This window comes from Eulemur rufifrons, chromosome 19, assembly GCF_041146395.1.
Source record: "Eulemur rufifrons isolate Redbay chromosome 19, OSU_ERuf_1, whole genome shotgun sequence".
Classification (NCBI taxonomy): Eukaryota; Metazoa; Chordata; class Mammalia; order Primates; family Lemuridae; genus Eulemur; species Eulemur rufifrons.
The window spans coordinates 111,839,365-111,911,453 of record NC_091001.1 but is presented as its reverse complement, the minus strand read 5'-3'; positions in this window follow the sequence as shown (position 1 = coordinate 111,911,453).

The window sequence follows — 72,089 nt, the reverse complement described above, 5'->3', positions numbered from 1 at the left end:
ACTCCAGGGCCAACGCTGAGACGGCACACAGTCCTCTCACAGCCTGCGCAATGCTGGGCTTGGTGTTTTTTAAATGCATGAAGTCGGGGGGTGGGGAGCAAAAAAAACAAAAAAAAACAAAAAAAACAAAAAAATAAATAAAAAAAATAAATGCATGAAGTCTATGTGTAAATCACTATAACACATTATAGGACCTGATGAATTTTAATACAGAAATGCAAATTTCTGTGTGTCTCTGAGTGAAGAAACATAGTTTCAGGGTCAGGACCCACAGAAAGGAACATGGAAAAGGTAGCACCTGCTGTACGCCTTTAACTACGGGGAGAATTCAACCAAGACAGAAACAAAGGGAATGTGAGCAAAATACATACTTTTGTTAATAATAACGTATCAAAAAGTGGTTCATTACTAGTGACAAATGCATCATACTTAACGTAAGGTGTTAATAATAGGTGAAACAGGGTGTAGCGTATACAGAAACTCTGAACTATCTGTGACATGTTTCTGTAAATGTAAAACTGTTCTAAAATTTAAAAGTTTACTAAAAAAATAGAATTCAGCACAATATCATCAGGGATGAAGAGGAAACTTGAATGATGATAAAGGTGTCAAATCACCACGAAGATGTAACATCTTCGAATGCATATGAACTTAACAGGAAAGCTTCAAAATGCATTCGACACAGTAAGTGGAAGCGAAAATTAACAAATAGAGGATTTTAGTTGGAAATGCAAATACATCTTTTTCTATAGTTGTCTGTAGGTAAAGTAGAATAAAATCACTGATGATCTGGAAGCTTTGAACAACACCATCAATGAACTTGGACAAATCAGAACGCACAAGCGCACCACCACCAACAACAGAATACACACGCTTCTCAAGTACGTGTAAATTATTCACCAAAATGAACCAAATTCTAGGTTAAAAAACAAGCATTATCAAATTTAGAAGAATTAAAATTATAGAAAGTAATTCACTGACTATAATGAAGTTAAACTAGAAATCAATAACAGAAATGTACCTAGAAAATCTCCAAATATTTAGAAATTAAATGTCACATTGAAAAATAACCCCTGGACAAAGGCAAGTCATGAAGGAAATTAAACGATATTATGAGCTGAAATAAAATGAGAAGACAGCATATCAAGTTTTGTGGAACGCTTCTACGAGAGTGCAGAGAGAGAAATGTATAGCATTAAATGTGTACTTAGAAAAGAAGAAAGAGACCAAACAGTGATCTAAGCTTCTACCTTAATAACTAGAAAAATAGGAGCGAATCAAACCCATATTAATCAGCAGGAAGAATAATAAAGAGCAGAAATCAATCTAATTGAGAATAGGAAAACAGCACAGAAAATCCATCAGGTCAAACCATTGTTCTTTGAATAAAAATCAGTAAAATTGACTTATTTCTGTCAGACTTACCAAAGAAAGAAAGAGGCTACATGTTATAAACACATGGAGTGAAAGAGTGCATATCTCTACAGACAATAAAAATATATTAAAAATTACTCTAGGTCTATAAATTTACCAATTTAGAGAAAAGATGAACTTGCACAAAATACACAGACTACCAAATGTCTTTAAGAAGAAATATCTAGTCTGAATAGTTGTGTGTCTATTAAAGAGTTGTATTCGCAATTAAATAATTTCCAACAAAATACACTTTTAGTCTTCAATGATGGATTCTAGCAAACATTAAAGTAAGAAAAAAATATTTCAAGTTCTATACAAACACGTCCACAAAATTGATGGGAAGGAATCTTCTTCCTTAAATCCTTTTATGAGACCATCATGACCTGATACCAAAACCAGACACTCTGTAGACATTACAAGGGGGGGAAAAAAAGAAAGAAACCAGAGACTAATATTCCTCAAAAACATTAATGCCCAAATTCTTCCACAATATACTAGAAAATTAAATTCAACAACATATAAAGTTATATTTAACCCTCTAAAGAGTATTTTGACTTGTAATTATTTTTAACAAGGAGTAACCAACTTGATAACTAAATATCTTATTATAAGCTGTTGACTACAGAATTATTTATAACAATTTGAAAATAGTCCAAAATCCAATGAAAAGTAGTCAAATAAAAATGTGTTGTATACTAATGTAAGCACACAAAGAAATAGGATACAACAATTAGCAATATTTTTAAAATAAACATAATGGTATAAGAATAATATAAAAATTAAAAGAATTTTCTAAGGATTTAACAGCAATTATTTCTAGCTTCTCACTTTTCTTATGTATTTCCATTTTTTAAAAATACTGAGTATATCTTATTGGGTTGAAATATATTGAATGCAGTAAATCTTATCTAAAACATTTATACATACTTGATCATTTCAAATGATAATTTCAAAACTATTAATACTACAATATATCTAAATGAAAATCTGCAAGAGCAATTTGTTTAAAATATCTCAATTTTGTGTCTACTATTTTTCAAGTTATTCACAAGATGCCACTGTTTTTAAAGTTGTGTCATATAATGAATCTGAAGTAGAAAATACAACTAAAATAACATTGTAACAAGTATGTATCATTTTTTTCCTACATTACAGCACTCTAAGTATTAAAACATATTCTTTTTATGCCTCTGTGAATATTTATTATCAGTCAGGGTCAACTTTCAAAAAAACTTTACAGAAATTCAGCCAGGATTCGTGACAACATGACTTTTGTTCATTCTGTGGCCATGGCAGACATCAGTAATTGATTACTGAGCCCATATATAACTTAAATATGTGTTCTATCAACTAGTTCCAGGTGTCCACTATGAATCATTCACTATCAAGATACAGTTTGAAACATACTTGCCATTCTTAATTAAAATAATGTTTGCAGTGCCTTCCTAGTATTATTTATAATTTATAGGCAAATATTCATATAAAAGTCTCAGGTTATGAACCGTTATCTATATTTCATCTTAGCTATCATGTCGTTTCTTAATTTCAGTTACAAGACTAAGACATATTTTATACCCTTCTTATCCAACTTGTTGTACTTGAAACATTATTGTTATAGGAGCAACTCAAAGACTAAACTGCAGCTTTGACTACCAGGGCCCTGTTGTTTACCTAGTATTCCCATTTGTAGTGACAGCCTTCAGCATTATCAGGAACCAACAGAGAAAATAATCATTATTAAAAAACTTCCAATTTAGGCTTGTAGAATGAGGGTTTCTACTCCATTCTCCTTGCAGCCCAATGAAATTAACTAAAATATTGACAAATAGAAAAAAAAATACTGTTTTCATTGAGAAGGAAAACCTGCCTATATCCAAAAATACAAACCACTGACTATAAAGAATATTGGCTCATTATGGCGAAAACTGGAGAACCTCAGGGATGATTAGTAAAATTGTAATGCAATAGACAGAATTCTCTAAAAGTAGGTAGCACCACACTGAGTTTATGAACCAACATATTTTTGTCCAGAACAGCTTTCAAATATTTTAGGTCATGCTTTTGTGATTTAATTCTGTACCTCTAAATAATGTTTCTATTGCAATTTTTTTTAATTTTCAGGTTTTACTAGTGCTAATATCCCAAATTCAAAAATGGGGAATTAACCCTCATTTACCTCCTTACCCCCCCCCTCACCTGCTGTCATCAAGAAGAAATATCTAGTCTGAATAGTTGTGTGTCTATTAAAGAGCTGTATTCACAATTAAATAATTTCCAACAAAATACACTTTTAGTCTTCAATGATGGATTCTAGCAAACACTAAAGTAAGAAAAAAATGTTTCAAATTCTATACAAACACGTCCACAAAATTGATGGGAAGGAATCTTCTTCCTTAAATCCTTTTATGAGACCATCATGACCTGATACCAAAACCAAACACTCTGTAGACATTACAAGGGGGAAAAAAACAAGCACCCTTCCCCTCTCCCCATCCTATCAATATGGTGCTTCCAGGTCAGTATTCAGTATTCACACTACCACTTTGAATGCTCTTCACAGCTAAGCAGTGTGATAGCCTCTGTTTGCTTTTCACTGGCTGCACAGCTTTTTAATTTTTTTCCCTGGTAATAATAATTAGCTTGCTTCTTTGCTTAATTTTCTATGTACTTATTTTTAAATTCAAAGTCAGACTCTCTCAATGTCTAAATCGCTAACCTATCAGGTACTATATTAACTTTATCTTTTTAAAAGAATCATCAAAACTCTTCAGAATTTTTCTTATGTATGTATGTATGTATGTATGTATTTTTTGAGACATGGTCTCACTCTGTCACCCAGGCTAGAGTACAATGACATCACCATAGCTCACTGCAACTTCAAACTCCTGGACTCAAGTGACCCTCCTGGCTCAGCCTCCCAAGTAACGAGGACTACAGGTGTGCACCACCACACCTAGCTAGTTTTTTTTTTTTTTTTTTGTAGAGATGGGGTCTTGCTATGTTGCCAGGCTGGTCTGGAACTCCTGGCCTCAAGGTATCCTCCTGCTATGGCCTCCCAAAGAGCTAGGTGGGACTTTAGGTGTGAACCACTGTGCTGGAGTGTCTAGAATGTTTAAAACCCTCTTCTAAACCCTTGTAGTGTTTTAGTTTTCCCATTTCTGGAGAGACAACTAAAACCAATTTGATTCTTTAAACCTAAACTTTTTTTTCCTTTAGTAATTTATATAATTTTCTTTTTGTGTTCACGGTTAACTAAGTTCTCAAGGATACAACTTAATTAAGTATATTCTCATTTATTTTATTGTGCATATGATGGGCTCTTAAATCTAGAAACTCTTTCCATTCTAGAAAACTGTCTTTTATTATTTTTTGATTATTTTATTGATGGTTTCCTCTACTTTCTTCATTCTCTCTCTCTAGAACTCTGTCATTTGGATATTAACTCCCCGCTTTGCCCTCAAATTCTTGTATTCTTCATCACCTGTTTTCATCTTACTCTCCTTCTCATTATGGGACAGTTTGTTAACTTGATCTTTAAATACTTCTCTTGAGTTTTATATTTCTTTTATTATGATTTTTATTTCCAAGAGCACCTTTATGTACAGGTGGAATAAGACAATTATCACATATTCATCTTCCTTAGCTTCCAAAATTTTATACTTGTCTCCTTTATTAAACTTTTTGCTTTGTGGATCTCTATTTTGAAAATAACGTCTTTGTTGATATTTTAAGGGGATTTTAGAAGCAGTAGGGTTAATTATGTACCTCTATTCTATCTTTATTTACTTCTACCTGAAGTAAATCTAAGTAAAATTTAATTTTTTCAAAAATCTTACTATTGCACATATATTTTAACATAAGTTGTCTCAAATATTTTTTGAATTTTGTAAATTTTGTATATCTACAAAATGAATATATACATATATAATATCATCTATAGCATTGTATTTAATAATAAGAAATAACATACTTAACAAATAGCAGAACTTTTGCTTAAGAAAATAGGTGCACTATCAATAGAAAAAATTACCTAAGTGGGTTGTAATCTGAATAGCTTTGCTTTGAAAGAACTTGAAACTATCTTTTACTCACAAATACAACAGAACAAAAATCTACAGAAAGATGTGAGATATAGTAAAGCAAATGTTTGTCCATTTTCATTGTCCACCACAGATTTGCCCTGAAAGAAATTTCTGGCATAACAATAGCAACTGAACTTTGTATGTTACTAGTAGAAGAGACTGCTAGTTACCAATCTCAGTAAAAGATCTCCAAACATAAAACACACAAATACTTTAATACACACAAGAAAATTAGTATTAAGGTTTGCCTTTTTAAGACATTACTGTATTTTCTTTTGGAATATGTAACCACATAACCCACCCTGTATGACTAGAAGTCACATTACAATAGAATCCTATGTAGTATAAATGATTATATTTTAAAGTGCTATTAATATTTGTTGTATTTCAGTTCAAACTCACACAAGTGATGAATTATGTGAAACTGTTGCCTTGAAGTATTCTTCAGGATCTTAGCTGGATTTCCTGCAGAGTGAGAGCAATTTGCAGTATTTTTTTTTTTCCTACTTCAGAGCCAGTACGCTTTAAATGGCATCTGCATCTGTTTTCTCTCAGGTCCCACCCTAAGGCAGAAAATGAAATAATGCAAGAAAAAATTACTAGTAGGACTTTTCTGTTTAATCCCTAGAAGCTTTGTTATCGATTAAAACGCATATATGGCTCTTAACATCAATTTGCTTTGGGGGGAAGTTTGTTACATTTTTGCAAAGTGTGTTATCTAATTAGATACATCAATATTGAGAAAAAAGTGCAATTATTAATGCATGGCATACTATCAGAGCCCTTTAGACTCAATTTTAGAGTGTTTCATTTATATTTCTAACTCTTTGTAAGAATTTATATTTCCTAACTTTCAATTGTTCTTAGGATACAATGAAAATTCATGTTGTTTTTTAAAAAATTGGAATAAAAGATTTTCTATCTTGAAATTACTATTTGGGTCCATTTGATGCCTTCATAAATCTAAGATAAATCATGAAATCTTAGTGTTCTTACTTTCCCTGTATCTTAAATATTTTACCTTCTTGGGAACTATGTCATTGTTACCCATCAGTGAGGATACATATACACATACACAGTTGTCCCTTGACACTCAAGGGTGATCAGTTCCAGGAGCCCCCTTAAATACCCAAATCCAAGGATGCTCAAGTCTCTTATATAAAATGGCATAGTATTTGCATGTAACCTGTGCACATCCTCCTGTATACTTTAAGTCATCTCTAGATTACTTACAATACTTAACATAATGTAAATGCTACGTAAATAGTTGCATACTGTATTTTTATTGTTGTATTGTTATTTTTAATTTTTTCCTCAAATATTTTCTATTTAAAGTTGATTTAATCCAGGTTTGGAACTCATGGATACAAAGGGCCCACTGTATATCTATATATACATACATATATATGTATATATATATATGTGTGTGTGTGCATATACATATATATTTTTTTAAAACCAAGAAAAAGTGGAATAAAATTTGGGGTTTGCTATGTTTACATTCTGATTAAAATTTCTAGTGAAGTTGATTTTCACTCTGCCTTCTTTCTTCTATAAATTATTTGTACGGTGACTTACAATATTGTTTTAAGAACCTGAAAATAAATAGGGTCCCCTGGGAATATTGTTTCTGGTTCACTGAGCAGTAAGCACCTACTAAGGTGAAGGGTTGAGACACAAACAGTAAGATACAAAGAGTAAGAGGCATTTTTGCACACAGTTATGCTTGTCAGAGGTCGGGGAGTAGCAAAGGGGACCCTGATCCTGGTGGCGACTGAGGCCCATCACATCGGTCTATGTGACGTGTGCAGCGCCCCAACTCACCCAGAGAGTCGGTAACTCTGTCCAGAGACCTGTTATTAATTTGCTTAGTGGATAAGAAATCACCTAATCTCCCCAGGCCCATTTCTCCAACTATAAAATGAGGATTTATTCTAGAATCTGTGATTACCTACAGGCAGCCTGTAGGCTAATTTTTTTTTTTTTTTAAGCTGGAAGGTGTTTTATCTAGATAGCAAGTATACAAGAGAAAAAAAAAACAAAACAAACTTTCCCATTTACCACAGTCTACTTTTTATTATTTACACCTGATAATATTATTTATTTACATTACTCACCTGGCCTGTTAACATATTTAATTTATTTTATGTGTGAATCTTCTCTACTGGTAATATCTTATGACTCAACAAACAATTTATATCAATACTATATGTCTCCTACCTTAAAAGAATTTATGACTTCGTTTGGAACTATAACCCATTGGCTCTTGGAAAAAAAATAATTAAGAATGCGAGTGAAAAACCGAAAGAAATTAATGGCCTTCTCATAAATACAGAAGGCCAGGCCTATTATTTGTGTGTATTTCCCTTGTTCCTATGAGTCCACTCAAGCCAGTTGTTCCCGTGGTTCAGACCTGCGGGACGTCGGAGCCAGATGGTTTATCAGGGAAAAGCAGAGGGTTGATGCTGCCCATGTTCTCGGGCCGAGTTTCACTGTGAGTTCTTAACTGGGGTAGCGCACTCGGTTACTCCTCACCAGTATCTGGCTTCTAGAAGCTTCCTCTTGCACCTGTGGCCATGTGACTCATTCTGGCAAGTTGAGTGTGGAATCACGGTGTCCTCCTGTCAGCAGTGGTTTTCAGAGTTGAGGTCTCTCGGAGTCGAACTTCCTCTTCTACATTCTGTTCTGTGACGCGGGGACTGGAACTCGGAACACCGAATTTCCCTTTTCGCAGTTTGCTTCCTGCTGGCCTGTATCCACCTGGAGCCTTAGGGAGCGAGGGAAGAGCAGGCAGGAGAAGGAGAGATTCACTTCTTCCTGGTGGCTCCCTATTCCTGTCGGTCTCACTCCTGCAGAAGTTCCTCACTCCTAAAGAAGCGATTTGTTCCCATGGCGATTGGCTCCAGTTTCTACACCTGCAGGCACACCTGGAGAGTGCCAGCCCCTCAGGAGTGTGACTCTCCACGGGGCACTTCTGCAAGCTTCTAGGTAGGGACAACCTTCAACTCGTCATTTTGTCTCCCAGCCCTAAATGCTGAGCAGCTAACAACAGTGGGTTGTTGTCTTACTGTTTCCTTTCACCTTTGCACGCCTCTACCCTTTATAGTAAATGCTCTGTTAAAATAACTGACATGTTTTTCCCAACAAATCCTTGATGAAAACAGAGCCAGGGCACTTGCCCTGAGCTCCTTCTCTCTGTCTCTGATGGTCACCTACTTTCCAGATAGGTGCAGGTCCATTCTTTGGGGTCTTGGGGTGAGCATGACAACATTGGAAGTCGGGGCACTGTGCGCTGACACAGGAGATGGGGACGGGCAATGACAGCAATGGCTGCATCCTTTTGAAGAAGGCTGGCAGCTCATTTTTTCTGGTTTCAGGTCTTAGCAGCCCCCAATGTCATTATTTTGTATCCTTTGCAAATAGGTATCATCTTTACAGTTTACCAGTTTATCCATTTACCTAGCAAATGCTTATTTATAATAATTAGTAACTCAATTCCCAACATGAGATATAACTTCCTTGTCCTAATTTTTTCCTAAGCATAACCCATCTATTGTGAAAAAATCAAAAGCCATATTTTTGGATGATAACATTTTCAAGGATATTCTGAATCATTCAGTAAAATGTCATTTATATGGAAAAGGTATGTTCTCAGATACATTTAAGGGGTGGAGAGGAGGCATCTTTCGTTAATGCCAAGCTCTCCTGTTTTCTTTGATGCAAAGGAACATTTGGATTTTCTTTAAGTACACATGCCACACATCACAATCGAAGTGGGGAGTCACTCAGCACCACTGTCCACGTTCCAGCCAAGAGACCCCCGGAACAACCACGTGCCATCTCTCAACGTTGGTTCCAACACCAGTGAGAGGAGGCGAGCAAACCGTGAGCAGCACAAGCCCTCTGTCTTGCCTGCTTTCCCAGACTAGTGAGTCTTTATTTGTTAAAAAATGATATTCAGGTCATTTCTTCATTAATATAGCAGATACTACATTAAGGTTTGGTCATTTCTTCTTAACAAACTGACTCTGTTGATCAGCCAGAATCAAAGCTGCATACCTAAAACAACCATGGAGTGAGTGTGAGAGTGTGTGTGTGTGTGTGTGTGTGTGTGTGTTTGCGGAAGGATATTCAGAAAGGTAAGATTTCTAAATGGCTGCTGGTCACCCCTTGCCTAAGGAGGGCTCCACTCTGCACACAGTGCCTTTCCGGAGAACCTCTCTGAAGAACAATTCATCCCAGGCACCCACTCAGAGACGGGCAGGACCAGGTCCTGGCAGCAATAATCAGCACGGATTCCCCCTTGAAATATTAAAATTTAAAAAAGCAGAAAAAAAATTCTTTTTAAAGGTCAATTGAAAGGTAAATACAAGTCTAGTGGGTGGTGGGGAAGAAATAAAGTCCCTAAAATAATGGGTTCTTTTTTTAATTAAAGTCCAAGCCTGTTCCATTTCATTTATCTTGCAGATTGACTAGGAGAATCTGCTGTAGGAATAATCGTTGCCGTGTTCACCAAGCCAAAGCCTCACACCACGTCCACCATGGAGAGAAAGAGGACACCAGAGGCATACCAATCCGTGAGAAATGGCTAGGCATGGGGTGCACAGCTGTGCTTCTCATAGTAGAAGTATTGGCTTCAGATTCCCAGATTTGATCATGAGTGCAATGCATGCATTTTGTGAATTTTTGCCTTACTTTTTTCCCAGCATTGAATTATGAACAAAAAAATAACTGTACAGTGAATAAGCATACTCCATCTATAACCTACCATCAATATTTTGCTATATTTACCTTACCATACCTAATTTCTGTCTATCCTCTAAACATCTAATAAGCCTTTTCGTTTACTTCTGTATTCATCCACTCATTTATTCATTTTCCTGCCTTTTAAAGTAAGTTTAGATGAGAAAATTTGCTAGTTTAGCTGGTCAGTGATTTTATTTGTATTTAGTGCATGGAAACAAAATGAACAAAGGACAACGGCATCTGTAATGAAGAAGTATTCATGTGTTTCCAAATTTTTATTTATCATTCTGACAAAGATTATGTTTTTCTATGGAGAATTGGGAATTGAAAACAATAAAATTGCTTTCTCTAAAACATATTAATTCTTAAGACTCTACAGATTCTAGCTTATGAGATAGGTCTAACCATTTCCATGGCATGTTGGCAGCTGGGTGGGATATCCATGCTTGTCCCTGGTCTGTCACACTTAATTTCACATGTTCTGGATGTTGTGTAGCTCAATCCAGTAACATGTGTGTGTGGCTCATTCCGATAACTTGGGTTGATAATTGCTGACATGTATCAAACAGTAATACTAGCTAACATTTTTACTGAGCATATATTTCATATTTGGTATTAGGCTAAATGTTTCTCGTGGATTATCTCATTTAATTTACAAGCGATTCTATTGTCATTATACCATTGAGATTTAAAGAAGTTAAGTAACCTGCCCAAGGATTTGCAAATAAGTAAGTGTTTAGTATAGCATGGATACGTGCTGTCTACACTACAATGCAAGCTCTTAACTACTACCCAGCACAAGTATCACTATCTTATGAACTTTGGTGTTCTCTTTTCCCACATAGCAGACTATTGAAAGCATATGTAGGCTTCCTAAAACTACTTAATTATACAGATAAAATAAATGAATTATGTGTAAATAGAAAATATATATAAAAATAAAGAGAAATAATCATTTTTTTTATACTTTGGTTTATAACCTTAGTTTCTTTCCACTTGAAACACTATTAAACATGAAATATACTCTGACAACATCATTCTTTGATGCTACATGATAATCATAAAAATAGTTAAAATAATCCCATTTTTGAACACATGATGTAGCAAAATATAATCTCCGAGGTTTTATATTAAAGAAGCATTGATACATTTGATCCTCACAGCAATCCTCTGAAGCAGTTAGTATTATTTCCTCATTGTACAAATGAGGATACCAAGGTAGAGAAATGTTGAGTGACTTATCCAGGGTAACCTAACAGTAAATTTCAAAGCCAGGGTTTGAATCCTAGCAAACTTCAGAGCTCACTTTTTAAAATACAATATGCAGTATTGCAGGAAAATAACCCAGAGTGCATACATTATGTATTTCTAAAATTTAATTCGTTGAATCTTTATTTTTGGACCAGTAGGTCATTTCCAACTTTCAGTATTATGAACATTTTTGTGCACACATCTCTGCTTTTTTTGATGGATTATTTTCCCCAGTAACTTTATAAGAAATGTTTGAGTAAATGTGTATTCTTTAAAGTTTTTTGTTATACAGTCCCATATACATTTTCTGACCTGCGGAAGAGCAGGGCAGGGTTATCTTCCCACAAGCAAGACTGAAGTGAGTCCACTTCCTACCCCGCCTACCTAGCATTGGTTATAATGATTTACTCCTGTTTCTGTGAACTTTGTAAGTGGCAAATGGTCTTTAATTTGAATTCTAGTTTGCATTTCTGTGAGAACTAATAAAGTTAAATTTGTTCCATAATTTGACAGCTCTTTTAAATAGTTTGTTATTTAGTGCTCCGTAACAATTGCACATTTTTCCTCCTAGTGTTTGCATTGGTCATATTGAGGTGTGGAAGCTCACTGTATTAAGGGTAAGTTGTGTGTGTGGTGGTGGAGGGGCAGGGTGTGCACTCTTGGTCCTTTAATCTTTGAATGATAAGGTGTAAACATTTTATTATGTATAAATAAAGTGCAAACATCTGAGAATCATGAGCTACCCATCAGGCTCTAGCTTGACACTGGTGTCTCCCCTCCTGGCCCCTGGTTTCCTCATCAGTCAAAAGGAAGAGGTGATTATTATCACCCGACAGGACAGCGCCTTTCACCTGTGAAGTCTCACAGCAGAGACTCCAGGCCTGGTGCTGAGGGTGGGTTTTCACATGCACTGAATCCTCACCACACCCGTCTCCCTGCTCTACTCGCCTCTCTAGGGGGCTGCTGGTTGCATACAGGCAAGAATTGCCCTCATCAATCCTGTCGCCCGCCCATCCCCTGCTTTAACCTCTTAGCAGGTAGATCTGAACAGGAGCCCTCACCAATTCCCTCAGTAATGCTCAGGTAGCTCCTTCAACTGGGGGAAAAAAAAAAAAAAAAGAGCTCAAAAGAAAGCATTTTAACAAATTGCTTTAACAAATGGATTGATTTTCTCCCTCCCATTTTCTTTTTTATTATTAAATTTTGATTTCTGCAATCTGCATCATTTTTCTTCCTTGGTATTTTAATTAGATAGTAGAATTTAAAAATAGGGTCTTCGGTATATTAAGAAAGTTGCAGCGGTGTTTAATTTATGTGGGACAGCTGGTAGATTTCTGATTTGAGAGGATTTTTTTTTTTTCAATTCTGTCATCTGAACTTTGCTTTGGCAATGCTGCAAATTAGCAGCTATTCATTCTTTAATGAACAAGGGTTCATGTAAATTTCAGCTATGAATAGGCAATCAGGATTTCTTTGGGCATAATGGGTTATTTACCAGGCTTCCATTTCAATTTTGAACTCTTTGCTTCTTTAAACACCACCCTATATAATTTTGCAGCCATCTAATTACATATGTATATATTTACCATATAGATATTGCCTTTGTGCCTATATCTTCTCCAAATTGCTTTATTAAAATAATGGCAAAGCTCACCCTACCTGAAGTGGAGCTGTAGCACTGAGCTCAGCAGCGATGAGGCCGCGCAGCTTGGGTAGGAGGGCGGGTGATGGTTTTGGAGGAAGGGTGGTCCCACGGCTGCCATGGCACATGGCGGGGCCAACGCACTTGGACATTTCATTATTTCTCCCCCACAGTGGTTTAAAAGCTGTATTTCAAGACCATTCCTCAGCTGTGAGAAAGATGGTTCATCTGTGTTTTCTTCTCTTTTTCTGATGTGTTATAAAGCTGCCACATTGTGAGGTTTACGGACGACCCAAGGCCACTGACTTGAATTGGGTTTCAGAACTGGATGCTAGACAAGTGCCCACAGTGCTTTAGGATCAAGACAATGCGCAGTGGTTTTCTCACTCTAGCCTTCCCGTCCTTCACCCACCTTCTTGCCTTTTGAGTAAAGTCCCAGTGAGAAGGAAGTGTGTCCACCAAACTCTGCAAGTGTGTTCCCAGTGACCATGGCCATTGTCAGACAGGAGTGAACACGTCAGCCCGCTGACCCCTCACCACCATAACCTGGTGGGATCCAGCAAGTCATGCCGCCTCTCTGGATGTGACCTGTCCCCTTTACGGAATACATGATGGCTTAGAAAAAGTTTATCTACCTATTTAGGGGCATTAAAGCTCTAACATCACATGGTCTTTCCCTTCAGCCTAACCTGAAGTCATCTATTATCTATTTACAGACACAATTACCCCATTTACGTATTTCAATGTGTTTATACTATATATATAAATTATATATAGTTTGATAGATAGGATTTGGAAACCACTCATTATTTCAAAGCTTGTATTGTGTCCTGTGCAATAACGGTCCAGAGCACATTCCCGGTGACGTAGTTCTCAGCCGGTGCTGGGCCCTTTCACCTACAGCAAGGCGAGATGTAGTGCAAAAGGTGGAGCCCTGGCAATGCCTCAAGGCAAAAGCCATGCGTTTTGCACTCTCTGAGCCCCATGTTTACTTTCCTGTGTGACACAAACACTCCAAAGACCTCTATTTTTAGCAGAATCAAAAGCATGGCAGCATCTTAAGCTCATTTATAATATATGTATCCATTTATTTGCTGTAAAATATTTTTAAAATAACAAGCTGGTTCAACTATCGCCAATGCTATTCCACCCTCCTCTTTCTCCACTAAATGCTCCCTTTGGATCTGCAAGACTTTCAGCGATTCCAGCAGCCCTTGGACAGGCTGGGGCTCCTCTTTCCTCCCGACAGAAGTCCCATCACAGCCTTGCTGTTCCCATTCCCGTCAGAGGGCACTGCTAACGCTGAGCACGTGAATGTTTAAGTCGGCTTGTGTAGTATATTCCAGGCAAGTGGAGGGCGCACCTTTTTTTTTTTTTTTGCATTGCCCAGTTTTTGTTCTTGTCTTGGCATTTTGAGGCATTGTGATTAAGCATTGCTGCATTTGCCACCCAGCACCCTGAGCCCCGCTGTGCACTGCAGAATGGCAGAGAGGTCGAGCTGCCTTCATGCACCTCCTCTCTCTGCAACACTTCCAGAAACATGCCCATCTTTTGGTTTGGTGGATAGAGTGCCAGCCGCGGTACCCTTGCCAAGTGAAGTTAACTTTTGCCACTCACTCTTTCGGAGCAGGCTGTGCAGCCTCCTCCACTGTGGTTTATAATCCTGAAATACAAACCTAAACATGTCACCTTCTGCCTCAAAAATGTGACACTTCCTTACAACATGCTGAAACACTACTAGACTTATGTGTTACGCAAAGCCTCACAGAAGGCCCAGACCTGCTCCCCGCAGCCCAAGGCTGCCCTGTCCACTTTGTCCTCTGACCTGGCTGTGCCACACCACTGCCTGGATGGACCCTGATAGCAGTGTGTTTTGCTTTTGGACTCTTCACCCTCTCTTTGGCTGAGAATGTCCATTTTCTTCCTTCTTGTAGCATCTAAATCCTTCTTCTCCCATAAATGCTGTCTCAGCGTCCTTGATCCCTCCAGGTAAACTCCGCTTGCTCCTTGGTGCTCTATTGGTGCCATGTCACCCACATGTGGTGGCAAGGGTGTGGGAATTGGCTGGCAGCTTCCCGGATGCCCCCACTGGACTGAGCGCTTGTCTGCGCTGGGCTCTGCAATTTCTCACGCATTTCTTAATGACCATGGAGGTACATTAGTGTTGTTTTCCATGACCCACGTGGGAGGTGTGGCCAGAAGCTTTGTGAGGATCCCTTTCGCCCCCAGACCTGACAGCTGCACAGCATGTGCCAGCCCGGGCCCCTGGCGCAAGAAAGCTGCCTCTGCAGCCGGGGCCTGACGCGGAATCTGGTCTTGGTTACAGTCGTTCTGATGTAACGTCTCCGCGCTCAGGGCGCCTGGCTTTGCAGCCCAGCCGGTGGGGTGGAGAGAGGGGCGCAGGAGACTGTGACCTGAGACCGACCCCCCCACAGAGAGGCCATCCAGGGGAGCTGGAGCCCTTTGAGGCACCAAGGGGGCCTCCTGCTTGCTTGGATTAGTCAATTAGGTAAATATTACTCCTGGGCCCATCTGGGAGGGAAGAAATAACAAACAACGTACTCTGCAAATGGAAAAGCTGATGCGGGCCCAGTGACTGTGATCCAGGTGGCGTCCCGGCCCTGCGCTAAATCAGGGGAGGTCATTAATATGCTAAAAATGCCACAGCCAATTGGCTCCCATGGCGACAGCTCCGAATCCTTCATGAATAATCCATGCAGCACCTGGAGGCATGAAATTTTCATGGCAGACTTGGTAGACGGAGCCATGGGTGCGGGAAGGCCCGAGTGGAGACACGCCTGGCTCCTGGGGGCGGGGCCGCCAGCTCCCTGGGCAAGACTGGGGGCGGCACCGGAGCCCGGGAGGGAGCCCGGACCTTTGGCCACGTGCCAGGAGACTATAGACAACACATCCTCAGGCTCTGCATGAAAGACAAAAGCAAAAAATGAAATTTATTGTCCAGAAACAGCTCTGAGCCTGTGTTCTCTGTCTCCTGCGAGCAGAGCACTTCTCAGCACCCCCTTCCCGATGCCCCCTAAGCTGGCGATCATCTAATTCAGTCTTTATCCTGCAAACTTGCCGGACTCTACGCCTGCCATCTCTGGTGTCAGGAAACTCAACCCAAATGCCAAGCGCTTGGGCACAAGCACCAAGATCACTTGCTTCCAGGCTGGCTTTATCCTTAGCTGTCTTGTTCCTTCTTTGACTTCGTAAACCTCTATTTTCTTTGTAAAATGGGTAGCAACTGTCCACCCATGAACCTGTGAAGATTTCATGGAATGTACAAAACGATCAATCGCACAGTTTTAGGCGTTAGGCATCCTCGGCCTCCCTCATCTGTCGCTCGGGACGTCTGCCCTGCTTTCTGAGCAAGCTCACCTCTCTCCACCAAGGGGACATCCTTGTTTCCATCAGAATTTTATTCCAGATGTAATACTGTTTATTGAGCAATCGGGTATGGAAGGATTTTTCAATGATTTAAAAGCAGGAAGCGGTTGTTTCCACGAGAGTTAAAGTGTTAGACTCCCATAAGTCGTTGTCTGTTTACCACATTAATGAGCACTGTTATTTAAGTGTTTTGAGCTTTTATCTTCAGGTGTTGATTTAAATCACTGCTCGTCTCTCTAATTTACTCCATTACGCCAATAATCCTCCTTTGGTTTAATGATTCACTTGTTTTCTTCTTTGTTCCGTTTGACTTGATGTATTCTGATATCACAGCGGCCTGTACCCTTTGTTTACCTGTTTCAAATTTGACAAACAGAAATCACTCAGTAAACGTGAAGAGGATCTTCATTTCCAAAGGGAGGAATCACCCCCCTGCTCACCACTATTTTTCTTTCAACGACAAGGATGCAGTTTCAGAAATATTAAACTGAGGCACAGAATAATCTAAAGTGTGTTAGTTTCATAAGAGATACAGTCTATTTGAATATCAAATACAGCCATTAAAAAACAAACAAAAAAAAAAAAAAACCTACCTACGTAAGAGGTGGGAGCAATGGCCTGGAGGTGGCGGGCAGAGACCTGAGGGCTTGGAGACGAGTGGGCTGCGTTCTTGGTTCCTTTCTCCATCTGCATATGCCTTCACTTTCTCCAGTGGCTACCTCCCAGACGTCGGAGGAGACAGTTGTCTTGTACGCATCCCCTAGGCAGCTTCTCCCACCCCTGCAGGCCAGGCCTCCACCCTGTGCACCACCCTAAGTTGGGCCTCCTGCACCGCCCCGCCAGCGCCTACACCATCCCCAGCCAAGCCCAGCCGCAGAGGGCCCATCCCTGGGGTGTCACCTCCATCCCCTCAGCTGCCCAAATCAAATGCTCAGGCATCGTCCAGGCCTTTCCCTTGCTACTCACAGAACCAAGTCTTTGGGATTTCACTCACTGAGTGTCTACAGGATCCCCCGCCCACCCTCACCGCCTGCCTCCTCCCACTCTTAGAGCCCTGAGAGTTTTCAGAGATTACTGCAATTGCCCCCACGATTTATCCATGATCTTCTGTTCTCACCCCTCCAAATTCATTCTCTGCTTTGCTGACTGTTATGTTTCCCATAATCAAACTTAATCCTGTCATTCTCTTGTTTAAAGTTTTGCAAAGGCCCCCTTTCATCCCAAAGAGAATCCAAGATCCTGAGTGGTCACCCAGGGCCCTTCATGCCCTAGCCCCTGCGTACCCCGTCTTACCTGCAGCCTGTGGCAACCTCTCTGGGGCTCAGCACAGGCCACCCCAGGCCCTGCCCACAGCCCCAACAGAGAGAGGTGTCATCGAAGATGGGACAGCAGGCATTAGCACAAATGACGAAAATCAGACTTAGAGACTTGATCACAGAATTGCTTTCAGGTTTGCCTTCCTCAACTGCCTGCCATTTTCTGGAAGCAAGGACACATACTACTGGTAATCTTTGGCATCTGGTAGCTAAATATATGGAGCTGACATTTTTGAAATACTTACTGTGTGCCAGATAGTAGCTATGTCTTTTCCAAGCATCATTTCTCAGTAATAGCTTTATGAAGTAAGCATGTTTTTCTTCTTTTTTTAATATGTCACATATCCAAAATGAGGTATGCAGCATGCATAAATTATAAAACACTGTAATAAAATGAACACCCTGAAACCCACATGGCAAGTTAAAAACCAGGAAAATATCTGGAGGTGTGCTTTTCCTTGCTGCGCCTCCCATTCCACATGCCCCTACCCTATCCAGAGGGGACCCGTGTCCTGAGTTGGTGTGTTTATTCTCCTAGAGTTTTTAATTATATTTTTATGTATGCATGTGTGTGATCCAAAGAGTATTTGTCCAATGTGCTCTGTTTTTAAGATGCTTATTCAATCAAGGTTGATAACAGCATTGTTTATATCTAATATAATATTACTAATATTTTGTCTCCTGGACTTGTAGATAAATTAAACTAGGCAGGCAAATCTAAAAATACAATTCTGTCAAATACTTATTGTAGTACTTTCCATTTTTTAAAAAGTTTTTATATTTGAGACTTTTTTAATTATTAAGAGAATATTTCCTTTGAGTAGAAGCAAACTAGCCACTAGGCTGTCTCTGACCCTGGATGAAAGACAGCAAATTTTTGAGAAGCTCAATGTTGGTTAAAAACATATTTTGTACCCAAATGAGCTGAAAGTGTATGTCCCTGAAAAAAACCTGCACACAAATGTTTATAATAGCTTTATTCATAATTGGTAAAACTTGGAAGCAACCAAGATGTCCTTCAATAGGTCAATGGATAAATGAACTGTGTTATTATCCAGCATGGAGAAGAAATAATTTGTCAAGTCTCAAAAAGACATGGAGGAACCTAAATGCATTTCTAAGTGAATGAAGCCAAAATGAAAAAGGCTATATAATTTATGATTTCAATTATATGACATTCTGGAAAAGGGAAAACTATGGAGACAGTAAAAAGATCCGTGGTTACAAGGGGTTTGGGGGGAGGGAGGGATGAAAGAGGAATAACAAAAGATTTATTAGGGCAATTAGACTAATCTGTGTGATACTGTAATAGTGGATACATAACGTGCATTTGGCAAAATCTACAGAATGTACAACACTGAGATGTGACCCTTAATGTAAGCTATGAACTTTCGTTAATGATTATGTATCAACATTGGTCCATCAGTTGTAACAAATGTACCACACCAATGTAAGATGTTAACAATAGGGAAATTTTGTGTGTATGGGAGGGAGAGAGTATATGGAAAGTCTCTGTACTTTCTGTTAAATTTTTCTATAAAATACTCTAAGAAGTAGAATATATTAATTTAAGAGAAAAAATTACATATTTAGAAGTCTTGAGTCCACCTGAGTGCAAACCAGGCTAGAGAAGAAATTATCACAAACACAGGAAACATCAGTAAGAGCCAGAAATCTCCAACTCTTTACTTGGAGTTAACTTAGATGCTTTTTGAAGGGGAGTAACAGAGGACAGAGTTCAAGTCTTTTCCTTATTGTAAGCAAGCTGAGCTGTGGCTGACATTACAAGACAGTTTCCGTCTTTACAAGATGCATCAGAACACATCCACGTTCAAGTAGCTGCAATGGAAACATCCTTCAGAATCCATCGGATGAGCACAAAGCAACTTCTGACAGCATTTTAACGATGCTTTGAAGGGAAAGTTTGATGTTCCAAGAAGGCTAAGGCTGCTTTCACCAGAAGTAGGAGATGGAAATGGAGAGTGAATGAATTTATTACAATAAAAATGTTCCAAAACTCTAGAGAAAGTTAGACTGAGCCTCTGATGGACAGATGCTGCACGTGAGTGTTTTTGCTACTGTTCCAGGAAAGGTGAAGTGGAGACAGGGAACGTGGAAATGGAAATAGTGAACGCTGCAGATCATAGAGGCCCCGAGAAGGTGATTCAAAGAAATTTCAAAGAAACCGATTGATGTAGCCTAATTAAATATTTATTTTAAAACTTTTGAAGAAGAAAGAAACCAAACATATGCTAAGTTAACTGGAGAAGATGAAATAGCTGATGCACTTAAGGATCACATGAAGTCTCTAAATGAAGACAGTATCATTGTGATTAGGGAAAAAAAAAAAAAAAAAAAAAAACAGCAGAAAAAGAGAAGCAACTGCTCTAGAGGAAACTTCAGATCTGCCCAGAAATGTACCAAAAAGAAATTTGAATTTTCACCAAAGATCTGATTTACAGAGATTTTACACTGTAAAGATAGAGGAGATGTTTTCCAAAGCAGATACAAACACACACAATACCTGATAAGAAACAACTATGTTACTTGTTTATGTATTTACTATACATAGTATACTTTTAATTGCTATTTTAGGGCATACTCCTTCTACTTGTAAAAAAAAGAAAAGAAAAGAAAAGTTAACCGTAGAAGAGCCTCAGGTAGGTGCTTCGGGAGGTATCCAGAAGAAGGCATTGTTATCACAGGAAATGACAGTTCCGTGGGTGGTGTTGTCCCTGCAGACCTTTGGGTGGGCTGAGACGTAGAGGTGAAGACAGCGGTATTGGTGATCTTGACCTTGTACAGGCCTAGCTAACGTATGTGTTTGTCTTAGATTTTAACAAAAAAGTTTTTAAAATTAAAAAAAAAAATTAAAATAGGAAAATGTTTATAGAATAAGGTTACAAAGAAAATATTTTTGTACAGCTGTACAATGTGTTTTAAATTGTGTTATTGCAAGCAAAAGAGTCAAAAAGTCAACAAAATAAAAGTTTATAAAATAAAAACATTTCAATAGGCTAAGATTAATTTTTTTATTAGTTTAGGGTAGCCTGAGTGTAGAGTATTTATAGTCTACAGTAGTGTACAGTATTGTCCTAGACCTTCACATTCGCTCACTACTCATTCACTGACTCACCCAGAGCAACTTCTCCAGTGAGTCTTGCAAGCTCCATTCGCGGTAAGTGCTCTATACAGGTGTGCCATATTTTATCTTTCATAACGTATTTTAACTGTCCCTTTTCTATGTTTAGACATGTTTATATACACAAATACTTACTATTGTGTTACAGCTGGCTACAGTATTCAGTGCAGTAACATGCTGTACAGGTGTGTAGCCTGGAGCAACAGGCTACACCATCCAGCCCGTGTGCGGCAGACTGTCCCATCTAGGTTTGTGTAAGTGCAGTCTATGATGGTCTCACAACAACGAAACTGCCTAAGGACACATTTCTGAGAGCATATACGCTTCATTAAGTGACACATGACTGTATATTGTATACTGGGGGTCTTCAGAAATATGTTTCCATGACCCTTATGCGTGGACGCAGAGCACCAGTGCACGCCCCTTGCAGCATGTGCTGTGGTCCTTCAGCAAATAGCCTGAACTGAGCCCATGACAGGCAGGCGGGGAGATTGCATTTTTTTTAAAATTTCTAATGAGTGATGTTTCCTTATAATTACCTTTTAAGTCAAATTCATCCCCACCAGATCAGGCTACTCAAAATTCAAAACAAGGATGGAGAGAGAAGGGCCTGGAAGGTGAGCAGAGAGGGAGCGTCTGCATTGGCTGCCCTGGTGCAAGACAGCGATGCTTGGACACATGCCTTGGGCTGCAGCCACAGGGCACTTGCTGAAGAAGCTGTGGGGTGGGAGGACCCCGGAAACCTGGGACATGCTGCTGGCTGGGGCCAAGAAGGTGACTTTCTTTGCTGGAAATGATGCCACCCCACACACTGTCCCTTGCTGAGCCACCCTTTCATCTAGCCAAGTGTCCCAGCTGATGGGCACTGTCAGGTGGGGGCCAGCACAGACACAGCCTGACCCAAGCAGCTTGGGGCCTCCCCGCCAGGCACACACATTTTCCTGAGGGCTTTTCTACCCAATTTGGGTTCTTATCCGGAGGCCTATTTTAATCAATTTACTTTCCTAAGTTCGGACTTAGTGACCAGGCTAGCGTTTTGGAGGATTAACTATTGCAATCACCTTTGGCTTTGCTGGGGACAGGGTGTCTAAGAGTGTTTGCCTTCTCAGTCCCACCAAGCCTCAGCAAGCTCCAGCGTCAGCTGGTGCCTGGCCAGTGAGAAGGGCACGCTCTTGTCGGTCTGCAGGCCCTGCTCTGGGCTTCACCAGCACCTGCAGGTGGTGGGCTCCCTGCTCCCTCCGGGGTACCAGGACATGGGCACATGGGTAGCTTTCTGGGTTCCACTCTCCGTCTGTTGCATGTGTGGCAGACCCTGTCAGAACCTCCGACTCCCACACAGCAGGAGACTGCAAATCATTGCCTTGAACTTGACTGTCACTGCAAGGGGCTCCTTAACTAACAGGCAGAGGCAGTGGGACTCCTCTGCCGCCTGACACGCACGCGCTGCGCACAGGTGCGCTGCTGTGCGGCCCCTTCTGGAATCGCAGAGGCGCACGCACTGCCCCGCCAGGCCGCGTGGCGGGCGACTCTCTCCGCGCACCTGCCAGGGATTCTTAAAGCGTGTTTTGAAGTTTGGGCTTGCCTTTGCTCTGCAGAGATCTTAAGCCCCTCATTTAATTAGTTTATTTAAATTCTGAACTTCTCCAGGTTATCAAAAGTGGTAGTAATGATAGTGGAAAATTAATCCAGCCAAAGAGGTAGGTGGACAGAAAGGCTGAGCTTCACTTTCAGACTATTAACGTCCACAAGGCTCTGCATTCCAATTATCCATAAAATGATTTTAATTTTTTAAAGTTTATGTCTGGCTTAGTATTCAAAGCAGACAATGGCTCTGTGAAGGAAAAAGAAAAAGTAGGACAGCTACGGAAATTAGTACAGGCCCCTAGGCCCAGAGCCTTTCGAAGAAATGAGGCCAGGCTCAAGCAAACTCAGGCTGTGGAACGGCAAGGCGTACGTGTGACTTCGCCCGCGCACAGCTCTGCCCCAGCACAGTGAAAAGTCCTGCCGAGGGTCACCGAGAGCAAACAACGCTTTGCTTTTCCTTGTTTCTCTGTTGCAGCCACCATCATTTAAACTATAACAATAAAGTATTTGTCTTGTAGCATTTTTAAAAGTTTTCAGTAAATTGCTAAAAACAAAAACAAAAACTGTGGGTGCTGGAGTGTGGGGCCAGGTCCCTGAGAGAGTTCTCCTCTCTCCCCATTTAACTCACCAACTGCATCTCACTGAATGCTCCCAGCTCTGAGACGTAGGTGATTGCAACAAATCTCCATAGAACACAGTAGCTTTAACAATGGCCATATTTGTTTTGCTCACACATTTATGATGTGGTCTGGGCTGGGCAAAGCAGCTCAGCTCTGTTCCATTTGTGTCAGCAGGGGCAGCTCAAAGTCTGGACACAGAATCACCCAAACTACCATGTCACTGAGTGTGTGCTCCACGAAGCAGTGTACACTCCCTAGTGTAAGAAGGGTGTGTGGGGAAGGACATGCAGCCACAGTGGACACCGCAATTGGCCACAGCGGGCGTTAATATACCCATTTCACTGATAAGGAAATCAAGGCACAGTGCAGTAAAGGGCTGCTCACATTTACTCGGGGATGAGCAAGAACTCAAACTCACACCAGTTTGGCCCCAAAGACTCCTCCTTTGTCTTTCTTTCCTTTGTTCGTTTTGTTGTTGTTGGACTGTTTTGTTGGTTGGTTAGCTGTTTCTTTTTGTCATGACGCTGCCCCCTAGCCCAGCCAGGATATAAACTATGGTTATTCTGACACTGAATCTGAATGGACATTCAAGGTCTAGGCCTTCTCCTTAATTTTGCAACCAAGGGAAGCAGAGTAATTTATCAAGAGTCTAGCAATGCTGCTCTTCATTATGTCGACCTGCACTGTTGGCCCCGCTTCCAGCAGAGGTGCCGGGGTGGTGTCTTCCATCATGGGACGTTCAGATTTGGGCTCCGGGGTCCAGCTGGCCGGCTTGAATCAAGTCCTGGCTGCTCAGCTGCAGAGCCTCAGGTAAGGTACTTAACTGCCACCCTTAGTTCTCTCATAGACAGAGAGGGGACGAGCACAGGTCCTGCCACATAGAGTTGCCGCCAGGAACAAATGAGGGACCTGGCGTCTGGCAGGTGGTATCTTCCACGACACTCAGCACAGTGCCCAGGATGGGGCAGATACACGCAGACAACATTAACAGATGATCAAAGTTCATACAGATACGTTTACAGATTCATTTAGTACATTTTATTACATGTTATGCTGATGACCACTGATGTTTCCAGAATTCAGCTCTGCAAACTTGGGCAGCTCACACTCCTTTCTCAAGCCTCTTATTGCACAGTTTTTCCATCTGCAAAATAAAATAATAGGTTTTATGAGCTACTAAATTTTTCCAGCTTTCATGCCTATGACCTCTTATCTATACAGCATCATAACTCCATTCATAGTTAACAATCACAGAATCCTGACTTGAAGCCTGGCAATGCTTTCCTTTTAAAGGGGAGTTGTACGAATCAGAGAGAAACACTGGTTTCATGCCTTGGGGAAAAAAAAAAGAGCTGTTATTAACATTTAGTCATAGGCTGGTCTGGTATTGTTAGGCTTATACTGAATAAATAAATGATGCTTCTCAAAACAGGGCACTTGAGGCAATTTAATTTATGGCGACATTTATTTGTATGGTTTCTACCTGCATTTTCCCTACGACACTCCATGAATGAGCAAGGCTCCTTGGACTTCCTGGCCTCAAGTGGATTTTGTGGTTTTTTCCACCTGGCTGCAGAATGAAGACAGCTGTCCGTGTGTTTCTGGAAAAGCTGGACGACTGAAGTGGCCGCGCTGGGGCCCCGGAGGAGAAACGCAGAGGAGGTGTCAGCGAGAAGAACAGCAGGGACGGGCACTGAGAGGCGGCTCCGGAGACTGGGGCGAGGTCAGTGGCCCGAGCATCAGGGACTCGCTGTCACTCCCAGACAGCTCTGGGGAGAGGGAGACCCCCACGGGGGGCCCGGCCAGTGCTGGAGGAGGCTGTATTCCAGCATGGGAGCCCCCAGACTGAGCACATGTCTGCGTGTGGACCTGCCAGAGCAGGACAGCCACCTGCTTTCAGGGACCATCCAAGCTGAGACAATGAGGACATGAGCAGAGCGTGAGCTCAGTGAGTGACACAGGAGGTCACCCGACCTTCTGGGGGTCATGTGAGCTGTCTAGATTCCTACCAGACCTAATGAGAGACAGACTGGGGGCCTCCCAATAATGCAGGGGACTCTCCTACCTGGGGATGGGATACAGGTTCACAGTCAGGTGTAATTTGACTTAAAGGAAATATGGCAATGTGACCTTTCTCTCGAAACTGTGCTTTGTAGTAAGAATCCTACGTGGAGTCGCCCATAGTACTTCACTAAATAAGGAAGCACTAGCTCCCCTTGGAAGGCCGTTCATTTTGAAGTTAACCGACAAGGTGTCATAATCCTCATCTCTGCACGTGCTGTTTCTTTAGTTTACTTTAGACCATTTCTCATTGTTGTTTATACTCTCGTCCATTTTGCCCTTTGCGGTGCGTATCGGCTGGTCTTTCAGTATAGACTGAGGCTCTGCACGGCAGGCAAAGTGCTAGGCGCGTTGCATATATTGTCCCATTTTGTCCTTGGACCAGCTCTACAAGGGAGATACGATTGTTCTCACACGTTAGAAACCAGGTGAGGAAATGGAGACTGACTTCGGCTAGATGAGTCCCCCACAATACTACATTGAGAAAGAAAAGAACTGGACCTCAGGTTAGCTCCAGCCCAAAATTCATGCTCTTAAACAAACAAACAAACTCTATTGCCTACCCCGTTTATTTGAGAGGTTTTCCCACCACATTGATTCAGACAACCTTTGGTTAAATAGGACCCCAAAGGCCCAGCAGGGCCACACATGCCCTGGGACCGGGCAGCCACCTTTATCACGGGCCATACTGTGTCTTGTGTCCTCTAAACACTTTATTCCGCCCACAAACTTCACAAGGGACAGGCTCTGCTCTGCAGTAACACCAGGTACTGAGTTTGCGGAGGACTGACATGACCTTGGCGTTTAGAGGAACAAAGCAACGGCTCCAGCTAGGACCGGTCCATGGCCAGGTGCAGGATGGAGGCGGACTGCAGTGATGAGAGCAAGTGTGAGGTACAAGGCGCGTCCCCAAGGCAAGCGTGGGCTGCAGCAGGACAGGGCACTGGGCTGCGGGTAGGCTGCAGGTAGTGTGCGGACAATCTGAGCAGGTGTGAAGACTGAAGACAGAGAACTACGGGGGAGTGGGGGGGAGCATGAAGACACAGACACAGAAAGACAGACAGAGGCAGACAGCGCATTAGTCAGCTGGGGCTGCCTTAGCGAAACGCCACTGGCCGGGAGCCTTAAACAGCCGACATCGTGTTTACAGTTCTGCAAGCTAAAGTCCCAGATACAAGGTGTCAGCGGGTTTGGTTCCTTCCAAGCTCTCCCCTTGTGTTGTAGATGATGATGACCACCTTCTCCCTGCATCCTCCTGTGGCCTTCCCTCTGCGAGAGTCTGTATCCAAATGTGCTCTCCTTATAAGGACACCAGTCCTACCAGATTAGGACCCACCTTGATGACCTGACTTTAACTTAATCATGTCTTTAAAGGACTATCCCCAAATGCAGTCACATTCTAAGCTACTGGGGGTAGAACTTCAACATATAAATTTGAGGTGGGGAACAATTCAGCCCACTGTGAGAGAGAGACAGAGAGACAGAGAGAGTCTACAGCCCCAGCGCAGAGCTCCTGTGCGCACTGGGGCTGAGAGTGAGTGACTGATGGGCCCTCGGGGAGGCAGGGAGCTGTGCATTCCAGACAGGCTACAGGTTAGTCAGAGAGAGCCCGGGCGCCATGACCTTTGAGCTCCTTTGCATTGGATTTGAGTCCTGTGACCTAGCCTCTGCGGACTCCATCTGGGCCATGGGACGAGCCCTTAGAGACAGGTAACGCCAGAGGAAATGTGGTCAGCAACGTGGCCCATCCTGGAGGGCCCTTTCAAGACCTGGCTGGCACATTAGGGCAAAGGCGTGGAGGCCAAGCCCAGTGGTAAGGAGCCAGAGCCTGCCCTCAGGGCACCCAGCTCCTGCTCCGCACCCTGTCTGGGCTCAAGAGCCCCTCACCACCACCCCCGAAATTCTGCTTCCCTCTCCGACCTCACTCCTGCCACCTCTTCATTCCGAAGTCCCACCACTTCTGCAGGGCCAACCGCTATTAGGACTTCCACCTCCGCAAGCTCTGGTTGCCCCTTCATTGGTATTTTTTTGCTCAGCCCAGAGAAGGGAAGGAAAGCAAGCCGCGGGACCTCCTTCCCGGGTGCCAGGCACCGTGCTTTCATCTTTCTTCTTCTTAGGTCCTTCCATGTAAGTAATTATTATCTCATTTTAGAGAGAATAATGCTCTGTAATTATTATGTTTAAATATTTTGTCCTTAATGAGCTACTGAGTTTAAGCAGGTACCCACACAATTGTATATTTTCCTTGAATTCTGTCCTTGCCCTGGTTGCTAGCTCTATAAATAGTTATGCATTGTGTGGACACTCAGGATTTTCAATGGCTTTCTTTTGGATGTGAAGGGGACTTTAACTGTCCTCAAGGCATGAAATTTAGAGTCAAGTGTCTGTGCGAGATAAAATTAAAAGGAAGTGTTATCATCTCTGCCTCCATGTGCACGAGGCTGAGACCCCAAGAGGGAAGACGACTGCAACTTGACCCAACAGTCAGCACTTGCCGCTGCCTTCTCTGTCTCCCCACAAAGCCACGCGTGCACGCTGGTGAAGCCAATCACAACCTGGAGTACACATACTTGGCTTTTTGAGGAATTTAGAGTAACATTGTCATTGATTCATGCCTTTGCCACATACTACATTATTAATCTAGAACTATTCCTTCCACGGGCTGTATTACTACTGATAGTCGGCATGTACTTACCTCCCTTTGCCTCAGCTTTCTCTTCTGTAAAATGGGGTTCATTACACTTACCGCATGGGGTTAATTGTACCTACTTCATGCACTTGTTTTGAGAAGCAAATGAATAACCACGTGAGAAGAACTTAGCACAGTATCCAAAATGTTGTGAACACATAATAAATATTTGCTCTCAGCATTCCTTCTGTATTTGGCTTGAAGCACTCAATAAGTATTAGACTAGCAATAATTCATTTCTGAGGAAGGTTAAGAGTTATTACCTTTTAAAATATCTTTACATTCATTTCCCTTTTCCCCCGTCAGCATTATGTATGGTTTCTTTATAGCCACTTCACAAAGAAACAACCTCTTATATCACATTAAAAGATGAAGATGAGCAGAAAACAACAAAAGGCAGGTTGAGAAACACATGTTGTGCAGTCAGGTAGGTTTCTTTACTAACTAAAGGAGTGGATTTCAAAATAGACTGTACAAGATACTTAATATAATATGGGAAGAAAATAAAAGGATTTCTATGTATATTTATTTTAATCTAATAAATTTGAAAACAAAGAGGGCTTCACTGGTATTTCATGTACCAATTGACAAAAGTGTATGTAGAAAAAGAATGAATGAATTTACATTTTGGAATGGAAGCTTTTTTTCTTTTTTTTTTAACTACTTCAGCTGCATAAGCACAAATGTCTGGAGATTGCAGATTTGTGGGCACCAGCCTTGTAGGTGGGATTCACATTAATGCTTTGGCAAAAGGGCTCAGATAGCCCTGAATGCTCAGGCCACTCTCGAACACTATAAATCCTGGGAATTCCTTTCCAGAGGGAAGCATCATGTTTCACCAATGCCTGGCACAATGTCTGGCGTGTGGCATGTGCTCACTCAGTACATGTTAGTTATTGTTATTTTACTATGATTAGTGAGGTAGTATGCTATTACTAAGTATTCTATGTTTTTTTTTACTTAATCCTCACAATATTCATGCAAAGTTATGCAATATTGTCCCATTTCAAAGACCAAAACCAAGGCCCAGGGACAGCGTGTGATTTACCCAAAGTTATGCAGCCTCTAAGCTCTAGAATTAAAGGTAAAACCTCTGTCATCTCAGCATGAGCTTCTCCTACTTTCTGTCCTCATCTAAATGGAGCCAAAGAAGAGAAGGTCCTATCTCGGGTGTACCACTCACTCAGTGGGCTACCTAGAGAAGTTCCAAATCGTCTGCTCTTCATGAGACTGATTTTAGGATTAAATAACACGTGCAATTGCACTTGGTAATTTACCACTGAACGGTTCTCTCCCTTGAAATCCCCACTTGGAACAAAGAGAACATAGACATCAGAGCCCCAGGCCTGGGTGGGGAGCTTGCTCTCTGCTCTTTCCCAGCACGGAGACATGCTCTCTCCTGCCCCATCATTGCTAAGAGATGATGGTATCTATGTCACCGGAAATTTAAGATAATTCAGAATGGTGTAACTTCCAAATACATTGCATATTCCTGATAAATGAAGTAGCTATTAGGCTGTTAGGTATGAAATGTCTGATTTCCTTAAGTACTAAGTTTGACAGTTGATATCTGTGACATTTCACTTTGATACTTCTTGTTTTTTTTTCCCCTTATTGTGAAGGTACACCCTCATTCTTTCAAACACACATTTTGACTTATAATTATCTTTCAATTTTTTTACAGCAATTTTTGCAAAGACATGGATAAGTAAAAAATTTGTGTTATTTTTGAATATGAGCTCCATGGTGGAACCAGTGAAGCACAGACAGCTTGAAATATCAATGAAGTGTTTGGGAAGGATGTGGCTAATTAATGAACAATACGTCGATGGTTGGTGGAGTTCCATTCTGGTTATTTTAATCTTGAAAATGAGCTACATGGACGACCTGAGACCGAGGTGGATAATGAAAACTATAGTGGAAGTGAATCCATCTCCACCTATGCATGAGTTAGCAGCAAGGTTTGACGTTACTATTCCAACACTGGACCATTTGAAACAAATGGGCAAGGTAAAGAAGCTGGATAGATGGGTACCCCATGAATTAAACAAGCATCAGAAGAGAAATCGCCTCGAAGTTTGCCTTTCTTTGCCATCACGACATAAAGGCGAACTATTTCTACAACATATTGTTACATGTGATGAAAAATGGACTCTTTTTGACAATTGCAAGTGTTTGGCACAATGATTGAATAAAAATGAAGTGCAGAAACACAGTCCAAAAACCAAATATTCATCAAAAAAAGCTAAGGGTGTCTGTCTGGTGGTCCAGTGCTGGTATTATCCACTACAGCTTCATGAAACCTGGTCAATCGATTACAGCAGATGTCTACTGCAACCAAATGGATGAAATGATGAGGATGCTTGTGATTAAGCCGCCGAGATCGGTCAATAGAGACAGGCAAATCCTCTTGCAAGACCACATGTTGCACAAACAAAGTTGCTCAAACTACAGAGGCTGGACTTGGAAACTCTCTGTCATCCACCGTATTCACCAGACCTTGCACCAACTGACTCCCACTTCTTCCAGGCTTTGGACCACTTCTTGCAAAGAAAAATATTCCATTCTCAACAAGCTGTGGAAAACACCTTTCATGATTTCATCACCACTTGCTCTCCAGGCTTCTTCGCTGCTGCGTAAACCAGCTACCGTTGAGGTGGCAAAACTGTGTCGATAGTTTAGGCACATGCTTTGATTAATTGTACTGCCTCTTGTTTGAGATATACTAAACTAAACTTTTGATTCGAAAACTGACATTTCATATTTAATGACCTAATATTATACTGTTTCACTTTTTTCATTTTTTTAAGTCAAGAAATATTCTCACCGTAGTTATAATTTTTGAGGTCTGTATCATGGAAGATAAGCGAGTTATCTCATAAAAGCCAGAAACCATGTCCCGGGAAGAAAGGGCCATGGCCCTTATCCCCTGTTGCTTTCTTAACTCCTTCTGTGCAGACCACAGACCCACAGAGGACCTTAGATCCCCTGTACCTTCTCATTTCTCAGTTGCAGGAAACAAGGTCAGAGGTCAATATTACTTGCCCAGAGTCACACAGTGAGGTCATATCAGTGTCAGGACAACTCAGATTGAGCAGGCTTTTTCTTCAGACGCCTCTGCTGTCTGCCACCTTGCTCTGTCTCACCTGCCTAGTTCCTCACCGACCCTGGATTTAGTCACCTGGGGTTTGTCCCTGGCCACCGCTCCTTAAATCCCAAACCGTCTAAGCCAAAAGAGATGCATACAGTGGTGCCACGCAGGCCTGGTGCATGTCCTCTGCTAGAGGTTCCTCTGGTGTCTCCTCCCCTCTGTCTTTATGGCTTTGCAGTGAACTCTTCTGTATCTGCTCAGATCGTCAGAATCTGTGTGTCACGAGTTCTCAGACACAAAGCGTGTCCTCAAGCCATTCCATGCAGGGTGTACTGTCGGCCACCTGGGAACCCTTCATCACTGGGGTGTTACAGATATGCATATGCAAATGCACACAAACACCCTCACCTCACACAGGCACATACACACACGTGTGCCTGCATACACACAAGCACATGCGTGCAAACACACACAGGCACACACATGGCTTCCAAACTATGCCATCCATTTTGCATCACAGCTCTGAGTGATTGATTTGGTAAAACAAACAAACAAAAAATACATGGGGGCTCTGTCTCGCCTGCAGACTACCTACAAGATACAATTTCTCTGAGATTTTCAAACCGTCTGGCATCTGCAGACTTCAAAACCACTTATAGATGTTATAAAACCAGCTCTGATTGTATCATGATGATTGCTGACATTTAGTGTCTGTCAGCCTGAAAAAAAAAAAGAAAGAAAGAAAGAAAGAAAGGAAAAAGCTTTGCCCCCTGCTAGGATTTCCCAGCTGGGGAAGCCAAGGCCCCGGCTGCCAGGGACGGCCTCTGGGGCTGTCGGCCGTAATGCTCCAGTAAGTCCTTTCTGAGGCCACGCATTTCTTGGGCCACAGAGTTCTCATTTCCCTCTTGACCACACTGGTTCCTGTGTCCTTTCACCTGACCCCTTTGACTGACAAACTGGAACAGTACCTGGGAACAAAAGGCGGTTATATAAAATCTAAGGCAGCATATTAATATTTCATTAGCAATTCTTCTCTCTCCCAGGCTGACTGACAGCTCCGTCAGGATAGTGGCAAAGCTGATTTTAATTATTTTTTTCCAACCTGCATCGCTCCTCTCCTGCCTCTTCCTGCTGCAAATCAGTCAGAATGTTCCCTTCATTATTACCATAAGCGCTCAGCAGTCTCTAATTACTCTAAAGAATTTCTTATCTTTTATTTCTAAAGCTGAGATTTTACAGAGAAGGAGAAAGAGGGAGAGAGCCATAATTAACCGAGCAGCTGTTGGTAGTCTGCCCAAGTCTAGGGCTGCGGCGGTCCCCCCTCCTGTTTGTGCCGAGACGGGGCGCAATAATGATACGACTTCCTTCAAAGCAGGGAGAGCCGTGCATACAACACACTCCCTTTGGGAATGCTCTTCAGAATCCATTTTTAATACCGAGATGATTAAAGAGCAGACTCAGGAAGGCACGGCACACACATGGCTAAATGCGCAGGGCTCCCCATCGCCGGCTGGCAGCCCGGGGACGTGGCTCGGCGAGCCTCTTGCCAGGAGAAACCGGGAAACACCATGATGTCTCTCTCTGCCGGGCACGTTGCAAGACTGGGTTGCTCCCCTGGGAAATGGGTCTCCTGTCCGCATGCAAGTGCCGGGCACAGAGGAGGAGAGGGTCCATTTCAAATGAACGATGAAAAATATATAATCTAGCCACCCTGGAGGCATACAGCCTTGTCATTAGATATAAAAAGCTTCTTTCAGGGGATTGCATTAGCTTCCTGGTATTATGACTTACAAGGAGAGCAAAATGCAAATTGAGGGTTTTCATGATAATCGGTCTTTTCTATCTTTCCCCTGAATTGACTCTGCCGCTGGCTGGCTGTCTCCTTGAGTTTTATTGTGTTGACGAGTCTCAAACTGATTATTCCTGGGAAATAAGGAAATAAATAGACGTGAAGATAGGGCGCACAGCATATGTCTAATGGAAATATTACTCATAGAACGCCGAACTTCCTGCTCCGGGCCGCGGGGTCTGTGCAACTGCAGAGACGGGAAAGCTCTGCGTTTAGGCCGCGGGCTCCTAGTGGACCAGCTGCGCTGCGCACCGGTGCGGCGCGGGCGGCCTCTCCCAGGCCAAATGGGCACCGCACTTGGTGACACTGCCGCGCCAACCAGCAGCGACGAGCAGCGCCCACAGCCCCCGGGCAGGCATGGCTGCGGGACCAGTAGCCCGGCTCCGACGGACGACCCGCTGAGGATTGGTGACTGGAAAGCCTCCTCGGGACGAGGATTGCCAAGGATGCAAAATGCAGTTGGAAAAGGTGAGAGGCCATCGGCTCTCGCTCGGTGCAGAAGCACATCCAGGGACGCACACGTCACTCGGGCTCCTCGGCTGGGCGGCAGAGGCTGCGGGAAAACCGGTGCGTGCAGGTGCTCGGAGCGTCCAGGCCTGACACTGCCCAGGTGCGCCGCCTTGCAGAAAGCCTCTGGCCGCCCCTGCCCGCATCGCATCCACCAAGTGGGCGTGATGCCCGCGGCCCTTCCCGCCTCACACCGTGCTCCTGGGCAGAATCCATGCAAATGCGCCGGGGCCTGAGAAAGGAACACTAGCAACACACATTGTGTGCGCGCGCACGCGCACGAACATGCATTTGCTGGGAAGTTACGTGCACTGGCATAAATGCAACGTTTGGTTTGAACTGGCACGTAGGCTAAGGCAAACTTGCTGTTAATAATACTCTTACTCTCTGAACCCACTGCCTTGCTATGTAGAGAACATACAATTGCCATTATCCATACCCTAGTCCACTGAATTCTTATTTAATGAGGATCTTGTGCCTTTCCTGGGGTATCATTCTTTTAAAATTCAGTTTTGATTTGATACATGATATAGAAATACAATTTTCTCACCCTTACTGTATTAAGCAGCATGCCTGCAGAATTTCCCTGAGCACACAAGTCCACAGGGGCTGTAAATAAATAAATAAATAAAGCCTTGATCTGTTGGGAAGGTTCTCTCGCCGCTCCCTCTGTGATTTAAAGCAGGAGGCGCAGAACCAAGCACTAACAGGGCTGATGAGTCAGCACAGCCCAGTGGAAAGGCACTGGTTTCTCCATTTGTAAAATGAAATGGATAATCTCTTGCCACTATTACTCCTAAAAGGATGGTGTGAGGACGAAAGGGATGGTATACACTGAGAGCTTTGCCCTATTCCAAGAGGAAAAGCAATGGTGTCCACCGGGCCCAGCAGTCTCGGGTTAATATTAAATGTGCAATAATGACAGCAGTAATAGAAGTAACTTTTACCTGCAGAGCAGTGCACATTTCCAGAGCAACTATGCATCTGTTACATATCTACATTTTAACATAAAACAGACCCATTTTACAGAGAAGAAGAAAATTGAGGTGGAGAGGGATTAAGTCATTTCTAAGGTGACAGAGCTGGTAAATGACAGTCTACACCTGGGGGCTGGGAGTTGTACTCCCACCCGGGCTTTCCCCTCTGCCCCATCCCACACCATCTCGTCCCACAGGGCTGACTCAGCCAATTAGAAATATCTTCTCACCCTCCAGGGACACTGAAGATTGACCATGAGCCAGGAGACCCGGACTCTACTCCAGTGCTTCCTTGGGAAAGCCTCCTCACATCTGTAGGCCTTGCCCCTGTAAAAATTCAATGCCATTTAAAATTCGCTGAACGTTCTTCTGGTTCTAAAACTGAACACAATCCATGGCTTCATACAGAATGTTGATTGTCAAAGAAAAGGTGAATGTGAAGCTTTTTATTTACCCTATTGCATATTAAATTTTAACTGTGTGTTATTTTTCTATTGATAATGTCATTTATAATGTTTATTATATTTTAAAATATTGTGTGTTTATTTTATTTTATTTTATTTATTTTTTTTTTTTTTGAGACAGAGTCTCACTCTGTTGCCCAGGCTAGAGTGAGTGCCATGGCATCAGCCTAGCTCACAGCAACCTCAAACTCCTGAGCTCAAGCAATCCTCCTGTCTCAGCCTCCCGAGTAGCTGGGACTACAGGCATGTGCCACCATGCCCGGCTAATTTTTTCTATATATATTTTTAGCTGTCCATATAATTTCTTTCTATTTTTAGTAGAGATGGGGTCTCGCTCTTGCTCAGGCTGGTCTCGAACTCCTGAGCTCAAACGATCCGCCCACCTCGGCCTCCCAGAGTGCTAGGATTACAGGCGTGAGCCACCGCGCCCGGCCTAAAATATTGTGTGTTTAAAGTGAGATTTATTTCAGAGTGAACTTATTTCTAAAATCCCATAACAGAACAATAGAAAACCATGGTCTAATCTACAAGAGCTTCATTTAGACTCTTTAAGGACTATATTATTTTTATTAAAGGATTTAATACTATACGATGAATAAGGAAGGCCTTCAAGATAAAAATCTATTGGCCTTTTTTTCTTTAACTTAATTTCTTTAATGGCAGACTAAATTCTACATTTAAAAGCAGGTGTTATTGCATTCCAATCAAAGTAAGAGGAACAAACAGATTCGGTGTAAAACGGGCATCAAAAAACATAACTATCTGAAAATATCTTTCTTCCTTTCCTGAAATTTGCCTTTTTATTTTTTTCGCCATTTGTTTGCTAAAGACCTCTGTCTTCAAAAGCTCCCATCAAAATGCAAATCCATTATGTAAGGAAACTATACTCTTCTCATTATATTTTTCTATCATCAATTTATCATAATCCCTGATAATTCACCGAGTTCTAGAAAAATTGGTCAAAAGACAAGTGATTATTAAAAGAGAAGGTAGGAAGAGAAGGGAACATTCTAGAGGGCAGAACACGATGGGATGTGAGCGCATGTGTGGGGGAACAGCCCTGCTGCAGCCGTGTGAGAGCTTGGGAACACGTCTGTGCAGCGGGGAACTAACCATTTCTTCCTGGAGCTAAGTCCGAGTTCTAAGGTGGCAAAAGACACTTTTGACATTGAGAATCATGGACAAGATTTTTCTGATGGGCAAACTTCCATGTTTATGACTGTTATCTGATCCCTCCGAGGAAAAGGTTAAATTGAAATTCAGCTCAATTCAATACCGGATGTGCCAGGCACTTGTTCTCAATGAGGTGAGATGACAAGGGCCATGGTAGAAACAAAAATACCAAGACACTGGAGCTCCCTCACCTCTCGTTTTCAATCCAGTGGAGAGACTAAAATCTGTGTCCCTGTCACACTGGGCACAGTACGATACGTTCTTTGTTCTCTATGTGCTTGCTTATACTCACAAACTCCTGGAAAGGAGGAATGGAGTCTTCATTTATGAAGCTCCTGTCTGCTGGATGTGATATCCTAGACACTAAAATCAGTTCATCATTGTTGGTTATATTAATGCTAGAGGTACAACAGTGATGGAATTTAGAGTTGGGAGCAACTAATTACGTGAGATAGAAACAATTTTCTGGGGCCAATAGCCATTGAGTCGGGCTTTCAATACTGTAGGAGATCCCAGTAGGCAGATTATTCATACTTGCATAGAACCTCAATGGTTTCCTGACAGGAGTTTTTATGAATCATTAAACTTTTTGTGTTGCCTCTTCTCTCTCCTAAGAAACAATTTTCAAAATTTAAATATGCCTAGTCTTGAAGAAACTGCACTCCCATCCTTCAGTTATCCAAGCTGCAAAGAATGCCTACCTGGAGCTCAGGACTGCAAAGCCCCTTCCTGATTTGTGCTCACACATCTCCAGCGGTGGCTCCCTAGGCTGACGGAAGGCTAGGTGTCACAGTCGATCTGCCATTTATGCTGCAGCTGGGCTCTGGTGTCTACAGAGAGGAAAGATGTCAACAACTCGTGAGGCGTAGCACCTGGAATAGTGATCCAGCTGCCCATACTTAAAGCCTCAACAGGAATTAAATGCATGAAACAAATATAATAACACAAATTTCAACTGGTATAAAGCCTTTTCAACACTGAATCGCACACTGCTTGAATACACTCCAGCTTTGAAAGACAGAGAAACAGAAACAGAGAGAACGATTTGAGGAATGAAATGCGAAGCAAGCCAGTGTTCATAGAGCTGCGACTCTGTGTGGCTAAAAATGATTCCATGGATCAGTGTTTCTCAAAATATGGATCAGAGATCCACACCAGGTCACTAAATTTTTGTTTTTATTCCCCTCAAGATTTCCTCGCTCACTTCAGAGATTCAACAGATCTGGGGTGGGTTTCAGAAATCTGCATTTTTAACTACCACTGATTTTTCCCCCCACGGATTCACCTCCTTCACATAGTAGAACTCTTTGAAATTCTGTGCCCAGTGGGGAAGTCCGCTCACGCTGAGGGAAATGGGCCTTGGAAAAGCTCGCCACATGAAATTGATTACGGACTGCGGCAGTTGTATTGTACCGAGAGGTTTCCCAAAGAGTCATCGACGTTCACCATGGCCGTGAGGGGCTCTAATGGGAACCACTCACGGGATTTTCCTGCGTCGTCAGCATGCAGGGAGAGAGTGGGGAATGCGGGAGGAAGCATGAACTAGAATTCCCTTCTCCTCGCACCGGCACACGCTGTGCCACGGAAGGGGGATGAGTGTGGTGTTCAGCACATGTCAGGCACTGGGGAAGCAGCTGGGTCCAGACGCCAGGATGTCAGCCTGATAGTTCTATCAAGGCACAGCTGCTAATACGTAGACAAGTATCTAACAAACGGATTCAGGAAGAATTTTCCGTCTTTACAATAATGAAGTCTGTCAAGAGCCAGAGAGTGAATATCTTAGGCTTTGCAGGCCACATGGTCTGTGTCTCAACCACTCAATTGTACCTTGAGAGCAGTCATGAGCAATGCGTGGACTACTGAGGGTGGCTTTGTCCCAATAAAGTTCGGTTTCATTATTTACAAAAACAGGCAGTGGGCTGACTTGATTCGTGGGCTGAAGTTTGCATTAAATATCTTAATTTATAGCATTAATGCCCTAAGTTTCTACGGGTGGTTGCTTGCTTAGCAAAAAATTTGAGTTTCATGATTTTTATATGTGCCTCCCCTTCCCTTGGAAAGAAATGACATGATGTGTTCACAAATGTCATAAGTAGAATCTGCACATTCCTGCTGTGTATTCTCCTTTCTTCCCTTTGTCTTAGACTATGTGAATATCTTTCCAAATGGATTTTGTTTATAAATAATTAGTGCTAGTCCTTAAATTTAAATTAACATACTACACACAATAATTTGTTATGCATGCCTCATTTTACCAATTTTGCCAGCATTTCCCCAAACTTTTCATGCAGAAGTGTAGCCATCTGCGTGGCCCCCCTGACCTGGGCTGTGACCCTGTTCATGTGCACATTCGTTCTGCAACCAAATGGCTTCTGGAGAGTCCCTGACTATTCTGCCCTGGTGCTCATCACTGGTACACGTGGCTGGCCACGCTAATTTGTCTTCATTCCTTTGTTACAGAGGGACGTGACTCACTCCTCCGACACCAAGTCCACTTATGCTGGGAATCGCCGTTCCTGCTTGATAACTTCACTGGACACAAGTTCGCCTGTCACAGAACACCCCCACTGCCACTCAGGGTAGGCAGCCACAGAAGAGCTGTATGTGCAGTGATCTCAGGTACAGCGAGGAGGATGCCTCTCCCAGCTTTTGTGTTATCATCTGCCAGAGAGGTGTTCGTAGTGCCCTAAGCTGTGTCTGGATATTTTCAACAGTTTTAATTAAAACCCTTTTTGAGGTTGGGACCATAGAGCTCACTCTCTCTGTGTAAAACTCAAACCTGGACAAACACATTTGGGAAGGAAGACAAAAACATTGAAAGACATTTCCATATCTTCTTCTTTTCTGACTAAGACTTTGTGAGCAGAGCTTGCGCTTATGTGCTCTACCCGGGTTTCTCTAAGAAAGGATCCTCGTCCACAAGACTCCTCAGTTCCGCTGCAGTCACATGGCGCCCAGCACAGATGAGGACAAAACCCAAGATTCAGCTAAACCAACCACTCATCCTTCCAGAAACTCACCCCCTGTCCATGGTGTGGCTCTTTGGGCTCAGCCTTTTTCTTTTTGACCATTTAATTGCTCTTTATCACCTTTAAATACTGCTGTTGCCCATCCTAGGCTCTCTCTAATTTTCATTCTCTTTCACCATCATTTCCTTCCCTGGGACTTCAATAATGATCATATGGTCAGATGGCTACTAAATTAAAATTTCCAACATGATCTTTCCACTGGAATCCAAATGCACAGACCCCCGAACTGCCCAGTGTCTCCAATTCAATATCTCAAGACAATGCAGATTCATCAGGGGTTCCCATTGCCTTCTCCGTCCTCTTCTCAGGTTCTCCACTACGTGAGTGGCACCACGCCAGGAGCCAGAAACGGGGTCACCACATGCCACTTCCCCTTACCTCCCTCCCCACCGCCAACCGTGTGCAACGTCCGCCAGAGCTGTCCTCCTGAATATCTTCCAAATCAAAATACTTCTTTTATGGATAAAAAAGAAAAAAAACTATTCTTTTATTATAAATTTATGTCTAGTAATTATCGAACAGTAGAGAGTATATAAAATAAAGCATAACTGATCCCAGCTTCTGTTACAACCATTCAAATTCCCCAAAATCATCCCTGTTTGCTAAGATCGTTTCTTAATAAAAGTTCATTGGAATGCAAATGTGTCCTCGCATACATTTATATATGAACCGACTCTAGCAACCAATTCCACTATAACTCTATGGTTAACTAGATTGTTCTAAAAGCATTTCAAATTGAGTGTAGTGCTCCCAGTAGACATGGGAGTCATAGCACCAGGGAAGCCCAACGCAGTGGAGCTCTGTGGTCCAGATTATCTTTGGAGAAGAATTGGAATCAGGATTTGGATAGATAAGCAGTTTTTATCTAGTTTACCTTTTAGTCGTGGGATCTAAGTGCCACAAACCAAACGGACTCTCTGTGCTGCCTTGTGAGATGCTAAGATTGTTTGGGTTTCATTTATTGGAGAACATGGCACAGAAGCTATCTTTAGAGGGTCCATGTACCTCAACCACAAAATGAACACATGCTTAGTCTCAGCATGTGACCGGAGTTGACCCTTCCCAGCTTTGGGCATATTTCAGAGTCTGCAGAGAAGCCTCCATTAGAGGTCTCCCAATCCACCACACCCTCTGCTCCCACCAATCCTTGGAATGATTTTCTAGGTTGCCATGTCTCTGCTTGCAACCCTTCAGCAGCTTCCCCTGGCCCTGAGGGTGAAGCCCGAGCTCCCTGGAGCTCAGACAGGCACACAAAGCACTGTCCTGTCTGCCCGCCTCCTGCCAGGGTCAGCCTCACCCACAGCCCTGGGCTCCTGGCAGACCAAGACCTAAGGACTCCTCAAACCTCTGAGCCACCCCCAATGCCTTCTCAGCCTAAACCACCTCCCTGACCTTTTCTACCTGGGAACTTCTCAGTCTTTCCTTAAGTTCAAATATTTGTGTAGTTGAAAAAGTGGATTATAGAACTCTACACAGTTCCTGATCTTTTCTCTTGTTAAAAAGACTTAGTTAGAAACACAGGGAAAAGTCTGCAAGTAGATATAACAAAACTGGGTGAAAATTTCCATGGCTTTTCCCTCCATTTTATTATATACATTTTCTGACATGTGTGTTTGTTACTCATGTGATGTAATTTCAAGGCTCAACTTTGGTATTTGAATCACGTGAAAAGCCATCCTTTCTTGACTTCCTGCACTCTTAATTTTGATTTTTCACACTTTCTCTAAGCTCTTCATAATGCTCTGAGCTCATCTTCCCAGAGTGAGCGCTGTTACTCCCTGGTGGGCTGTCTACAGTCTATCTGGCTGGCGGGACCACACACTCATTTGAAGGTAGGTACTCACTTGTCTTCGGCGCCAGAGCCCCGGCAATGAGCACGGTGCCTGGAACAGCGCTCAGCACACGATGAATGAAAGAATTCACGTGGAGAGCAAAGCCTGTGGAGAAGCAGGCTCATCTTACTCGAGAGGCCTTTGCTCCTCATTCCCTGGATGGGTGGGCACGGGGACGTGTCCTTGAGCTTCACTCAGCCTGCTTCCACCGAGACAAGAAATCATCACCATCACCGTCTCCAGCACAAACATGCTGGCACGCTCAGCATGAAAGCTGTCTAGGAAAATTTAAGTAATAGTGGAGTGTGGATAGATCTTATGAATATTCATGAACCCAGGGTCTCAGCAGCCAAGCTAAGCACAGAATTACAGCAATTATCAGAATGATTTGCACACACACAAAGCCAGCCCTAAGCAAAATTGTTGAGGAGGCTGGAAGTCAGCTGTCCCTCTGTCTGGCACCGCCCTCCTTCCTTTCAGCGCGCCCGGCAGGGGCTCAAGCTCTCTGCCCGCCTGGGGAGCCCCAGTGCCAACTGCCCCCAACCAGCCTCCTCCCACACAGCCTAGGGGCAGGCCTCATAGTACTTAAGTCTCTTCCTCCATCTTGACTGTCTCCATTCCCCGAGCTTCACTAGTTAACCAGCTAACTGGCCCACAGATCTCACCGACTAATTCATGCGAAGGTATTAATCAGTCCTGTTTTTCTATTGCAATACCTGTTGTAGATATTTAGCCTTATTTAAAAGCCTTTTCTTGTAAGATTCCTTAACTCAATTTCAGGAACAGGAGGCTATAAATAGCTTTAGTAAATAATTAAATAGATGTTGAAGGGCGGTAAGAGCTTGATGATGTACTTCAGCATCACAGAGCCTTAGAGCAGGAAGGAACTTTATAGGCCATTTCGCCTGGTGTTCCCCACGCTGAGTTTTACATGACGTTAATAGACGATTGAGTGATAAACTATCCTGTGACTGAACAGCATAGTGTCTGATGGATTAAAAATTGTTTATGGAAAGATTATCAGAATCTTTATTATAATATTGTGACTCTGAAGGATGGATATAGTGTTAATCATTTCCTAGTTTTGTGCAGAAATTTTTTGTCACAAAATGATTCAAATACAATGGAGAAAAAATTTGAAGGTTTTCCTATAAAATCTATTGTTTCAGATGGTCCCAAGGTAATCGTTTCATTATAAGAAACTGGGTAGGCAGAATTTGGAGACCATTGAATCAGAGAAGTCCATCGCAGGCGCAGGAATGGCAGCTACACACAGCAATAAGTTTTGCCTATGATAACTTACACATGGAAACTACCAGAAGGAAACTTCCAGAAGACTGTAATTATGAATTGAATTGTGCTCCTTTCCCCCCAATTCCTATGTGGAGGTCCTGATCCCCAGTATCTTAGAATGTGACCTTCTTCAAAAGCAGGCTTACTGCAGGTATAACTAGTTACTGTGAGGCCATCCCGAGAAGAGTAGGCCAATATGACTGGTGTCCTTATAAAAGGGGTTGATCTGGACACAGATGCACATGGGAGAAGGCTGGAGTCACGCTGCCACAAGCCAAGAAACTGCCAGAAGCAGGGAGTGAGGCCCAGAGAAGATCCTTCCCTGATGCCTTCAAGGGGAACACGACCCTGCCCACATCTTGCTCTTAGACTTCTGTCCTCCAGAAACGTGAGACAATAAAGTTCTGTAGTTTTAAGCCAAGTTTGTTATAGCAGCTCTAGCAAACTAACGCGCCTACTAAGTTTTTGAGGAAATAATGTTTCCAAGAAATCACAAACCTGGCTTTCAGAAGCCTGTGACTATCCGCCACCTCTGAGCTCCTGCGGACACAGGGGGCAGGGAAGGTGTGGACTCCCCCCCCACCCCGCCCCTGCAGGGCACCCTGTGCCAGGAGAGGAGGACGGAAAGTGAGGAACCTGTGCAAGGGCAAAACCAGGGCAACCAACGACAAAAGGCACATCAGCTCCTTCCAGAAAAGTCCCTGCTTCTGTCAGATGAGCTCACCAAGCAGCTTCCTTCACTGCCGGGTCAGGGAAAGGGGACATTGTACAAGAGTGGCCCCACACAGTTTGATCATTGCTATGAAAGGTGACTCAAACTCTTCTCTTCTAAATGGCACTTTAGATTGTGGCTGTCCCTGGGTATAGACAGTAAATAATTAGTAATTTAGTTTATACCTGCTGCCCTATGGGAAGCCACATCCAAACCTGAGGATAAGGAAGCTTGTCCATCACTCAGAGGTCGTGGAATTAGATCTGGAAGAACCCAGTGAGTAACTGAGTGTTCTTTGAGGAAGACAATGAGCATGTCTTAGGTGGAAGAAGGGTGTGCATAGATATTTGGGTGGCTAAAGGGGTAGACTGTAGCAGTAGACACTTCCAGTTGTCCCTCCAAATCCATCCAGCTAAACAAGACTCCACTTCAGAGGCAGATGTGTTTTTGTGGCTTAATTCTGGACAAGGGGACTTGTGCAGAAGAAATATATGCAATTTCCAGATCCTCTCCTCCCTTTTGGCTTTTCCCATCCCGTTCTCTGCCTCACGGATGTGCTGGGAAGTGCTGGGGCTGTCGTTTCAGTCATCTCAGACCAGCACATGGAGGTCAGGTGTTGAGGCTGGCAGAGCAACACAGAGCAGAGGGGAGCCCGGGTGGGAAGGTCCTATTCAAGCAGCATTCCAGGGTGGAGAAGGGGATGTCAGGTGGCTCCGAGGGATGAACAGCCTGTCCAGGGACAACCAGAAGAGTCACCCCTGGGGCTTGGTCCCAGCTCTTTCTCTAAGTCATTCTCTTTCCACTGTATGAAGCAGCCACCTCAATATAAATATAAAAAAACAAAACATGCTAAAAGAAAATTTAAGTGTGGATGCTAGCATTTAATAATAGTGGTCGTTGAGAGAAAATGCAGAGAGTCATATGACTGACTAGGAGTTGTTTTTTAATACATATGGGATTGATACACATCAATATAAAAATGCTACTTTTCCCATTAGGTAAATACTAATGGAAAATAAAAATACTTAGGTAGATAATTAACAAAGAAGACATACAAATAACGAATAAATCTATGAAATATATAAAAATCTACAAACACAAAAATATCAATTTCATTGCTATTTTTATTGACAAATAACTCAGAAATTATCTGCATGTCACAAAAGTGATGTAATGGTTAAGTATATTTTTGACTCATAAATGGCTAAAATCATACTTACCCATTAAAGACATTATAAAGACAAACAAATAACATGGAGAACCTTTTATTTTTCAGCTGTAGATGAAGAAGCTGGAAACAGTTTGATATGACATGTTTTAAAACATCGTGGAATAAAAGACCTAAGAGAAAACTCCCCAAATATTTTATCTCTTGATAGTGTTCTATTAAGAGTTTCAATTTACACTTGTCTGCGTTTTATCATCTTGGCTACAGTAGTATATGATAAATTCATGGTCAGAAAAACAGTGTTTCAACTCATCAACGCTTCCAAATTCAGAGCAAAGAGGAGTCGCTCTGGCACCTGCAGCCTTTGTGGAGAGCCTCCCGCGTGTTCCCCCAGACCTGTGGCCGCCGCCGCCGGGCGGTCATGTGGTGTGTGGTCCGCCCGAGTCTGAACTGTCCATTTGCTCCCATGGCCTAACTCGTCTTCCTTCCTCCTCCACTGCACAAACGATTTAAAGGTTACACACTGATAATCCATATAAGAAGCAAACAAACACACAAACGAAAAAAGACTAAAGGCTGCCCGGAGGGAGGAGGTGTGTGCCTGGGTCGTGCTGACAGTGCCAGCCGTGGGCAGCGAGGACCCGAGGCCACCAGCAAACTGGCCGTAGCCAGTTCTCAAGGCAGTAAGTGCAGAACCAGAACTGACAGGGTGATATTGTGCTTCTGGAATAAGTGAACACGATGATGATGATGATGATGGGGCTTGTATTTTGTCATTTTTTGAAAGTTTCAATCTCCTAATATTTCACTGAGACTGTGTTTTACAAAAGTATCTGTTCACACAGATGAAAATTTTAAAAGAATAAAAGACTAAAGCACACAAACAGCTGGTTCTTCACCCCAGATACTCAGAGAAGCCCCGTGTGACGGCCACGTCCTTGCTGGCACAGAAGCGGGAGCTCTTCGGCTCAGACGGCCCCAGGCCCCGAGGATGCTGCAGAGGGACACACCTGCGAAGGAGGTGGCCTTCTCTAAAGATGACCTTGTGGGAAAGGGGACTCTGAATTGATGCCTGCATGTTCAGAAAAATCCATCCCGAATAAAAGCCCTTCCGTCACCAGGGGAATCTTTGTCTTTTGTGGCTCGTCCAATCTCTTTTTCTAAAACTGCCCTCTGCCCTCGCCGTGAAAGAGTGAAGTGAGGACCCAGATGTGCGTGGAGATCGGGTTACCCTTCCACCCCCGGCCCCACACACCCACCGTCTGGAAAAGCGATACCGGAGCCGTTTGGAGCAGGACGCACCACCGATTCCGTGTTTGTGTCCTTAGGGCACCGGCTGAGTAGGTGCTTCCTACATGTTCCCTAAAGAAAATCTTGTGTTTTTATAAAAACAAGAAAAACCATCCCTCTCGCAGTGCTTTCCTCACTTCCCTCGCACTGCATCATGGCTCAGCTAAAACAGAAGTAGGATTATTTTCCCAAATTAAACTAAGAAAGTTTGCAAATTTGATCTCAATGAAGAAGAGTGAGAACTTTATTACTGACAATAGAAGCCTCCTCCGGGCCCTGAGTTGGGAGTAATTCCTCTATTTTGTCATGGGATCAGACGTGGACTCGCATTACTTGATTCTTTCATAGTTTTGAAGCATCTTAGTTCTTATTTTTATTACCTGCTGTTATCACTCAAGAAGTACTATAACACTTTCTACATGTCTCTTTCACGCTGCCACTTTATTTAAAACAGGAAATGTTTTGTCCCCCCGGAAACTGTCTAGCAAAGGGTGTGCACTGCAGATGACGCACAGGTCGGGCACCGTGGCTGCGATCCCCGGACATACAGAGAAAATTGTGCTCACAAAGGCTTCCTTATGGCTGGTTCCTTCCAGTCACCAGAGGATGAAGTTAATGAGCTCAAGGTCAAGGGATCAATCACCACGTGAGCCACTTAAGCCTGCGCTGGATCCGAGCTTTGTCCCTAGCAAAAAGCTGCACCTTGTCACGGCCATCTTGTAAATGTCAGCCCCGGCCGCAAATGGACCTGGGACAGAGACGTGGATAGTTTTACGGTTTCTAACCAACAACTGCACAACGATTATGAAATCAGAACCGTCGGCATCATACCTCCTCACGATGACAGGATGTTTTGGTGTATCAAATATGCTTGTACACATTTCTTCATTGTCTTTCAGATACCTTTTATCACATCAGCCCTCGCAGGAGGTGAGTTATGTGCTGTTTAAGTTTGGAGGTGAAGAAACTGAGACCAAATCATGTTACTCCAGTGACAAGTGCCAGAACCTCAGCCATGTGCTGATCAGTACTGTCCCAGAACCAGTTTGGGAGCTCTGGGGAGAGCACTGCTCCAGACACAGGTCTGACTGCCCCCAGGGCCCGGGCCTTTACCTTGTTCAGTGGCTGCGGGCTGGGAAGGACACAACCCCGGGGCAGAGGCTGCCCGCACACAGTGGGCACGGTGGCGAGCCCTTCCCGGAGGTGAGGTCTGGTCAGCGCCTCCACGTGTCTGATTGGACCCACCCCAGATATAAATAAGAAAATCCATTCACAGAAGGATAAAATCTGGATGTAAAAATCCAGAAAAACAAACAAGAATGAAAACAGGTTTAGTGGCCTCAGACAAAGGCCAGAGAGTGAAAGCTGAACCCATGCCTTTGGGACTACCACAGCCAGACAGAGGCTCGCATGAAACTCACAGCTTATTCTCAATGCAAAGATGCCCAGATGCTTGTGTAGACAAGCCTAATGTCTAAGCCCAACTGCCATCGGGGCTCACATTCTCGATATACCTCCTGCCATAATGGGAACCGGCTGATAAGACAGGTGCTTCATCCTCGTGGAGTAAGCATGATATCTTGTTCTCGAATAAGAAATTTTAAACATTATGGTTTTTCTACTGAACAGAAGAGAATTACACCACACCAAGATCTGGATGAACGTTTATTAGAAGGTTGTTTTCATGGATGGCAACAAGTAGAATGTGTTGTGCTTGTTAAGTTTCTGTGAAAGTTCCTTCCCAGTGTTGTGTCAGCTGGCTCCTTAATGTCAACTATAAAGTATCCACCCAGTGAACACACACAAAATGAAGTCATCAAATCGGGGTTCGCAGCAGTCTAGTTGGACCTCCTTGCGGTCTTTCATCTCTGTCCTCAGAAGAATTGCAAATGGATTCAAAATTCCTCCATCCCTTTTCTGAAAACCGTCCAGTGCTGGGGGAAATCCTGTATCTACTATCCTCCTGATTAAAGAAGTGGATTATTTAGATTTTGTGAGAGTTCACGTCACTCACAGAAAGAGGGCTGAAAACACACACGTTTGAAAGCTGAAATCAACGTGAGAAAAGCTGAATTCACCTCTGCTTTGTTTCTAGCAAAGCACGAACAGTCAAGGGAATAACCCTTTGATGGGTATCCAGGTTTCTTTGAATCCTGGAATTTCAACACTGTGCTAGCTTTTTTTTTTTTTTTTTTTAATTTAACTTTAGGCCTGCTTTATGGTAGTGTATTTGTGAGCATGCAGGACTCTGTAGAGAATGCTACAGAGGAAAACTGTGCCACCACATCATGGCTGCTCAGCACACGCCCTTCCAAATGCCTCAGTTCACTTGGTAGGTGTCCTTGAAAAAGGATTTAACTCCAGTTGCTCTAATTCTCTATTGGTCAAACAAGCTTCCCATTCTTGCTTGTTTTTTTAAATAGAATTATTCTACTGAAAATTTATATGCTGAGCATCTGACGCAAACATACTGCTCATTCATAATATCCATATTCAGCCAGCAGGCACAGAGCATCCACATGCTAAGTACTGTGACAAGTGCTTTGCAGTGAGCAATATGAGGACCCACCCTTGAGACCCCGTGGCTTTGATGTTCTGCAACAAAGAAAAGAAAATGAAAAATAACATACCTCACAGAATCTTGATCCTTCGTGATACCTGCTGATTCACACACGTGAGGCCTCGATCATCACAATACATGTTGGTCTGCGTTTTTACAAGACCCAGAAATACCTTCTCCCGTTGCAGAATTTCACAGTTCTCTCCTTTTGCCGTGACAACTCACATCACATGTGGTTGCCATGACAAGCAGAGGAGGCATTATTAAGGAAGATAAGAGCTAAGACCTGAACTTCTAACTCAACCATGGTAGTTTATTTTTTCTCTTGAGTTCTTAGTATTTTATGACCTAGTTCATTTGCCCATGAACTCCAAATGGTTTCCAGATGCATCTGGACTTTATCAGATATCCAGGCAACAAACTCCTTGGCTCTATCCTCATGTTCGGCAGCAATAGAGAAAACGAGTACCAAAACTACATAGTCTGAAGGCCAATTCTGAAAATGTGATGCAGAATTATTCTAAGACAAAGGAACAAAATATTTAGCACCACTGGCCCTATGAGGGGTTATAAAACAGTTGAATAATGGAGAAACAAACCAGAAAACCACAAATATTAATTAATGAAGTTTTTGACTTCACACTTAAATCAGAAATTCCAAATTGCTTCCACAATTCCAATTAAAAGCACTCTGACCCTATGAATATATCAGCTGGCAGCTCTTTTAATAGAACAAAATAGCAACCATACAACAAGGCTGGTACCGCAGCATCGCCTTAAGAAAACTGCTGTTCAGAGTCATCAAATGACTTGCCCAAGATTGTTCCAGGTAACAAACTGCAGACGCAGCCCTCTTGACCCCGAGTCTGGCAGTCCTCACGGCCGTTAGTGCTGCCTCAGCAGTATTTTTCTTCATAGATTAATTATTTCCATTTGGTACAAGGTGGTCGTTTGCCAGTTTGAATGGCAAGAGCAAGATTTGTTGCTGCAAAGCCCTCCCTGGGGAGGCTTCTGCGCTGTGGAGCTGTGAGGCGGCCGCCCCATCCCAGCTCCTCTAAGTGCAGCCAGAAAGCGCCCTTCGCCTTGCACACTTCACCCCAGATGAAAAGCGGTTCTTACGCTTGCTGCACGTCGTAAACACCTGCTCAGCTCTAAAAATGGAGACTCCTTAGTCCCAGCCTCTTAGATTCGAATTTGATTGGTACAGAGTGTATGCAGCTTGGGCACCAGGCTCTTTAAAACTCCCCAGGTAAAGTTCTAATATGAGGCACAGTCATAGGACTGCCGTTCTGAAAATTTCCAGGCACATTAAGTTCTGCAATAAGTATCTCTAAACCTAGCAGTGTGTTAGAGTCACTTAGCAAGTTTGGCAAAATACATATTCCCAGGTCCCATCCTGGTGATGGAGAGTTGGTCTGTCTGGGGGAAGAATCTACCCCGTGGTCAACTCAAGTGAGATGGGTCAGTGATCTCCACAGGAGGTTAGACCTGAACTGAATCTTAGAAGATTTATAGGCATTGGACAGAAAAAAAAAAAAATGACAAAGTACACTCAAAAAAGTTATGCTTCAGAAAACAACCACAAACGTACCACACATTTGAAAGTTACCCACAATAGCTAGCCCGTGTGGGACAGGGCAAGTCCCAAAACAATTCACAGTACAGTTTGCAGGAGGCACTGAGGAAGGCCTTGGACGCCGTGAGAAGAATTTCAAACTTTTCTTGTTCAGTTGGGAGTTGTTGGGATGACAGTTCTAGGTTTGTGATTAGAGATGGATTTAACCAAGGCAAGAAGGAAGGCAGTGAGGATATTGGAAGTTTTTACAAAATCCCAATTGTGCAATGATGGGGGCCTCTGTTAAATAAGTTGGAGAAAGATTAGGGTGGGAGCCACTTGACCTGCTATGGATGTAAAGATGAAACCAGGATTTGGGTAGCCAGGATGAAGTTAGCTGAAAATTCAGGTGTCAGCTAAGAGTACGTGAGGTTTTCATTTGGAATAGGAAGAAAGAAAGTATAGACTCGTCCAATTGTTTTTCTGAGTTCTTCCAAGAAAGACATAGAAGCAGTTGACTCTCTCCTGTTAAACATTTCCTTTTTCTTATCAGATTTCAATGTTCCTTTAAGGTTGAAAGCACCTTTTCTCTACCTGCATCTCTCCTAGCACACTGCACAGTAGGAACTTAGAATAAATAATCAAACTTTTCACACATTACCAAAACCTCTGTCAAAATGTCAGAAGCATGAAACACGTGAAATACTGGAAGTATTTCAAACGACTAGTAGTGGTCTAGTAGTGTAAGTCCCACATGGAAGACAACAGTCGAAGTGATGTTTCTGCTGGATTGGTCGAGCACTTTCTCCTGGCCACGTTGTCCCCAGCTGGTTTGTTCTTGGCCATGAAGCTTACAAGCCCGGTTCTCTGGCCTCCCGGGGGAGCTGTGAACTACGTGATATTATTAAATGAGTGCATTGCTAGCTAGAGCAAGCTATGTCGTTTGCAACTGAGAGCCATATTTATATTTCAGATAAATACCTGCATTTTAATGTAAAAGGCTTTATTTTGCCAAAAAAAAAAAAAAACTAGTGTTGTTCTTTATTAATTTAATAGCCCCTCTATTTATTAGAAAATATTTAGGGATTGGCTACTGTGCACTCTGCAGTATTCTTGGGGCTGCACATAGAGTCATTAACACAGCATGTGTGCTCCTGATGTCATGGAACTAAAACAGTCCAGTGGAGGAGGCAGCCAATAAGCAATAACAGTTTTTAAAATGTAGATATTCTTAGAAGTTTGGTGAAAGAAAGAAATAAAGTTCTCTGGGGAGGAGCTTCAGTCAGGGTAACGTCTTTGAGTGTTCAGCGAGGATGTCTCTGACGAGGTTGCATTTTGTCTAAGATCTAAAGAATGAGAGGACACTATGCAGAGTGGGGAGGAGTGTTCTAAGAGGAAGGAGGATGGGTGTGAGGTGAGGGTCATGGCTGGATGAAAGCTTGGCCCGTGGGGCCCCTAAAGGAAATTGAGAGAGCCCTGAGATGAGCGGGGTCCTCCCGACCTCCGTGCTAGGAGTGTTGGTGTCCGTGGGATTATCAGGTCCTACGGAGGAGGACACCGGTGGAGTGGTCCAATCCAGGCTTGCTCCAGCTGCCGTGCAGAAGGCGGGTGGAGACTCTAAGCACAGACGGCAGGACTCCAGGCGAGAAGTCCAGAGAGGAGGTGGAACTGCTTTCCCGGGACGGTGCTCATGGGGACAGAAATAACTAACTGGGTGGCCTCAACATTGTTTGGTGCTAGACTCCGTTATGGCGGAGTATTTTCCGTGCTGCATGAGGGAGGGAAAGAGTGAAACAAGTGAAAGTCAATCATTCTCAGACTTCCAGCCTGAGGAGCTGGGAGGTGCTGCCATCTCATGGGATGAGGAGTGATGGAAGAGGGAGGTGATGAGGTCAGGTTTGGGGGTAGGAGAAAGCCAGGAGTTCAGCTGTGGAAACAGAGCGCTGAGACGTCTGTGAGATACCAAGTGATGACATGTAATATATAAATCCAGAGGGCAGGGAGCAGTCCAATATATAAATAGCAATTGGAGAGTATTTCCAGCTGGGTGGCACGAAAGCCGTGGGGATGAACAAAGTCACCTAGGAAGAGGTGTCCATGGAAAGGGGCACAGAAAGAGGAAGCCCGGCATTTAGGGGTGAAGAGGATGAGGAGGAAGAGAAGCCAAGCGCGGCTGCTGTCATCGAAGCACCGGGGGTGAGAATGTTCCCAAAACGATGACGTGAATCATTTTGTCAACATTGGTAAGATAAGACAAGGAACACATCATCTGGGGGGACGATCAGACGGAGAGGGAAAATGAATGGTTTCAGGGAGATTAGGGAAAACTGGAGACATGAGGCTCCTGTGACAGTGACCCGGAGCCCATGGGCATGGCCGACCTCTGGGGCAAGAAGGGACAACTCACCCCTCACTGCAGAAGGGAAGGGAAGACAAATGCCAGCTCAGGCAGGTTCCTGAGTTGGTAGAGGGGCGGTAGGGGCCACCCAATGGCTTCCGTTTTCTTATCGAAGCTGGGGCATGCGTGGGAGTGGGGCGTGCAGAGATGAGGTGGGTGATGGGTTTGAATAGAAAAAAGAAAGTCTAAAATAATCAGTGCCCAGAGTGGGAGAATGAGCTTATTAGGGAAAGACCAGTAGGATTTCCTAGAATTGTTGAGTGAGAATTTCAATTCTTAATTGTGAATTTCTGATGGCAGCGTTATGCTGTTTTGTCTTGTTTTTAAACATTCTACAATGGTGTTCACCTCTGCAGATAAAGGCATGAAGAAGAATGCATTTGGGTCTAATCGGGACTGGTGTTTTGACAGGCAAATGGAAGGAAAAATAAGCGTGCAAGACAGATGAAGGTATTTGTGAGGGAGAAAGTATTTTGAGAAGATGCGGTAGATTGGATCATCGTTCTACACAGTCACTCTGCTTTCCTGTAAGAAAATTATACACAGCTGCCCCCGGCATCGGATTCACAGTGCCTCCTGTTGGCAGAGCGCGTGTCCTTGCCCGAGTGGCATCAAGCTTGTCTGTGTGTCTCGCTCTGGCCAACAGCACGTGAGTGGACCTGACAGGTATCACGTCAAGCAAAAGCTCTAAGGGTAATGATATTTTTCTAACTAACTCGCTTGCCTTTCTACTCTTTTGGGAACAATCGAGGCTCTGCCCACATGGCTTGTGATCCTTTCAGCCAGGCGATCAAGTTTCGCTTCTTGAATCTTACAGGCACTGATAAGCCAGGCTATGGTTGGGCAAAAGCTGTTTGGGGCAAAAAACCTGAACCTCCTCATTTGCTTTGAGCCCATTCTGATTTCACCTGTGTCCCCACTCACCCAGACCTTTGCGTTCTATTACCCTGCCCCACGCAGTCCTCCACCCTGTGGACTGGATGTTGGTAGTTGGTATCCTTGCTCCTTAGCCCTTGCTGCAGTTGATCCCATGTGGGCCTCTCTGGGGAGTCTCCCGTGCCTCCTGCCCTTCCGTCCTGCCCAGCTCCTTCTGCACTGTGTGTTCCGCAAGTTCCAACATGGGTCAGATTTGAGCAGTTCTTGTTTTGAGGATTGGCATTCATTATGAAGGCTGCATATAATAGGGTGTGCCTCCTCCTCAATCCAACTTGAAATAGAAGACGATACTGAGGGCCTGAGAGGAAATCATTCCAATCTGGAGAAGCTGGTTTCCAAGGAGCTCTAGCAGCCAACAAAGGAATGTATGTCAGTCAATTCGAGTGGCTTCTGCTAAAAACATATCACAGAGTTTCCTTGAAAATCTAAGTGCAATGCCTTCTTAATGCTTTCCTTTGCACTCAGGGTATTCAGGCTGTATCATTGTACATGTAGCTTGGGAATATAACGATCACTTTGAAGTAAACCGAAGATAAGGCTAAAATGTTTTCTGAGATATAAAAGTTGTTATGGACTGTATCGCATCCTTTCCAAAATTCGCATGTTGAAACCCTAACCCCCAATGTGATGGTGTTTGCAGACAGGGCTTTGGGGAAATAATTAGATTTGGATAAGGGTCATGAGGGCTGGGCCCTGGTCTGATGGGATTGGTGCCCTTATAAGAAGAAACACCAGAGCGTGACTCTCTGTCTGTCTGTCTCTCTCTCTCTCTCTCTGCATGCACCAAGGATGTCAAGAGAAGGTGGCCACCTACAAGCCAAGAAGTGGGCCCTCACAGACAACCAAATTGGTCAGCAACTTGATCTGGAACTTCCTAGCCTCTGGAACTTTGAGAATTAAATTTCTGTTGTTTAAGCCACCAAGTCTATGGTATGTTGCTATGGCAGCCCAAGCAGACTGACATAGAGGCAAAAAAGGACATTTTCTATGATAAATCTGACTCAATTTTCAAAATTCCCACTTGCTAGAATTATGTGAAAATAGACTCTTTTGCTTTAGAATATGTGCTGTTTATGAAACAGTATACCTATGCTCAGTCATATTTTACTGCATTCATTCATCACCTGTCCTTAATGAAAAAGAAATTTAAGTAAGTGAATGGTAAGATAGATCAAATTATTCTCTAGAGCTCTGGAGGGTGTTTCATGATCTCTAGATGGTTTATAAATGCCTGAACATTTGTATACAAATTGAGAAAACATGCAAATCAGTAATCTGGGACTGAAAAGACACAGAAATGATCTTGGAAATTGCATTTAAGAAAAAAAAAATTACAGGATCATGTTGGCAGACACAAAAGAACTTTGATGAAAGCAGCTGTTAAATTGTTAATTTAACATAAAGATGGAGCTGATGATTCAAAAATGATCAACTAGTTTGCAGATATTCTGCACTCTGAATAGCATAGGCTGTGAAGCACTCGGCCCCAGCCACTGGTATAATTTGGGGTTGCATTCTATCTGCATTAGCAGAACTGTTAATAAATCACAGGAGCAAGAAATGAGGAATTGAAAATCTCCAGGTGTTTGATAATGCCTCAAATATCTTCACCACATGTTCCATAGAAGTCATGTGAGTTCATAAACATTACTTGGTGATTACTCTGTATTTTGCTCTGGTTTCAGCCTGGTTAAATTCTATAGAATTAATTCAAATACAGGTTAGGACCATTATGATGATTCCTCCTGCCTAATCCTCAGGTCTCTCTTGATTCCTTTGCATAATCAGGTACCTCTTCCCACTGGTCAACTCATGGTTTCTTTCTCTAATAGTTCTTTTTCTTTATCAAATACAGACTTGCTCTCCCTCCCTCCCTTCCTTTCTCTCTCTCCCTCCATGTCCTTCCCACCCACCACCACACACAAAAAGATTCTAGCTGCAAGCAGAATGGTAAAGGAGCTAGTTAGAAAAAATGTGCTTGTGTAGTCTCTAGGCTTGGTGGAGAAGTTATGATTCAAAGGACCATCTTAGTGTTATTATTCAGAAAGTGTGAGCTGAAGTCTGTGATTAGATCACAGACCCAAGCCTTAGCATCTCCTGGTAACTGATTGATTGGACATTAGAAATGAAAGAACTTGTCAGAACCTATCTTAAAAAGCAGATATTGTTCTCTATGAGAGAGCTGCTAGACAGGGGATACGGCAACATTTGAGATTCAAGTCTCGAATTCTTAGGGCCTTTGACATGGTGTCTCGTGCTTCTTAACAGCCTAGGATGAAAACATTGAAAAGGGCGTAGGTGAGCTGATCACACACATGTGGTCTGGGTATTAGGACAACGCCCTTTCATCTAATCCAGCACCATGTTGATGGCACAATCCTTCTTTTCTTTCTTCAATCAATTTCTAAATAGAGGTAATCCAACCCTGTTCTATAAATGTGTCTTCCAGATGAGTTTTATTCAATATTTTGCAAAAGTTTAGGGGAAGGAAGGATCCTTGATACTTCACAAAAGGTATGAAGACACATCACCAACACTCTTGACAAGATGTCCTGTACACAGTGCCTTCCACCCAACAAGGAGCCATTGTTGGATATCAGCACAGGGCTCTCCCAGCCTTTGTACAGAGTGGGCAATTCTCAAGTGCTTAGCTTCCACCTGTCCACAGATGTTCCCACCAAAATGCAGGTCTGGGCTCAAACCTTTCCTCTTAGAAATCAAAATTCTGAGAGTTATAATATAACCCTCTAAATTACCTCCAAGTGGAAGGTAGAGCCCCCTAACCCCATCCCACTGGCATAGTTTTTGGTATAGAACACGTTGACACACCTCTGTAAGCATTCCCAAGTGTATCTGATTCCCCTGGCCATTTTCTTAGTGGCATTATGCTTATGGACAACAGGTAAAAAGTGAACTTATTGTGACTCTGAGAACATCTCATCAGGCAGAGAGGTGATTAGGAAGAAGTTGTCAGGGGCCCAGGATTCCAGAGCAAACTTTCTAAGAGCAAAATCCAGGCTCTGTCACCTATCAGTTGTGTATGATTAACTTCTAAGCCTCAATATCTTCATTTGTATAATGAGGACAACAATGGTCTTTACATTGTAAAGTGGTTGTGAGAATCAGACAAAGCATGTCAAGTACCTATTGCAAAATAAATACCACCAAATATTAGCTTTGATATCTATATCTATCTATCTATATGTTAGGGAAAGGTATAAAATCCAGTATTTAGATCCCCCCAAACAAATACAAAAACAAGGTCATGGTAACCTATCTAAGAAAAGCTATCGAAAACAAGTCATTTTGATTTAGCACAGTGATGTGACTCTAAAAGCCACCACACATATGTTGATAATATTTCTTGCATTAACAGAAGAGTTGTATTAAAACAATAGCGATGATAGTTCTGTTTATTTTAGCTAAACAGATCACTTCAGAGTACTAGATCCGATTTTGAATTCTACTTACTAAGATATATCGAACAGATATGAGAGAATGCTCAGAGAAGAGCAACCAGAGTAATTAAATTTAAAAGCAAGAGGTGAAGAAATTTGTAAGCATACGGTATATGAAAATATTTGAAAGCACAATATAATTATCTTCAAATATTTGTTTGACTGACATGAGACATGGTAGAAAGACTCCGAAGGGCTTTATAGAGTGGACGATCTGATAGAAGCTAAAATGAGCAGAAATGATCTCAGAAGAGAGCATTTCTAGTATTTGGAAATACTCAGGATAATACAAAATGCCTTTCAAGATATGAAACCCGTTCATGGTGATCCTATCGAGCAAAGACCTGTTAGGTGCACACTCCGATTGTGGCACTGAGGCAGGTACTGTGGTGACTCAAGCAATCTGCAAGACCCTGTTTCCACCACTAGTCAGTTTACAGGCTCGCAGACAAAACACATGATACCGCAGAATGTGTTCCGCGATGTCAATGAGGTAGAAAGAAAGTGCTAAAGGAGCAGGAAGAAAATGCTTCTTCAGTTTTCATCAAAATGGCACGTTTATCTCCCTTTTCTCCAAAAGGAAAGTATCTGAAGTTTAGATAAGAATAAAACATTTTAGTTGGGATAGAAAGACATAAATGCTGAAGTCACATTTAAGAGTAAGACTCAACAATTAGCAAGAGTGGAAGGAAGATAAGTATTTTCCATCCCGCATTGTTCTCTCTGCCTTCTCAAAGAGCACCTTCAAAAGGATGTAATTAGGGGTAATGAGGTGCAAAATCTCATGCACAAAAAATGATCTTGTTAAGGGCAGCGTAGACAGATAGTGTAGCTTAAAAAATGAATTTTAACTCTCTATTAACACTATGCCAATATTATATATCCTTGACTTTTCTTTATATCCAACTTCAGTGGAGTTTTATGAAAATTAAGAATTTAAATGAATCTGACACACAAATCTCACTTTGATAACAATTATATTAGTCTTTTTTTTCCTTTCTGAAGTGGCCAGATCTTATCACAATCTTGAATAATACTGTGCCTTTTCTTCAACACTCGTTTTTGTTCAACACTCATTTTTGTTCAACACTCTTACCCGTGTTTAGTACCTTCAGGAGCCTGGACAAAGTGCCCCAGAGCTGCTTTCTCCCCAACCTCTCACATGGAGGCAGCCTCAGTACATCTCCAGAGGTGATTCTCTCTGTCAACCTGACTCTCCATATCAAAGGGCAGAATATTCAGATTAGGGGGCTTCCCCCCCAGGCATTGATGGCCCCAGGACTGTCTTTTCAAAACATATTTCTCAACTCTGATCTCCTTGCTCTGGCCAATGGAAGACTAAATATTCCAACACTTAAAGTTAAAATACGGAGCACGCTTACATCTTTTAGGCATTATAGGGAAGCAGGCAACATAATAATACAATATTATAAGGCTGGGAAAGTGGTGAATGTTTCCAAATTATCTTTTAAAATATCATATTAAGTTTGGTTTCTATTGTGCCAAATCCAATAAAACTCCAAGACGATCTTTATTTTGATGTTCGTTTCAATGCACATTTTGTTGAACATTTGCAGTGTGGTGGTATTTTCTGTGCACTAGAAAAACTCTCACACGTGCTTTCAGTCTTCAGGAGAAACTGGTCGGGAACTAATCGTTTCCCTACAGCACGGTAAGCTGTGGCAGGTACCCTAGACTGATGTGTCACCTAAATCCCAGGAAACACGCAAGGCAAGGTTTCTGATACATTTTACTAATTTATGGGAAAAAAAAACAAAAGTTAGTGAGATTTAAAAAGGAAAATATCCAAGTGAAAGACAACACTAGCAACTCCATTATTCCACCACAGGCTATAGCAATTTCTAATTCAGAGTGTGCATTTGCAAAAGTTGTTGTTTACTCAGATCCAAGTCCCACCACTGTCTGTTAGACTGCTCCATGGGAACAAAACCACTCTAGTTTTATGCCCTGGTCACACCCAGAGGACAAATCCACTCAGACTCCGTCAAGAATAGACCAAGCACCAAGAATTGCATAACAACGGCGAGTTTCATTACCCAGGTACAGGCTAATTTTTGATTTCCTACTTTTGTTCATGGAAGAACATATAGAACAACCAAAATGTAAGCAAGTTATTTGACATTTATAATCTTTCTTTATTGCCAGAGTAAAGTATGCTCGGAAATGCCCCGAGAAGTGAGATTGTGAAGAGCATTGTGGAATCTGCTGGTTGAACTTTGTTCCAAAAGCTACAGGGTGCCAATGAGGGGTGTTAAGAATATCAATGACATCTCAGTGTCCATAAAAATAACATTAAATATCAAGGGTATTAGTAGAGTATGTGCTTCTATGTTCGGTTCAGAAAGAATGATCAGCAGAGTCATGCACAGTGCCTTGCCCAGCCCCTGGCTGGTGTCGGGTCTCCCACCCATAGGTGGCTGCCCCCGATGGAGCGTAGTTTTTACCACTGGTGCGTGACCAGGGCCAACAGGACTTAATTCCTTTCATTCACCAGTTTCAACGGATCCTATGCTTCCGGGCAATGTCTAGGTAGAATATGTCATTTTTATTTTGTTAACCCTGGAAATGTGAAGGATAAAAATACAATTCTCTCTGTTCAGCTAATCTGTAAGTATAATGCTGGTAGCTCAAACCTGGGAGAGGAGAGACGATTATGTCACATAAGAACTAAGGTAGGAAAAGAGGCATCAACGATGTCACTTTAATACCAGGACGGTCACAACATGTCGTTTTCCCCACTCTCTCCCCCTGCAGGGCAACATGAGAATAACAGCTGTTTACTCTAGAGCTCACCAGCCCTGGGTGTCAACTTTTCACTAATTCAAACAATAATGACAGGTACAGATTTACAGTAATATATGTCTATCCTGAAAAGAAAAAAGTTGACAGCCCACTGGCTGTGCCCACTGATTGCTGAGCTGTGCCTAGCACAACCGTTTTTTGAGGACCTACGGAGCTGAAGTAGAATGTGAGATGATAATGATTTCCTACTCCATGGAGTGATACTCACATGAGATGTGGCTCCTTGGAATACAAGGCACACATCCAGTATGGAGGAGTGTGGGACCCATGAGCATTTGAGACAAGCCGGAGAAATCTGTGGCTTCAAATTTGATGTGGCTTAACTTTATCTGGCTTCAAAGAAAACATCTACTCCATTTCAACTCTGTGGCATTTTGCAAGTTACTTAACCTCTCTGAGGCTGAATCCTCTAATTTGTGAGACAGATAAAAAGACTTCCTGAAGAAAAAAATTGATAAAACTTTGTTTTCAAAGGGTTGGTTTAACATCGTAATAAAATAATGTGCATAAGACACTGAGCATAAAATCTGGAACATTCCAGGTGCTCAATAAATTTGTTTCTGTCCATTTTCTTTACCCCCTCCTCTTCCACTAGAACTGAGAGCAGAGAAAGTCCAGCATGTTAGCCTTCAGAATCTATGTCTTGTAGGTTTCCTGGGGGTGGAGGGAGCACAGGGAAGTGGGCTGGTCCATTGGCTTGTTTCCAGAGAGACGGGTGAAATCTAAAATTTCTTTCGACTATTTGCTTCCCCAGAAAATAACATTTAAAAATCAGAACAAATGTATGGCTTTCCAGTCACAGATAACCAAGTAGAAATGTAAGTAGATCCACAATACCACCGAGTGGGCTGGGCAACAAGGAATCTTTTTCCGATCACCCACCAACCCAATACAAGCAGGGTCATTGATCTTCAAAATGCTTCCATCTGTGGGGGAATTGCTAAATTGCTGAGGTTGCCGAAGAAAAACTCAATAGAACTAGTCCATGGGTATACTTCATCATTTTAAAGAAATCTTTTCTTTCTTTCTTTCATTAAGGTATTGTTTAAAACGGTAATTTTAATTATAATTTTGATTAATTGATTAATATTAACTTGTATATATTATGCATTGATCACTAAACTTTGAGCCTGGTTGTCTGGTATCATCTGTTTAGTTGCCACTTTTAACTATATAAACTGTTCAGTTTTAGTGTTTGTTTCCTATATTACATTCATTTAATGCAAGATAAACTTATAAACCCCTCTTTTTAAGATGGCTGGACACATAAGCACATGTCATTTGCATTTTTGGCTGAATTTTTATTTTTGGTCACATGCATTTTCTTTGCTCTGGATGTCTTGAGGAAGAAAGTATGAACATTTTTACCAATACAATGCTTTATTCATCAGTACCTGTTTTTAAATTGTTTTTGTTCAGTGAAAAAAATGCAGCAAAACAAAAAGTCAAATATCTGTAGAACCCAAAGCTTATTAAGTATACAAAGATCATAGACCTTATAAAAGTGCCAAAATCTTCTAGACACATACTTCTCAAAGACCCCAAGCCCCCATACTTAACTCGCTATGCACTTCTTTCATTATTTCTTCTTGTATTCCTTCAGACCTGCTTCAGTGAGAACATCGGGTAGATCACAGTACTTTTCCATTGCATACTCTGTTTTTTCTTTTCATATACATTTCCAGAAATGCAAAACTTCTAGTGCTAAATTCAGCGAACTTGAAGTTTGAAATTAGTAGGTATAGTAAGTTAAAGATTATTTGATAGTTAACATAGTGTCAATAATCTTAGGTTAATAATCCTTGCTTGAATCTTTTTGTTCTAAATTTCCCCACTTAATAATCTTCCCTCAAACAAGGATGCATCCAAGTGAACAATATTGTCTTTTACTGTGGGATTTCTTTTTGTTTTTATTTTTTATATTCTAGGCCTAGACCCACAGTGGTTCTTCAGGTTGGCTGCCCGTTAGAATTGTCAAGGATTCCAACGCATAGTTAAGTTTGGGGACCATTGATTTAGAGAAAGGAGCATAGAAGTTGGAAATAAGCTAGGAAAACCCCTCTAAATATTGGTAGTGGTCATACCTTCAGTGGGTGAATCCCAAACACGAAGACTGGGATATTTCTTTAAGAGAACTTTCACTTCTATTTTTGTAGCTTCCCAAAGGGTTCCACTCTGAAACCTAACCGTAAGAATCTGTTTTGCTCATGGAGGTGAATTCACATTCCCCGAGTCCGGAGGGATCATCACGAAAGCGGACGGAGTGGCAGCGAGGAAGCCAGAGAGGTGAGGAACAAGCCCTTGTCCTGGGGACTGGGGGACGTTAACCTGGACACCGAGACTGAAAAACGAGAAGGCGGATGGACATGCTGCCTCATTGAGGACAAATTACATAAGATAAAATAAAATTTAAAAAAATTTAATAATGCAATAAATACTGATAAAATCACTGATGGGCTGTCTTCCAGGCCCCGGGATTCCGGGCTGGAGCTGTTCCCGCACCTGCCACCAGGTGGCGCACGGCTCTGCACGCGCCGGGCTCCCCGGGTCCCCGAGGGAGACACCTGCCTGGGAAGCCCGGGGTTCACTGAACACTCAAGGACTGGAACCCCCAACGGCAAAACAGAAACTCTACCACTTTTCAAAGCAAGGCTCCCACTTAGAAAAGCAGGTCTGAGCATTTGACTTTAGGGCTTTGCGTGTTTTGGGAGAAACAATTTCAGTGGGACAGTAGAGGCTCCACGGCCAGGGGTTGAGCCCAGCTGCAGGATGGTGTTATATGGTTAAAGAAACAAAGCCCAACCTGACTAGTTCTAACTTTATTTAAAATAATGATAATAATTAATAAGATCCCAATTTTTCAATCTAACTGTAAGTTTCCATGGAAGAAGAGACTGAATCTTCATTGTTCACAATGAAGTAACAGGAGTTTGGTCAATATTTGTGATGGGAAGAATATAGCCCCAGAATTCTACCAAAGGGTAAAGGATGACAACAGCATAATTTGCGTTGCCTTGGTTTGGTCTGGGATGTAATGAAAGGAAGCCTAAGTTTTGACCTAGTTACATCTGGGCCCCAGCATCTACTTAGCCACTTACTAATATCTAGACCTTGGGCAAACTCTCGGTGGCTCTGTGATTGATAGCTGAGCTTTAGAATGAGGGCTAGTATGCGTGATAAAGCTGGTATCTCAGACTTGTGGCAATGAGTAAAGAAAACAAAAAGTAAAATACGTGGCAAGTAGTAAGTGCTCAAAACCCATTAGATCTCTCCCCTCCAAAATTTCAGCGTGAGAAAATCATCCTCTGGTGCTAAACCACCACCTCTGACTTTGACAACAGAGCCATGCAAAATTATTCTGTGACCTGAAATAAATCTCCAGACTGTGGAAATCACTGGAACATATGCTCCGGTCATCTGGCACACTCTGGTTCTACCATGTGCCAGCAAGAGCCCCTTTAAGTACCTCTGAGAAGTTGGCTTCACATGCATTTCAAAGTAAGTGTCCTGTGAACACGGTGGTGTTAGGCCATTCTGGCAAAAATCATGACGTCCTCAGCGATTTACTGAGTTAACTTGAATATCTGTGACACAAAGCCTCCTTTTATCATAAAGTCATGGTGAAATGATTGGACCTATCAAAAGTATAAATGTTGAGAGTCTGCTATGAATAAAATATACCTTTGATGGTTTCCATCTAATATAATGTTGCATTCAAGAATTAAGAGGCTCCTAAATAATTCTATCATTTTGCAAGTAGAAGTGACCACTATTAATAGTGCATTGTTATTTATTAACATTGATGCCCACCACAATTCTATTACGTAAATAATATAACAGGTTGTCCAACTACATATTTAATACTTTGGGTATTTATTACTAATAACTGGGCGTACAGGACTTGATGCTCAGTGAGAAATAAAGACAAATGGGGATTTTAGCCTAGTGAATGCTTTACGGATGGGAGATATCCAGGCTATATCAATCCTGGAGTTTGTTTTTCTAGGACAGAAGTAGGAGACAAAGCTTCGCTTGTGCAAAAGTCATAACCAGGTCTGGAAACACTATCAAGGCAAAACGTGTACTGCAGAGCACCAGTGCTACACAGCTGTCACTCAGGCACTCAGGCACTCACTCTGGAAGTGCTTGGTATGGACTAGACACTGAGAATATAATAATCACCAAAAAGGATATTATCACCAGCAAACGCTAAACAAATAATTTACACACTGAACAGAAAATCTCCACCTGCAATGAGGGAAATGAAGCAGGTGCTCAGGGAATTTGTGGACATTCCGTCTAAGGAAATGGCATATAAGCTGCAATTCGAAAGATGACCAGGGATACAGCAATCAAAGGATTAGGGATGGAGCTTCCCAGGCCTGGGGTTGAGCATAGTGTCCCTCATCTCTACGAGGCAGAGTCAGACAGATGTGTTCAAACATCACACCTGTCCTTATTAGCCCTGCCACAGTGGAAATGGGCTTAGCCTCTTAGCCTCAGCTCCCAAACATGTAAAACAAGGATGATGATAGCGATCTTGAAGGCCATGAGGGAACGCTGAAGAAAATAACATGTGTAAGTGTCATAGTACAATGTCTGCACATAGTAGGTGCCCAATAACCAGTGCTGATTGCTTGCATTTTCTTTACTTCCTGATGTCACTCACCTCGACCCCACTGCCTCCCATACCCTCCTTGAGTCTAGGTTATCATGTAAACGACACAGTCGCCACATTTTCCTGAAGGTAGGATCTGAATAGTTCTCTTATCTGCTCTTGGGTTTCAAATTAACCTAAAGAAAAGGTGTGCTAATAAACACAAATTCTTGAGGCAAAGAGAAAATTCACTGATGTTAATCACAATCCGCGGTGGAAGCCCGCCTCCCCGGCCGTCCTGGCCATTGCAGTGCAGGCTGCCTGCAGCGTTTCCTTCTGGAGTAGCGAGACCTGCGCCAGACCGCAGGGAATTGCCCCACGTGCTCTTGTCTCTGGGCCATTCACCACCTCGGTGATCCTCATCAAGCTTCCAAGGGGCGGGACAAGGGCCTGGGGAAAATGCATCTGCCTGGTGGTGGCAGGGGGCCTTGGCCAGCGGCTCCATCTGCCTTCCCGACTGGACGCTGAGTCCTCTGCCTGCTGGCTGGAGTGAAATGGTTGTCCAGGATAGGGTCTCAGGGACTTAGGGCGATCAGAGTCACACCCCCCTCAGATCCCAGTTGTGGAGAAGAGGGTCACCCTCCTGCAGCTACCCCAGGCTCTGAGTGGAAGCTGGGTCTCCTCCTCCCTCATGCGCATCCTCCCTGGTGGCCCCGGCCAGCCCTGACACGTCAGGTGGACTCCATGAAACCTAGTGGTCAAGAGCTCCATCCACGCCTGGGCCTGGGAGGGAGGGGGCCCTGGCAGCTGCTTTGGCAGCCAGCCCGCCCCCCAATGAGCTACAGAGCCCCCCAGAGAACCAAGGCTCGGAAAATTGAAAACAGGAAGAAGGGCGGGCCTGGGTTCTCGTGCCTTTGATTTGATGGAGAAGGACATCTGCTGGCAGGAAGTCAAATTCAGTATTGAAGACTTCTCTTTTCAGAATTCTGAACACATCAGACACAGCCGGTTGCACAGTCGGAGGCCCCCGACGAGCGGGGGAGGGAAGACCGAGGGGGCTTCGGGTGCCCCGGTGGTGAGGCTGGCCTCACGCTGCCCCGCGATTCCGACGGTGACTTGGATGAAGGAAGTCTCTGCAGGGCGGTGGGGCACTTGTCTTGGGACTGCGTCCTCGAGCGCGTCAATATGTTATTAGTTGACTTATGGCTTGTTAAAATCTTTTTGCTGTACTTTTCCAGTATTTAATACAGTATATTTCGACTTTAAATAATATGGTTGCTTCCTGCCATCGCTTTCCTCCTATTCAGACTTTGATGTCATTTCATCGTTCTTGGTATTCCTCCTGGGGTCTGCTCCTATTTATAATGGGGCATAATTGGTGTCGCGTCTCCTCAGGCGCATGCGCGCTGCCGTGCACAGAGCGAGCAGCTCTTGCAGAGATCCGCGCTCTGCCTCGGTTCACCGTCCTTGGCTTAAGGCGAGTGATGAAAACTGGCGTCGCGCCATAAACCAGTCTGGGAGGGAAACTGAGAGCGGTGTCGCATGCATTTCGGCAAACTCAACTATTTTACCAGGAAAGTCAGGTAGCCGATTACTGACACAGGCCAGGGTAATGGCCCACGACACCCGCTCTCTCCCGCTCCTCGCCCGCCTGCAGGCTCTTGGACGATCCCTCTCCACCCACACAGTCCCGCCCAGCCCAGCCGGGCGCTTTTATCACCTATTCAAATGTGTCCTCACTCAGCCCCTGTGTGTTAGCCACTCTAATTCCCTTATGCCTTTAATTCATTTGTGAAACTGTTTGGATTTCACTACATTTTCTCTTCTTCTTCTTCCCATATATTCGCAGTTGCTTGTCCTCTTCTCTTTAGCCTTGTCCTGGCTTTTCACTCGCAGTCTGCTGTTCTTATCCATATGCAAAATGCGTACACATTCCCACATGTACTTCAAGTCGTTGGGAGTTTTGAGAAACCAGGTGTGTTCATGTAGCGACTGGGGCGTGGGAGGCAGTTGTCCAGGGAAAGGAGGGGGCTGCCGGCTGCTGATGCTGCAATCTGAAGACCCGGGTCCCGCCAAAGTTCACGTTGACACCTAATCCCTGGGGTGACGGCATTAAGAAGTTGGTCCTTAGGAGGCAACAGTCTGCATGAATAGTATTGGTGCTCTTTTGTTAATGCAAGGGATTGAGGGAGCTGCCTTGTCCCTTCCACCATGTTAGGACAATGCAAGAAGGTTCCATGAGGCAGACAGTGCCTCACCCCACCAGACCTGCCTGTGCTTTGACCTTGGACTTCCCAGCCTCCAGAACTGTGAGCAACACCTTTCTGTTGTTTATAACTTAGCAGTCTAAGGGATTTTATCATAGCATCCTGAATGTACTAAGACAACTGACAGATGAGTGTAGCTCTGAAAGGTATACACTGCGTTGTCCAATAGGGTAGCCCCTGGTTGTCATGGGGCTTTTAAATTTAAATTAACTAAAATTGAATAAAATGAAAAATCCAGTCCCCAGTCACACAAGCACATGTGGCTAGCAGTTATGGCTTTGGACAGTGTAGATCCAGGATATTTTCATCCCATCAGAAAGTCCCAGGGGTCAGGGGTCCCAGAAAGTCCCCCTGGTCTGGAGGACCTGCCCAGTTCCACGGCATTTCAGGGACATAAGGACTCAGCAGCCAGGGCACGAGGTTGACACCGCGGTACAAGTGCCCTGCACCAGGCACCACTGGGCCGCCGCAGGTGCGGGTGCTGAAGGAATGAGGGCACGGGAGGGCATTGCAGAAAGTCCCGGGTATGTGCTACAGGAGGGGAACAGCTCTTAAGTATGCGGCTTCGGCTCCCAAACCACAGCCTTGTTGTGCACGTGTGTGCGTGAGGGCAGCACATACATGTTGGAAATGTGTTTCAGAATTACATCTGGCACATAGTGCATGCTCAGAAAATGTACATTAAACAGATAAGTGAATCCAATGAATGGATTAAATACCTATGATGTGTGCAGGCCACAGTGAATTCAAAATGTTAACATCTGTGCGCAGTGTCTTTAAGATCCAGGCAGCATGAACGCCTACATGTCAAATAATCAGGATTGAAGGACAGCTGGGGTGAGATCCCCGCCCTTCAGCTGGTGCCTTGGGTACCAGGTGTCCCTTCCTTTGGTCCCTTTGCTTCCCCTACACAATTCTCAACTTTGACCTGCTTTGGACTGTTTGGTTGGGTTATTTGTTCATTCTTTTATTCATTTCTTTATTTGTTTTTTAAATAAATACTACACATCTATTTTATACCAGATAAAGTGTAAGGCACAAAATGCCCACTTCCTCTGGACTCATTCAGTTTCTGTTTCCTGTTCCCAGTACTCTCAGTCTGAAAGTTGCCGTCATCTCCCACGGGGATCCTGTGTTGGTCCCCAGCTCCTACTTTGGTGTCTTAGCCCAGATTGCCTAGAAAGCAGAGTCTGGGGAGAGGCAGCACAATATTAGGGAGCAAGCGTGAGGAAGGAAAGGGTGCCTCAGGGAAGGAGAGGAAGTCAGGCTGGGGTGCTATGGAGCTGGAGCCCCCACATGCAGGCTGGCTGCTGGGGGCCGTGGGACACTGAGGCCCTGTGAACTGCTCTCAGGACCATCCATCTGCAGAGAGCAAGGAGGGAGAGTTTATCCATCTGGTGTCCACATCCCCCTATTTCTGGGTTGTGCACTCACAGGTACCTAGCAAGGATCTTTTGGTGTGCAGTGTCACAGCATCAGGAAGGAAGCCATAGGCCAGAGGTGAGAGGCTATGTGTCCAGGAGGCAGGACGCCCTTGGGGACATACACACAAGCCCTATGATGGACCCAAAGCAGCGGCTGCTGTAGACTCCTCACTACGGTGGGACCTCACGACAATGAGAACACGCTGCAAGGGCTGTTCCAGCCAGGTGGTGCATGGCAGATGAAAGGGATGCTGGCCGTTCTTCCACGTCAGACTGCAGCCCACCCTGGCTCTCCTGCCCTGTGACCAGCCCCCACCAACCAGGTTAGCACATAAACTCTGAGAGTGCTGCAAGCTTTGTTTCTGTCTTCAGTGCCGTCTCTGTCGTGCAATTCACAACATGAGGCCGTGTGTAAACCAATAAAGATGCCAAGACAATCTGTCATAAGTGCTAACCGACTGGTGCAGAAGTCAGAGTGTCCTTGACAGGCTCTAAGAGCTCATCAGAGGGAGTGAGATCAACCAGGTGACTCCCGCCCTAGAATCCCAGGAGGCAGAGGACAAACTGGGCTGCCATGTGCATTTTTCCACCACTTGTAATTTTTTCAAAATATGCATTTCTGATGAGTTAATACCTAATGATGATTTAGTTTATTTCAGCATGGATAAGCAACACCAAAAAAGCACAATCTGTACTTTTTAAAATGATTTTATTCTCCATGCTATGTTAGGTAGTCATTTAAAGGAAGCTCATTCTGAAATACGGGAAGTTTCTTGGGCATCATTGCAGAAAGGGATAGACCAGTGTCCTTTCGCTGTGGCCACACGGCTTTGTCAGCCACACCAGGCTGATGTCAGTGCATTTCATCCCAGCTCCCCTCGACGTTACACCGGGTCACCTGCCAAACACCCCGGCCACGGAGAGTGGGCTCACACCTCCAATCTGGGCCCAGTGCTATGGGGTCTGGGATTCAGGGATACGCTGGGAGCACAGAGATCACCAACCAGAGTGAGACCCCCCGGGGGAGAGAGAGTGCATTTCGCTATTGGATGGATAAAACATGGGGAAGGTTAAAAACACAAACAGCACTGGATCAGAAATCTTGCTGATCAGTAACCATATTGTGTCCAGGCTTTTATTTCTCATCAATAAGGTCAATCGAATTCATTAGAAAAGTGTATTAAATGTTTCTGAAATGTTAGCAGTGGGGGGTGGGATGGGGAATGTGAGAGTCTCCACAGCAAATTCCTGAAATTTGCATTATGGTTCTGCAAAGAAACCCTCTGACATCAGCGCTAGACGATTCTCAGTCTGATGAATGGGGAACAGAGATAATAGTAAGTGCCCAAGGGAGTTATATAAATGCTTTTTATTCAGATTGCCTAAAAATAGTACTATTCATTGCTTTTTTTGTCTCAAATTATTAAAGTACTGTAAGTTCACTCTTTAAAAATTGGAAAATAATAGGAAATTATAAAGACAATACAAATGACCTGCAATCCCACCACCACATAAGTATCCATTTATTTCTATTCACCTAATAATGCATGTATAAAACCATGCTACATACACAATTTTATATCTTACCAGTTTCATTAAAAGTTATATCATTAGCATTTCCTTATTCAAATAAACATTGTTTGAAAACCTCATTTTAATGGCATTTACATATTATTTTACTGAGTAATAAGGTATTGATCATCATCGTGTATGTGTGTGTGAGTTTTCTACAGACAGGAAATTCTTGATCAATGAGCAAAGACATGAGTCCTGTTTTTGGAAGAAAATCTGATCAAAATAAGGAGAGGCATCAGGACCCCCATTAGGCTGAAATTCACGGCAAGATGCCGCCTCTCCCGGGATGAGCCTGGACAACCCCTGACGTGTAGGAGCAGCACCAAGCAGAAGCCAGGTACAAGTGGAGGTTGCAGCTCATAGGGGGATGGCAAGAGTGGGGCCATCCACGGCAACGCCAGCCCTGCAGTCTCCCCGGGGACTCCATGGCCTGGGGTGGGGCTGGCTGTGCTGGAGGCAGTGGCAGGGAGGGGTCTCCAGAGCTGGGGCAGGGCGAGGATTCATTCTAAGACCCTAGTAGGGGGGAAGAGATGCTAATCTTCATTCTCCTTGAATAAGATCAGCTCTGAAAATACAATGCAAGCAAAGGATGAGCTAGCCCTGACTCTGTGCCAGGCACCGTTCCCAGCCACTTCACATACATTAGGGCACATAACCTTCCTGGCAAATCCCTAAAGTGAGCGGTGCCATTGTCCCCAAGTTACAGCTGGAGAAACCGAGTCACGAGAAGTCGTGTAGTGCTTTGCTGGAGGTCGCAACGCAAGTACTGAGGGAGGTGGGGTGAAACAGTGGTGTGACCCCAAGGCTCTCCTCCCCGACACCCCGTGCACAGGGTGTGACCCCAACCGTGCCTGCTGGAGGAGAGCCAGGGACCTGGGGACAGGGAGACATGGCAGAAAGCAGAATCGGAGGAAGAAGAGATGGGTCTGAAGCAGATGAGGGGGAGGAACACCTTTGAAAACAAAATCTAAAAATATCATCCCTGTAATAAGGTGCAGAAATATTCCCGCTTGGGTGTGGGCCTGTGTAAGTGTGTGTATGTGCAGGGAGGGGCAGGAAAGGAAGAAGTCTCAGCCCCTCGCTGTACCCCGCGCATATAGAGCACAACCCTGACGGTGGAGGGCGAAGGTCGTTTCCAGCTCTGCCCTTCTAGCCCCCTGTTTTCTCGGGGCTCCACCATGCAGCACGTCATCTCTGCGCCTCCCACGGCAGCAGAACTGTGTGGCTCGTGTCTTGCACCTTCTCAGCCACAGAAGCCAGGCTCCACTGGGCCGTGGCCACAAGGCTTCTGGACGGCGTACGGCTGCGTAGACAGGCTCTGGCAGAGGGGCTGGGCCCTCCCCTCCACAGGACATCCTCCTCCCTGTCTTCTCACCTGCCCTGGTCAAGGATGAGAAGGACCCAGGAAAGAATAGAACAGAAGCAGAAAGCTCTGCAGACCTCAAGCAAACCTCAAGCAGCTCTTGTGTAAGGCACTACCAGAGGGGTACCCCTTCTCAGATACTCGGAGATATTCCCGGGTCGTACAGATGCCCACTGACTTACAGAACACTGCCTTCATAGAGCGATTGCCTTGCTCTCCTTTTTTAGCCTGGTCAAGATAATGACTTTAGTTATAAATGCTCTTTTGAAATTCAGCAAAAAATATTGTCTGCAGGCCGCTCCCAGGAAACAGACAATTCTCTGCCACAGTTATTGTAGAAGCACTTTTCTTATATAATTTTCTGCATGGAGGTATCAAACGATTATACCCCATCCTAATCCAGGTCCCCACCTGTGTCTGTGCCAGGCTGTGAGGACGGTCTTCTGCTTCTGGAGTTATTATAATTATTATCATATATCACTAATGATATCATCAGCACGTCACCAAATTAACAGTGCCTGGAAGTGTCCAGAGATTTATGATCAGTTTCCATTTAGCTTTCAAGAAATGAGATTCCTAACGGCTCACGGCCGAGTGCAACAGTCACCAAAGCACATGCCCTGACATAATGCAACAATACACCAGCAATGTTCGCGTTAGCAGCACTGCCCTCTCTAACCCTAATTTTAAGAGAAAACAACAGTCCTGTGGAAATCAGCAAACTAATCCAGGAAGACTTCATTATTATTGAATTATGGAAGAATATGTAACACGCAAATCAAAAACCAAAACCTTTTAGAGCCCTGATGGTGATAATGATGCAGACAATAATATTTTCCATACTCCAACCTTAAAAAGTTGCCTGGGCTTTCAGAAAAATGAGTCCCTGTTTTCAGCCTTTGCAAGAGTGCATGTTCCTCCCTTTGCCTAAATTCTATTCTCATCATTAAAGAACCTGTTCAAAAATTATGTTCTCTATGAAGTTCTCTCTCTGTCTCTGTCTCTCTGTCTCTCTCTCTCTCTCACACACACACACACACACACACACAGTTTGCATACAATCCCTTAACACTTATCTTACTGTACACAATGCATTATTTGCATGTTTGTTCTTCACAGTAGTCATCTTTATTTTCACTGTGGTAAGAACACTGTCAGTCTTTTCAAGCTAATATAATAAAATACCATAAACTAGGTGGCTTATAAAGAACAGAAATTTATTTCTCACAGTTCTGGATGCTGGAATGCCAAGATCAGGGTGCTGGAAGATTCAGTGTCTGATGAGGGCCTGTTTCCTAGTTCACAGAGGGCTCCTTCTCCTGTGTCCTCAGGAGGTGAGAGATCTCTCTAGGGCCTCTTCGATAAGGGCACTGACCCCATTCATGAGGGCTCTACCTCATAACTTAATGAACTGCAAAGCCTCCATCTCCAATATCATCACTTTAGGGGTTAGGTTTCAGCATATGAATTTGGGGTGGACATTAATATTCAGATAATAGCAAATACTTAATGTGAGTTCTACCCTCATAATAAATTAAGTGCAGACTATATTGTTGTTAGCTATAGGCACAATGTTGCACAGCAGATCTCTGGAACTTATTCGACTTACATAACTGAAACTGTATTCCTATCTAACAGCAACCAACTCTTTTTGAAGTCAAGAATTTATCTCACTCTTTTTAAATTTTATTTAACAAATATTTCTGGGCATCTATAATAGGCAAACAACAACAATTGAATCTGGAATATAAAACCACCATTCTGAAACAGTTGATAATTTAAAGTAGTAGAGAGAAAAGATAATTTTATTAC